This window comes from Castanea sativa, chromosome 2 (genome assembly GCF_040712315.1).
Source record: "Castanea sativa cultivar Marrone di Chiusa Pesio chromosome 2, ASM4071231v1".
Taxonomy (NCBI): Eukaryota; Viridiplantae; Streptophyta; class Magnoliopsida; order Fagales; family Fagaceae; genus Castanea; species Castanea sativa.
In genome coordinates this window covers 6144972-6205919 of record NC_134014.1, presented here as the reverse complement: position 1 = coordinate 6205919, position 60948 = coordinate 6144972, and the positions used below count along the sequence as shown (strand labels likewise).

The window sequence follows — 60948 nt, the reverse complement described above, 5'->3', positions numbered from 1 at the left end:
ACTACATCACTACCTTACTCATTTCACAAGTTGATGTTTTCTAATTGCGCACAAGAATAGAAATGTGATCCTTCATTATAATTTATAAACCTTTCTTTTATTGATACTATATATATATATATATATATATATATATATATATATATATATATATATATATGTTTGATCCTTCACCACAAGCCTTTCTTTATTAAAACTACATCACTTTCTTACTCATTTCACAAGTTGATGTTTTGTAATTGCGCACAAGAATAAAAAATATAATCCTTCATTATAATTTATAAACCTTTCTTTTATTGATACTATATATATATATATATATGTTTTTTTAATACCATATATATGTTTGATCCTTCGCCAGAAGCCTTTCTTTTTTAAAAAAAAAACTACGTCACTATTTTACTCATCTTTTGTGTTCAGTGGTTGTACAATGTTGATCCCGTTCAAATAACTCTTCCTCTATGTTAGGGAAAGACCTATTCTTTAGACTAAATGGGGCCATTCCGAACCAGCACCTATATGCAAAAAGTTCAAAATTTGGGTCAAAATTATACCTGTTCTGTTCCCTCTCAAAAAATGAAAATTAACCCTAAGAACCAAAAAAATATTTAAATTAGTTAATTGACACATTTGTATTTGCCTCCCAAAACAAAATTGATATTTTACTTCTAACAAATCCCTAAAAGTTTTTTAAAAAAATTCATAAACCTTGATACTTTCAAAAACAATAATCTCCTATCCATAAATGCTGCAACCTATTACCACTCACTATATAAGTGTGCATTTGGTTCCAATTCGAGAGCCCAAAACGCACATTTTCAATCCCAAAACCCAAAATATATGTTTGGTAAATTATTGTCATTGCGCGTTATCAAAAAGTAGTTTTTCCAAATACGAAGGACTCTTGTGTTTTCATATTGGACTCTCAGAGCTACAATACAAAAACGCAAATAGGATTTGTACTGTTACAGTTGGTCATTTTAAATATTATCCCTAAACTACCCTTGTTTTTATTTTGAAATCTCAATTTTACTCATATCTCTATAAATAAATAAATAAATAAAAAATATCATCATAGAGCTGGAGAAGAATTTCTCTACACTCTATGCTCCCTCCTTGTCAATTGCAAGAAGCCCAAAAGAAAAATCCTACCATACCGGTAGTAGTGGTTCTTTCTTTTCCTTTCCTCTAAATTCAACCAAACAGACTGCAAAATTCTGAATCAAATGTGCAATTTTCAATCCCAACATAAAGTCATAAACCCACTGCTGTTGCGAGCTTCTTCTTCTCTCATTTTGTGTGTAATATATCTCTTTCTTCTTGTTTTTTGGGTGAACAAGAACTGTCTTTTGGTTGAAGATGAGGAACTGAAGAAGATTAATGTATTTGTGTGTGTGTGTGTTTTTTTTTAATTATAGTATTTTATAGTTTAAAAAAATACAAATAATTCTTTATTTCTATTGCCTATTTGGCTAACTGCAGAGGTTTAGTAATAGAGCTTAACGTAAAAGCTGTATATATATGAGCCCATGATGCCACCATCTGCTTTCACTCGTAAAATAATGAAAATTATTCTATCACAATATTTGCAAGGATAGCATGAATGATTTGGCATACACAGTAAACCTGTGAAGTGCAATGTAGACTGTAGCAAACATTAAGAGAGCCTCCCACAATGAGGCAGGAATTCGGCCATTTATAGAACCTCAGAGGCAAGCTCTCCAGCTTTTCTTAGCCTCTGATAGCTCAAAGGCATCTGCATTGATCACTTTTGAGATAATACATATGCAATAATGACATGGTCACATGAGCCAATTCAAAGCATTCGGCAAATTTATGATCTATATTGAAGGCATTCAGTCATAACTCATCAGAATTAATCCAGTCACACAGATTTTAGAGCCGCCGAGGCAACACTTTCAGTGCATTATAGCCTCAGACAGCTCAAAGAGCCAAAGGCACTGATATTGCCATGTACATCAGAGAATGCATGGTGTAATGACAACCACATGAACCACATACACACACATTGCTCTCACTACAGCCATACTTTCAGAAAAAGCATGCAATTTTCACCCTTTATTCATAAACAAGTTCATTCAAATTCTTATATACTACAGATTGAAGTCTAGCTACTCTCAACACTTCCAGTGCATTATAGCCTCAGACAGCTCAAAGAGCCAAAGGCACTGATATTGCCATGGACATAGAGAATGCATGGTGTAATGACAACCACATGAACTACATACACACACACACACATTGCTCTCACTATAGCCCTACTTTCAGATAAAGCACGCTATTTTCACCCTTTATTCATAAACAGTTCAATTAAATTCTTACATACTACAGATTGAAGTCCAGGTTCTCTCAAGTCTCAACCACATGAGAAAACTAGCATTTTACTGGGTCCACACTGCTACTCATAATATTATAGAACCAAGACATATCGCAGAAGTATCTAATTTGACGATTTCACTTCACATACTTAGCAAACCATTCTAACAAGTTCTGATGGGCCTCCTCAGCAGACTTCACAGCTGCCACATCTTCAACACTGTACCTGACTGTCCACCCATGTGCAACTTTTGGAAATATCTTAACAAAGCCATCCACCTGAAGAGAATCAAAACATTATTTTATTATTATGAAATGCAATATTTGGAAAAAGTTACACCAAGATTGATGCATTGCATAGGCAAACCATGGCCTGGTTTCAAAGATAGACCTCAGGCATTTCAAAGACAAGATGATGAATCACCATATGAACATTTAATCATTTGTTCAAAAAGATTGATAACACTTATCCCAACCCCAACCTATCTCTTTACCAACAGAGCCAAAGCCAAAAATGCTATGAAGAACATTCATCAAATGCCAAGGCCAAAAATCCTTAATAAATGCAAAATTTGGGAAAGTATGGGGAAAAATATTCTACTTATCAAGTCAAAAAATCTATCCGAAGAGTCATCTAATCATTGAAGAAATGTGCAAAAACAAAGCTGAATAGATAACATGACCAAAAAAATTACTCTCTAAAAGAAACAAATGCTAAACTTAAAGCATGAAATTCAGGCTAAAGGGCTCCTGGCTATATTTTAATATGTAAAAAATTAAATACAGCCAATCTGCCGTCATTAAAAGAACAATGAAACATCAGTATTAGATTTCCTTCTTTTTTATATAAAGAAAAGAAGCTTTCATAATTAGAAAGGAAAAGGCATTAATTATAAGATTTCATAATAAAATAAGGATTTGGTTTTCCTACCTCAGGTTTAGCAGCTAAGGCCTCTTCAAACTGTTTCAAGAGCGTGGGTGGAGAAAGATGGTCATGTTCAGCTCCTAGTACCGCAATAGGAGCCTTAACCCCTGAAATTAATCCCAAATATTGATCAGTAAACAATGAGACAATCCATTGTTTTTTTCCCTTGCACTTGTACCAAAACAGAAGAAATTCAATGTAGAAAAACTCAAAAACACCATTGTTAAAGAAATGATTTCTGACAACCAGAATGTATTTTTTAAACAGAAAAGGCATTAAATAATATTAAATCATTGCAAATCAGTATGCCAGTAGCCAAGAAAAAAAAAAATCCATTGACCCCAAGAGGAAGGGAGAAAAAGCAACTTATAGAGTCAGATACTTGCAATTACTGCCAACATTTAAATTGATAGAGTATTGATGAGAGCTAGAAATTTTTTCCTGAATGTGCTAAAGACATTTTTCATTTCTGAAATTGCAAACTAATAATCTAATAAAACTAATATCAAGCTTTAGCACATCTCAAGCACTAGAATCCATACCCTTGATATCATCTAGAGTGACAAATGAAGGATGACATAGCACAGCAGCTTGGATAAACTCAGCTTTTGCAAGTTCAACCACAACCTTGGCTGAGAAGAGCACAAAAGTTCAAGTATCAGCATTTTTTTCAATCAATAAAATGCTATCTGACTTAAAATGTTAGAAATTTAGAATCCTTAATCAAACTTGTTTTCAATAGAAAAAATAGAGAAACTTAGTCAGGGGAGGGGGTTATAGTGAAACTATGAAGATACACAAAACCAATTCTTCCCTAACAAGCAATAACTTCTGTGCTAGGGTGCTAGTTTGGGAATGAAGAATTAATGATAAAAACTCACCACCCCAGCAAAAGCCAGCAGCCCCAACTGCAGAAACACCTTTACTTTTTACAGCTTCAATTACTGGCTTTGCCTCCTCAAATCCCTTATCCTTTAGAAAGAATTATAGAGCTTCAGACACTATTAGTGCATACTAAAAATCACATAGTAATTAGCTGAAAGCTGCAATATCAGGGTCATCAATTTCAATCAAGGCCACAAAAGGTTTACACAGCTAGGTGGTTTAATAATTTATTAAGTAAGAACGATCTGTTACTTTCAGTAATAATGCTAAAGAAGTTATGCAGCTAAATCCACACACATATTCAGACAGCCTAATATGTTGTAAATACCAAACTCACAATCTCAAATGAAAAATGCAGCAATATTTTCAAGTTTCGCAAAAGGGTCCACCATGAGAAAATCAAAATTATAGACAACTTCCATGCAAGTATTAAAAGATAGAACCAACCGCTCCATGATCCTTCAACCAAACTTGTATAGGCCTATTAGCATCATCAGGCACATAGGGATCTCCATTGAAGAAGTCAGGAACTACCACATAAAATCCAGCAGCTGCAGCCTTGTCTGCAAGCTTCCTTTAAAAAAAATTAAAAAAAAAAAAGAAGATAAAATTAGTTTTCAGAATGTTAGTTCTGTGTCTGAAATGTGTAGAGTACAACTCCAACTTTTAACAGAAAAATCTTTATTGCTGCACTTCTTATTCAAAATAACATGGCATAGCTTCAAATAGAGAATTATAATTGTACTCCACTTCCAAATTAGAGAAAAATGAAAGTATTTTAAAGTGCCTAATATTTGACCGAATTAAGTCAACTAAGTTTCACACTGATGGCTCAGAATTTTAAAGAAATATGTGTCACCTAAACTCAAAAAGTCATTATGTAAAAGGTGTTCACCAACACATAAACACTATTATAACAACCTAATCTAACAGACTATGCAAAACCCATAAACTAAACAAAGAAAAGAGAGATGAAAATTAGCCATACCTCAGGTTTGGAGCCTCATATCCTGCAGGAAAACTCAAACATGTTAAGATGGAATCATAAAACTGGTAATGAATTAACATAGCCTATTACATATTTTATAGCAGGTACATATGTATCCTGTATCCACAGCATCAATATCAATTGTTCAACAAATCCATTCCCACTGCTTCCTTAATACTCATTTTCGATATCCCAAACAAGCCCAACACAGACAAACATATAAATGGCATAAAAGAAGGCAAGATATATTTTACATAAATGACTAGAACAAACACCAATCATCAAGAACAGAATACGCTAGAGATTACCAAAAATATAATTGAAAGCTTTTCCACTAAACAGATAAATTCAAAGGACAACTGATGGTGCTAATCAATTTTCTTCAAGATTCATAAATAAAGCTAATATATATGTGTGTGTGTGTGTGTGTGTGTGTGTGTAGGTGAAAAAAAGGAAAAATTCTGCAAAAACCTATATTAATCCTCAATCACAATTCGATTGCACTTAAATTTGTTGCATTTTGAAACCTCAGGGTCTCATTTGTTATTTGTTACAATCCTGAATTATAGAGTTCAAAATGTAATTTTTTCCAAAAACTTAAACACCATTTCGTCCACCGATCACCTAAAATGAATCTAAACAGCCCCCCAATGGTATCCTCACAACACAAAATCCAACACCCAGATCACAGTTTGAAGTGAAAATTAGAGCACACCACAAAAGCAAGCAAAAAAAGTGAAGTGTCAAAGAAAAGTGTGGGTACCATAAACGTCAGAGATGAGAAGGATGGCAAGCTTGGAGTTGGGAGAGCCAGAGACATAGGTGCTGAGTCCACCAAGCTGTTCAACGTGGCCTGCACCAGCATTTGGGTTCAAGGTTGGTGGGTTTGAGCAACACTGAGGACCAGACATTCTTATTCTCTTTTTCTGTTTTTTTCTTTCTTTCTTTCTATGATCAGCAAACACAAAACAAAACACAAATGGAATCCTCAGTCTTTGGGATTTTATAGAATGTTTGATAAAATGGAACCTTCTAGTTTCCACGTCACTACAAATTTTGTGGTAAATTTATATGCAGTACTCGAATAATGCACAGAATATTCCTCTTTTTGTCCTTTCACGGATATAATTATTCGTGGGGTGTGGAGGGAAACGCTAGAGTTTAAGTCTTCAAGAGATGGTTTCATATGCATGTACACATAGATTAAGTTAAAATATAATTTTTATTTTATATCAAAAAAAATTGACAATATTTTTTACATTTATTAAGTTGGCATGTTATTTCAAGTACTTGAACCCATGATTGGCATTATTTTTTTCTTACCGCTAATAATTTGCCGCATCAAATTAGTGTCAAAATTTGTATCTCTAGACTTTCTCTAGATCTAATTAATAATAAATTTAATAAAATACTCAATTTCATAATATAGAGAAATGGTCAATGTATAGGGTTGATAGTGATACTCTACCCACCACCACAAGTTCCTACACTAGGTCATGTTATTTTATGGACGAGTTATGGAATAAGTTGTGCTATTTTATGTGGCACTAGCGTTACTCTTCCACAATACAAAGTCTCCTATTGGTTTTTTTTTGAAAGTCTCCTATTGGTTTTTAATCAATAGGTATCATTATTAAACCAACAAAATGGAATACCATCATATCTTAGTACACTCAATTTTATGGGAAACTAAATAGTTTTGTTATTAGTTATAAAAAAGAAGGATTTGAACCCTAGTGAATAGTTGCTTAATTTTATGGAAGACTAACAATTAGTTAGTTACAAAGGTGGATTTAAACATTGATGTCTTTCTTAGCTTTCAAAATATAATTTAAATATTATTATTTTATAAAATGTTATATATATATATATATATATATACCCCATAATATGTAGTAGTAAATGTTGGATACCTCTTTTTTTTTTTTTCTTTTTCGAGAAAAGGATACCTCATGCTCTTAATAGCTCATTATAAAAACCAACTGTTATAGGATAAAGTTGGTATTTAACAAAAATGGCCCTATTTACTAGTATTTATGAATAATAAATAGTAGTAAATATTGGACACCTCAGACTCATTTTATAGCTCAAAACCGTTATATCATTACACAAGTTTGGTGCATGTGGTGAGACTTCTTTTTTAGTGGTTTTATTTTGTAGGGAAAAAAAATTTGTTTTTTTTATTTTATATATATAATTTTTATTATGAGAATATAATTTATACATGGATAAAGCAATTTAAAAATTAGTAGAAGAGTGACTCTATTTTTTAAGTAATGTTTTAGTGAAAGTTAGAGTTATATTTTTATTGAATTGTCTTTTAGTATTGTCTCTACTCAAAAATAGGGATGTAGAGGTATTTTTGAACAAAAAAAATGAGGATTTCAAATAGGAAAAGTCCTTTAAACAGTAACATAGATAAAAGTTGATTAAGGGAAATTTTACAATTTGTCTTTGCTTTTTTATAGTGTCCTATAACAACTTTTTCCCCCTTAATGAAAGAAGAGTGCTAGAGTCAGTAAAATATACAGACTTTTTCATGCCATCTCATAAGGATTCACCTCATCTAGACTCCACCACAATACAAAAATAATAGGGTGTAAAAATTTCAGGATATATTTTTGGTGCCCCTAGCAATTTCCTTAATGAAAAATGAGACTTATTTATTATACATTTGGTTCAAAAAGTATACTTGGGACATGTGGCAACTTTTATCATCTTTGCTTAAACCTAGGCCACGTCGCATGAAAGTGGTTATTTCAATTTTAAGTAAGCACATTTGAGTATTGGATGTGATATTAACACAATAAGTGTTCAAAATTGATCACGTATTTATCTTGTGTCTCATTTAATGCATTGGACAAAAGCCTTTCCCTTTTCAATATAATTTATTTTTGTTTAAAAAATGTTTTCTTGAAACAAGCATGTTTGAAATTTCCTTTTTACAAAACATTTTTTTAATTTTATTTTAAAAATATTATAGTTATATTTTGTGAAATGTAAGTTGTTATCAATAATTTGAACATATGCTTGATACATAGGATTATTAAAGAAATTCAACCCTCAAAAATACTTAGGTAGAGAAATTTGAACAATGGAGAGGTTCCAACTATTTTCAAGAAGAAATTACTGGAAAAGTGATTTGCATTATTCTTTTATAAACATAAGTGCTAAGTTCTAACAATACTACCGGTGTAAACTCCATATGGGAAAATGATGCAAGTACAGTATCTGAAATTCTCTAATTAAATTCAAATCCGTGGATTATATTGATCAATGAAAAATGCATAATTTTATCTTTTTCAAGGACAATTGAATTTAATACAAGAAATTTAAAAAGAAAAGAAAAGGGAAGAGATTCAACAAAGTGATGGCGGGAAGCTAGGGTGGTCTTGGATGATGAAATGACTTTTCTTCTTCTTCTTCTTCATCAATTTTTTTTTCCTTTCTCTGGAACGCAACCCAGATCACTTTGAGTATGCTTTTCCTTGGAGCTTGAACCCTGAGATCGTAGGACTCATGGGTTATTCCCTGTGGATTGCGGGGTAGAACATTTTATATCTAATGACCATTGTAGGACGCATGGAAAATCTTGCTATTTGTACAAATGACTAGTACAACAGGTTTCACTTGACATATAGTTAGCAATCACGACCTATAGCGTATGTGTAACTAAACAACTTGTACCACTAAAGGATTCCACTCTTCTTCTTCTACCTCCAAACCAAAACAAGCAAAATCCTATCTCTATGTAAATCCCCAGACAAACAATACTACCCACCAAAACTGATTTGTATGATGAAGCCTTTAGCATTTCTTAGAATCTTTCCTACCATATAAACCTCTGGATCCCAGGCTCATGGTCCCAATGGAATGGCCGGAACAAAAAAATCGTAATTGTGAAGACATTGATGGCTAGATATAGAAGTCCCATGAGAAGCCAGCTTTGATAATCATTAATGTGGGAATGAAGTATTATGAAATAGAATGGAATCGTGTAGTATCTGAACTCAATCAATGGAGCAGGTACCAGAACTGCAGCAGTAGCCAAGAAAAATGCTAACACCCATATCTTCCTCTGAACTTTCCCTGCCAATGAAAGATTTTTTTTTGATATAAGCACCCTTAGTGACGCAGAAAGAAACCACAAATGGAAGGATGCAAAGATTGAATAATCATATCTTCATTTGCTCCGTTTTTGGTAAATGTTGGGGGAAGAAAAGTACTTGTGACAAATATTGATAGGAGCTTGTACTAACCCAATGTTTGGAAGATGGAAAACCATGAATAAACATAAAGCGGGACTAGAAGGTATTTCATTAACCAATGAGCATTGATGACCTTCCGCCAGAGATAGAATGGGTAATGCCGATTATCAGCAATAAGATAGGGATGAGCTATGCTGAAACAGTCAAATAACCATGTGAGGAAACAGTAACATAAACTAAAAGTACGTCAGTTTTTGCAATCTACAAAAGTAAAAAAATACCACTTAAACTTTCCCCCCTTCGATTAGGAAAAAATGTAAGAAAAACTTTTACAGGACAAAAAGGGTCTATAGAAGGTAAGTGAGATTGCAAAAGGCACTCAAATAATAACCTTTCATATGAGAATGCTTTGGTAAATCCACCACAAGTAGTAACAAAACCCAATTCACACCCATAAATTTACAGATCAAAACCAGGAATAGCATTCTCTTCAATTAAGTTTATGCTAGTATTTCTCTAGAAGCATCAAGTTCAATTAGGTGTAGTAGAAAAGTAAATAAGATCCCTATAGCAATTTGCTCAGGATACTAACTGGTTCTCTGACCTGAAAGAATGTACAGAGAAGAAGCCAGCAATAACAGCTACAAAAACTTGAAAGAAACTGATGGGCCTTCTCTTCCAAAATGACTGGAAAAGGTCCACAACTTGACCTTTGCTGCAGTGTAAGGGAGCCACAGCAAGAGCAGAAACCAAACCAAAATACATGATCTGTGCAAAATGTGGAGAAACTGTGTGAGCTTCTTTTGCACCTGCCATATCAGGAAAAGCAGTGAGAGACAAGCAACAAAGGCACTTCATATGCCTCAAAGTTAAAAGAAGCAACATGAACAATACCTAGAACTACACTCCCATTCCAACGGATAAAAGCCAAAAAAGCCACAAATACCATGAGAAAGGGACTAAAGGAAACCAAAAGCTCCCACTTCATATGCCATAATGCTAAAAAGATGACCTTCACCTCATCAAGTAAACCTGCAACACAGTGCCAGTAACTGAATCATAAAGATCAAGAACAAAAAAGTATAGATAGTGAGGGAGAAAGAACCAATTTGGAAAACTACCATATTGGCAAGCTCATCTTCCATTACTTACAGAAAATGGAGAGTAAATCTAGTAAATTAACTTTCATCATAACATAACATGATTACATATATTACAAATAACAAACCTGATGAGTGGTTTGTTGAAACCAAGCTTGCACTAGGCATAGAATGTTTATCAGCACCCGGGGAATTACTGAACTTTCGCTGTCTCAAATTTGACCCTGATTTAAGATCATCGTTGGAAGTTGATTGATTAGACTTCCTGATAGCTGTGTCGATATCATTTACTTCGACATTATCTCTTGGACGGACCAGAGTAATATTTATAACCCCAGTGCATGCAACAAAAAGCATCCAAACTATATTTGTCTGTCGAATGACCACAGCCAAGGCACCAAGCTGCATATAACAAAATGAAATTAGTTTACCACTAGAATGAAGTTATGTATTTCTTTGTTTAAGTATGTAATCTATTGATTCTCAAACAATTTTAATGATTAATGAAAAAAGACTTAAGCTGAGTACCTTACCACTGCACTTAACCAGTAACTCTTTTTCAAACATGCAAGATACATAGCAAGCACTGCAGTAAGAGATGCAACATCTGTATAATAGAGAAAAGTGAAGAACCAGTGAAGGGGATATAAAGCTAGGACCACTGCACAAATTGTTGCTTTTCCTTCACTAAGAGTTGGTCTCAAGAGCGTAATAATCTCATACACAAGAATACTGCATAATACTGCCAAAACACCATTTACAGATCGAAGAATCGCAGTGGAACAAATTTCAGAAAATGATGAGGCTGCTTGTACTATAGACATGCCTGGAAACAAAGAAGCAACATGGACAAGTGAAAGGTAGTACCTGCAAAAGTTTTTAATTGCATGTATCAACCCCTTTATCAAAATATTTGTTCTGATTAGGACTGAGCCAACCTAATAACTTACTGAGACCTAAGCAGCCCTTGTGTGTTATCCTGGTAAGGCATTTGGAAATATATGGAGCATGGTATAATCATCATTTTAAACCCGTCAGCTGAAAATAGGTGATATCCCATCACATGCATAAAATGATATATCAAAAGAAAATCATTCTTGGAAAAGCTAAAAGGTCAACTACTATTTCCAAGCAGCTTACTGTGTCATCAATAAATAGTCACGGTGAAAAAAATATTATAATATATAAGACCTATAAACCCCACTTCCATACAATCTTTTCTTTGCTTTGTGCCCTTAATCCAGAATACAAGTTCAAGAATAGTAGAAGCAACATTCAAGCTAATTACCATAATTTCAAAAGCAAGGTACAAAATTCACATTGTAACACCCATTAATGAGTGGAAGTTAATTATGACCCACTACAATCTCTCATTTTATTAAATCTTTCTTTGTTAAATTGTCCATTCAATTGTATCCCCAATTCAAATATCAACTAAAAATTAAGAAAACACCAATTAATGAGTGGAAGTTAATTGGTAGTAAATTCACATTGTAACACCAATTAATGAGTGGAAGTTAAATATGACCCACTTCAATCTCTCATTTTATTAAATCTTTCTTGGTTAAATTGTCCATTCAAGTGTATCCGCAATTTAGATATTAACTAGTGGAAGTTCAAATTCCTCAACAAAATTATTAAAATTTGTAAAAAAAAAAATGCAAAAGGTTTAAGAGGATGTACAGGCCAGGAGGGGTGGTAATCATGGGATCCCAGCTTCTGAAATTGCCAATGCAGTACTGTTGTGCCTGAGGTATGTGGAATATTTCATCCTGTGCAATCAAACAAATAAAAATCAGCAAAATTTTCAAAAACATTCATATTCTTTTGGATTTGGCGTTTGGGGCTTACCATGTAAGGCTCAGGAACTATGTGGTTAACAAGGATAGAGAGAGAAATGACCCACAAACTTACAATCACTGCCACAGCTACTTTTCCCATCTCTCTCTCTCTCTCTCTCTCTGTAGCTGTCTCTTTCACAGAATCTTTGGAGCTATAAGAACTGTGCTGGGCTCGTCCTTCCTTTCACTCCTGAGTCCCGGTCCAGCAATATTATCACTTCATTCAAGAAACACCCGTACAAAAAGGTCACAAAGAGAGAGGATAAAAGAACAAATCCAGTGAAGGGGGAAAAACACTCATTAAGCGGAAGATAAGATTTTCAACAACAATTCAAAGCATGTAATAAAGAGAAGACGAGTCAAAGTCAAAAATATAAAATGGGAATCAACTTAGCAATCATGTGAAAAGAAATTCAAGAGTACCAGAAAAAAGAAAAAATAAGTAAAGAATGATGAAAAAGGGAAAGAGTTCAAGAATTATATTCTTGCCCATGAACACCATCAAATTAACAACCAAATATACCTGAAAATGACATCAAAGAAAAGACTTGAGAGAGACTACTAAAACTAATAACACAAGGAACAATCCCAAATCAGCTTGAAATCAAATGGGAATGTAAATTAATTTCTAAAAGCATACACTTAAGCAAAGCACTGCCAACTAACTTAAGAACAACTAAATGAAACAAAATGTCCTAAATTAGCCACACACACAAAAGTTCTTATGAATACAAACCAGATCACACGCAACAGTTCATTTCCTCTGTTTTCTATGTGGCAAATCCAAAAGCTCCAAAGCTAACAGACACACACACACCAAAGAAATAGACCTTAGTGGCTTGAGCCTTAGAAAAAATCTGGAAAAATATGCAGTTTGTATTTTCCACCATAATAAATATGAAAAAAAATATTGCTCTACACATTTGTTGCCTGCATATGACTTAAAACCAACATATAAGCATATGAATCCATGATAAACCCAAATTTCCTCCAAGCATATTGATAAATAAAAAACACACACTTCATCAGCAATGACACAGATTATTCAACCATAGAAGTATAGAAAACTGCTTCTTAATAATATAAACCAATAAATTCTAGCAGGCCCAACTCAACCAAATGATGTACATAACAAAGACTATATCTCATCCATAGCCAAAGCTTATGCAGATAAATAAACAGCTAAAACTTAAGTTTTTTTTTTTGGTGAAGAAACAGCTAAAAAACCCTATTAGTTACCTCTCCATTTGAAATGGATCAATTTCATGGTTCAGATTAAATATTACAAATCTAAAGATGCATATAGTGCCACGCCATTTCAAAACTCTCTATTTGAAATGTATACATTTCACAATTCAGATTCAATATTACAAATCTAAAGGTGTATAGAATGTGGCACAGCATATAAAATCTTAATTGTGAAGTGAACTCTTTTCATTTCACGTGAAATGGAGAGGATCACAACATACAACCTCATACAACCAAACCTATCTCTTGTAAAACAACACACACACACACACGCACAGAGTTTGCCATAAAAATACAGCTTCACCCATCACAAATTTAAAACCCAAATACCCCAAAAGCAAAACCCTGTAGTACCAAGCATAGTTTTAGCAATACAATTAAACATATCTTAATACATATACAGAAACATCAAATGCAAAACCAAAATTGAAATGGGCACCCTAAAAGAATAAACTTGGCTACAATTAACTCATTGAATATCCTTGATTAATTAAGTTTTATATCAAAGAAAACCAAATTTTAAAATTGCGAAAATAAGAATTTTTCTACACATTACTCACCGCATTCCATTCAAAAGTATCGAGTATGTGAAGGTAATGGCATGTGGAGAATGAGAAATCTGGAGATTTTGGAATAGCATTTGATACTAAATAACACAAATTGAGGTTTCATATGCCTCTGTTCAATAGGTTTATTAAACAAAAAATGGAATAGATTAACAGAATTTCATACCCTTTTGGCCTTTGAAACGAAACGAAGCGAATCTAAGCTAAGCGAAGATGGCAGTGGGTGGGTCGAAAGCCATACTGAGTCGCTGCTTTACCCTATCAAGTGTTTGCGTTATGGCCTCTGAGAGAAGCTGTGTAATAACTTAACGAAAAAATAACATAGTTTTTTTACTTCCAGTATGTGTGGGTCTTACTGAGTCGATTTTTTATTTTTATTTTTATTTTTTAAGATACAAAAAGATTTGAACCTATGGTACCGCCCAATAATGAGCTTTAAAAAATCTTATCGATTGAGCTAAATGGTCTAAAACTCATGTGTTCTCAATTTAAGAATCGAGAATTTGGTATTAACTCAATTTTTAAGAGAACTCACATCATGATAATACACACATACACATTAGGATTCAGATCCTCTAGAGTTCCTAGGGTACTCTACTAAGTAGAGTTCATTAAATCCTAACCACTCTTTAATGATTTAATGGTATAGATTTTGCCATGTCAGCATTTCATTAACAATCATCTTAATTATTTTGTTTACAACATTATTTTATTATTTCAAGAATATTATTAATGAAATGCTGACATGGCAGAATCTAAACCATTAAATCATTAAAGAGTGGTTAGGATTTAATGAAATCTACTGGTAGAGTACCCTAAGAACTCTAGAGGATCTGAATCCTACACATTAACATGAGATTGATGAGATAACTAAATTATAATTAAATGCTAGATTACATAAGACCATAGGTCGTGGGTTTTAGTTAATTTAATGGGTACAATTTTTAATAATTGAATAAGAAATCTAAGATTTAGTTTTTGTCTACACTAAAAGCCAATTAGTATCTTGATCTGATAATAAAGAACTATTATTAGGAGTGAATGTCATAAGTCGAAAGTCTCTCTCTCTCAAAAAAAAAAAAAAAAAAAAAAAAAGAAAGAAAGAAAAGACCATGGGTTTGTTTTGGAAATTAAGCTAGAAATTTAACATTGGTCCAAACTCCAAAGATAACTACTTTCCAAAAAACCTCCAAAGATAATCGGTGGCTACTGGTGCATTTTTTTCGGCTACTAATAAGGCTGCGTTTGGTTCGGCAGTAAATGGTTTCCGGGTGTAAAATGATTTCAGCTGAAAATATTTTCAGGAAAAGAAAATATTTTTAGGTGTTTGGTAACATTTGAAAAAATACTTTGAAAAATATTTTCAGGTGTTTGGTTGTCATCTTGAAAATATTATAGAAAATACATTTTGTATTTGTTGCTCACATTTTCTCACATTTTCTCAACTTCCAAACAAATATCATTTCCTGATCTAGAACAACAAAACCCAAAAAAAAAAACTCATCAAATTTTCTCAATGAAGCACAACAAAACCCAAAAATAAAAAAAAGCTCATCATCAAAAACCAAATCCGGTCAGATAGAACGAAGACAGAGAGAGAGAGAGGCGACTGGCGACGGCGAAGGGGAGTTCGCGCCGGCGCGGTGCGGCGATGGCGAAGGCGAGATCGTGCGGCGCGGCGACTGGCGATGGCGAAGGCGAGATCGCGCGGCGCGGCGACTGGCGATGGCGAAGGCGAGATCGCGCGGCCCGGCGATGGCGATGGCGATGGCGAAGGCGAAGGCGCGATCTCGCCGGCGCGATCTGGGTGCTCTCTCTCTCTCTCTTCGTGCTCTGTCTCTCTCTCTCTTCGTGCTCTCTCTCTCTCTCTTCGTGCTCTGTGTGATAATTTTCCGGAAAATTTCAATTTGAAGGTAAAATAGACATGGAAAACGTTTTCCGGGTGGGGAGGGTTTATTTTCCGGTCAACTGATTTCATTTTCCGTTTGACCAAATTTTCAGGTGTTGCCAAACACCCACAAATGCTGAAAATATTTTCCGGAAGTGATTTACTGTCGAAACAAACGGACCCTAAGAGAAGCGAGGCCTAAATTCGAGAAGTGAAACTTGTGTGATAAGTGAGCTTTGATTTGTGCATAGAGATTAGACAGATTAAAAAAACATAAGACCCACAGTGAGAAGAGTGTAAAAAAACATTATGAGTCTCCAACAAATAAAAGAAACAAACTATTAGGTGAAAAGCATTAATAAAAGTTATAAGACACGTCTGGTGAATGGGGGTCCAAATCTTCTATCTCATTTTTTCTATTCCACTATGTACTTCATCAATAAAAACTTGTTACGTGTTCACTTAAATAATTAAATACTATCATTATTGACTTATTAATGCTACCGTTATTAATTAATAGTAGTATTTAATTAATTAGGTGAACACGTGGCAAGTTTTTATTGGTGGAGTGTAGAGTGGAGTAGGAAAAGTGAGACAGAAGATTTCGGTGAATGGTGATAATATAAAACTGAAACAAAACAGTCTCAACTCCCAAGTATGGTTCATTATCCAACGAAAAAGAAGAAGAAGCCGATAATAGTTCGCTTTTGGTTCATGTGGTATGTCCATATGTGGACATGCATACATGTTTTTCCTTCATGAAAGAACATAAGAGTTTTTTATTTCCCAAAAAAAAAATTTATAATGATGATATCTCTGTACATACCTATATTTAGATGACTTGTGTATACTTATTATCTTATTCGAGTAAGTTATGACTTTTGGCACCCCCAAAATTTATAATTTTTTTATTTTATGAACACCCCAAAATTTATAATTGTACGCTTAATTTATTTATTTTTAATTAGAACCAAAAAATAAGAGTTAGTCTCCCAAAAATAAGACAAATAGTCCATACCGAATTGATCAACAATTTGCTTCATGCCAACAATTAGAAAGTTTACAAAGACAAAAGAATGAACTGAGAAGTTGAGAGAAAATGGCTTAGGGTTATAGGAATAAGGTGAATGAAGAAATGGTTGAAACTAAAATTGCATAATTGGTAAAGTAGAGAAAAGTAGCCCTCTTGAATTTCAAATGATAAAATTGCCGTGATAGACATGTCTTTTCTTATTATTTTCAATAACACAAACAAAAAATCGGCTATAACCTATGCCAATCACGTATGGGGCATTTGTTATCAACATAATTAAAAAATAAAGAGTATATTTGGTACAGTTGTTTAAACAATAGTTTTCAGTATTTAAACTCTAAAACACATATTTTTACAAATTCACACTTATTTCCACAACACTTAAACAATGATATTAGAAATTTCTAACCAAACGGACCCTAGGCAACACTAGAAGAACAGAACACATGTAAAAATATTATGATAAAACCACAAGGATGGCAGTGCAACTTATTTAAAATATGATGGTGAAGTGAAAACTCCCAATTTAAAGTATAAGAAGCTTATCATGCCAATCATTATAGTTATCATAATTCAAAAAGAGAACACGTGATGACAACTTATTGGATAAGTGTCCTATGCGATCAATGATAAAACTCCATGTGTTACAACAAACTAGAAATAACCATTGAGGCCACGAGTATCAAAGTAATTAAAGGCTCATATCCTAAGAAGAGACATCTCAAATTAATTTTTTCTATTGTTTCTTTTGTTTAAGGCTATGTGTAGTCTTATTAAGGTGTTGATGCAAGTAAGTAGCTATATAATATATTGTAATTTCTTATTTTAATTGTGTATATATTGTCATTGTAGCTTTCCATTATGTTTGAAAATTAGTATCGATAGAATAATTACATTATCTTGTAATTAGCATTGCCCATAGTGCAGATCGTTGTAGTTTCTTAATAGCATCTTAACATTTATTCTCATCGATTACTTAATATTTGCCTTTATAATCGACATAGCACTGTTGACGTAGTTACCTTCAATTTGAAAGAATCACCCTTATGGTGTTATTTGCTGATTTGCACGGCCATTGGGGTACCACATGTAGCCCAAATAAACATAAGAACATGAAGCTCTTTTGATAAGTAACAAAACAAGCTGCAACGAAGAAAATAATAATTTTTCTACACATTACTTACCGCATTCCATTCGAAAGTATGAAAATTTGATAGTAATGGCACATGGATAATGAGAAATTTGGAAACGTTTGAATAGAATAATATATTAAATAATACAAAATTGAGGTTTCATAGGCTTCTGTTCAATAGGCTTATTAAATAAACACACGTTAGAATAGACTAAGATAGAATAGAATCGATAGATCCTCTTTTCATACCCTTTTCCCTTTGAGCAGGAGCAAAAATGGCTATGCGTGGATCGAAAGCCTTATAGAGTTGCTATTTGCTTTACTCTATTAATGTTGAAAAATTATCATATGAGACAGTCTTATAATTTTATAATGTCAAGATCTCAAGTATAAATAGAGGTTCACATCTAAAGAAAAGACACATCCTAGACTAATTTCTTTTGATGTTTCACTCGTAGCTTACTAGTTTAGGGTTGTATGTTGTCTTAGTAAGCTATTTGATGCAAGTAGCTATGTACTCTTGTAATTTCTTAATTTGATTTTATAATGTCATTGTAGCATTACATTATGTTTAAAGATTAGTATTGAGAGATTAATGACATTATCTTGTAATTACAATTGCCTATAATGGTTTCTTAATTGCATCTTAACATACATATAGTTATTTTTGTCTATTTAATTAGTATTACTTAATATTTGTCTTTTCTGATCCACATAACGTTGTTGAAGTAGTTTCCATTAATTTGAAAGAAATCGCAAAATCAAATGCTTAATGCTAGCCATCGACACAACCTATGATCGAATCGATGCTTAAAATTAAAACAAGTACAAATAATCATCGCAGTGGAAGTTTCTAATGAAGGAACAAAATAAATCTATCAAACAAAAACGTGTAAAATGGCATGTAGATTGAAGCAAAAATTATGAGACAAGACCCGGCAAGAAATTGACCATTTGTAGAGCCTCAGACATAAGCTCTTCAACTTTTCTCAGCTCAAAGGCATCAACATCAATCACTTGGAGAGAATGAATATGCAATAATGATATGGCCATGTGAATCAACTCGAAGCATTTAGCAAATTTATGATCCATTCCCAAGGATTCAGTCATCAAATTAATGCACAGTCGATCATTGAGAGATATGCACCCACCCCAAACAATCTACAAAGCCTCCCACGCACAGTGTGGCAAGACCCTATGGGAACTTCACCATTTTCAAAGTCCCCTCGAAATCATGGAATTTATGATGTAATGATAACCATATGAACCATTACAAAGCATTCAATGAAGTTTTTTTACTTAGGTTAAACCATTCATTGGTTAATAGTGAAATTATTCAGTGCATCTGGTGTATTGCACTTTTCTCTCACCTAACCTATATATGTGTCTTGCATATGAAACCCACATTTATATGTTAGAGAGAGGTGTAATACAACCGATGTATATAATTTCTCTAGAAAAAGACACTCATGCTCTCATTACAACATTACTTTCAGATAAAGCATGCAGCTTTACCCATAAGTCATAAAGTTCTTACATACCACATATTAATTTGGCTGGGTTCACACTTCAAACTGTTACTCAGATAATAATACAAAGCCAAGTTGTAACACAAAAGTATCAAATTTGACAATTTCACTTCACATACTTAGCAAACCATTCTAACATGTCTTGATGAGCCTCCTCAGCAGACTTCACAGCTGCAGCATCTTCAACATTATACCTGACTGTCCACCCATGTTCAACTTTCGGAAATATCTTAACATAGCCATCCACCTGAAAATAATCAAGCATTTTGAATTATCCAAAACTTAGTAGAAAAGAAAGAAAAAAAAAAAGTTTCATAATTAGAAAGGGAATGGCATATAAATTTAGTTAACAGCTTAACACTGAAAAGTAGTGTTTAAAAATGAATAACCAATAATAAGATATATCACGGTAAAAGCCAATTTTGAGTTAGAATCTAGAGTTCTCAATAATAAGATATATCACGGTAAAAGCCAATCATGAGTTAGAATATATATATATTGGCAACCTCATATCGGTATGTAATGTCGCTAAAATGTACTCATTCTTGAGAATGATTTTTTTTTTTTTTAATGCATATAATGTGGTGGCCAAATGTTTTGGGAGATTCGATTCTACACCACTATTAGGAGTGGTCCAAGTGTATATATCGGCTCGCCCAAAAGCCATTGACAACTTTATGGAGATTTCCACAACCCCCCCCAAAAAAAAGTAATTAAATGGAAGAAAAATAATAGACAAAGGCTTCATGAAGTGTATAGTGTAAATCCAAATCCATCTAAAAAAAGTTACTCTAACTTCCAAGTGCTTATACAAACCAAAAGGCATAATCCTTTTTTTTTTTTTTGATGAACCAAAAGGCATAAACCTATTTTGATCATTAATGCTGCCTTAGATATATCATATATCCAAGAGTTTTGTAACTTGAATGTCCTATTATATATAGAATGAGTCAAGAGTTTTGTAACTTAAATAATCAGGGGGGGGAAGGGGGGCTGGTGCCCCTCCTAAACTTTCAAATTTTTTTACTAATAATATTATAATGACCTAAAATACCTTATGTCGGGGACGTTTTGCGACAAGGGCAAAAAATGTGAGAATGACCCAAATCTCCCCTTGGGTTCTTTAGAAGTGTTTATTGTGGAGAATCAAGCCCAAAATTTCAAATGTATAATGAACAAAAGGCTAATGGTGCTTTTACAAGAGAAAATCAAAATGCTAAAAACAAAAGTATAGAAAAAGTATAAAAACATAACAAGTTTGAAACTTCGACCCACAGTCACCGAGAAGAGGAAAATGAGTGAGGTTGCGAGGAAGAGAGAGAAGGTTCCCCTGTACCCATATTTCCACCCCTAAGGTTTAGAATTGTGAGAATGTTTCTTGGCTCAGTGAGTTTTTGCTCTCAAGTTTCAGCTCTATGGGAAAAACATGGTTCAATAGATCTAAAACTTTGACCCATAGTCACCGAGAAGAGGAAATTGAGAGAGGTTGTGAGGAAGAGAGGGAAGATTCCCTTGTACCCATATTTCCACCCCTAAGGTTCAGAATTGTGAGATTGTTGACTGGATGAATGAGTTTTTGCTCTGGAGTTTTAGGTCTCTAGGTAGAACATGGTTGGTTTTTTTATGAGCTGAAGAGATAGTTTTATATAGAGTTTTGGAGTGTTGCTCTTGACTGATTTTTGAGTAGTGGAAGAGGCTTTTATCCCCTATGATACTATTTTGGTGTTTTGGCTTGGGTTGCTTTTGTTTAGGAAAGAGTTTGGTATGCTTTTAGCATGATTTTGGAAATAAAGTGGGCTTTCTCTAATTGGTTGCCTTTGGTTAGAAATTTCAGACCATTGGAAGGCTCACCTAAGTGAGGGTTAGCATATGGAGTTGGCGAATGGGAGCCAACTATGTTTAAAGGAAAAAAAAGGTTTGGACAGAAACTTTGGGTCACAATCACCCAGAGTATAAAAGCTGTCTTGGGGTGGAAATTTTGGATACAAAACCTCCTTCATGAGCCTGATGTGCTACTAGTGTCCCTTGCCCACTTGGTAGCACGCATGGGTTGGGTTCATGCAAAAGGTCCGAAAAGAATCGACCCAAACCCTCCAAACCACATTTCCTCAATTTCCCTCAATAAGTCGCATAGGCTTGGGCTATGCTTAAAAGAATAAAATATAATATAATACATGAATTGAGCCCACAATAAAGTCGGGCTTAGTTGAATTGAGCTTGTAGAAAATGTGTCCCGAAAATGAGTATCAACACCTTATTTGCCCCTACACGAAAGACAAAAAAAAGAAAAAAAAATTGTCAATTCATGGTACATTCTCTAGTAGACTTTTACTACTCCTACAATTCTAATATATAAAACCAATGGGTCCCTCTTAGTAATGATTAAAAAAGAATCTCTACATTGATTCATTGAATAGTAGTCTGAACTCTGAACACAAATGCTTGATGGACTAGACAAAAATGTACTACAAGTCTACAACTATAGTATAAAATCGTGAGTCCCGGCCGACCTTAGACATTTTGGAACCTAAAGCGAGAATTAAAAATGGGGCATTTTTAATGCTTATATATTAATTAAATTAATGTTTATTTAATATTTTTATATTATAATGTATTTCATTTAAAATTTATTTTTCTTCCCTTTTGAGATGCAAATTGACTAATTAAATTTTCTTCTAGTTGAATATCATTATGGTGAACTTGTTCATTTGTGACATTTTCATCATTGTTTTCATTTTCTTCTAAATTATTTTGAAGTTCATTATCAAGATTTGTTGTATTGCAAAATTGAACATCATTGTTATCTTGCAATTGTATCATTTCATTATCTTCTAACTCTTTTTGGTGAATTTCTTGCCCATTTGTGATATTTTCATCTAAATTTTGTGTTATATTTTGCTTATTACTAATAACAAATTTACCCATTGTTCCTTTTTGAGACTCAATTAATTAATTTTTTTTTTTTTTTAGTTTTTCATATCTAGATGCATATTTTCTAGTAGACACTTCTAATCAAACAATATATTTATAAAGACTAAAATAAAAAATAACTTTCAAGTGCAGAGAAATGAGAAATAGAACCCAATTGTTAAAAAAAGTATTGTTGTAATTTCACCGAACAATAACAAGTTTTTAGCAATCTCAACCTGCATAAATAAATACTTATTTAATATATTACCATTAACTAAAAAATATACATAAAAACACAAGATTAAAATTAAAAAAAAAAAATTAAGCCCAAGCATAACAAAAATTTAAGCACAACTATAACACAAGGCTTATTAATAAGACCCACCCACAAAAAAACACAAAACAAATCCTATCTATAACCTAAAAAAAAATCAGGCTTTATCTTGTTACCACGACTGAATCTTGTTACAAAAAGTCAAAACGGTTGAATCTTATTTCAATTTCAAAAGTAGGCTTTATAAAAAAAAATAAAATAAATAAAAAATTGAAGGCCCAAAAGGGCCAAAACTGAAAAACAATACCAACCAACTAGGGCCCAAAGCTCATAAACAAGTCAAAGTGCCCATTGCCCAAACCCTAAATATTTATACCTGAAGAAAAAGTGAACGGTTGATACCCATTTTTGGTGAGCAGTTGAGGACTTGAGAGAGGCGGAGAGCAGTCTGAGCAATGAGCAGCAGAGAATCAAATTCCGAGGCAGTCCAGGCCAGGCAAAGTCGCAGAGGAAGCTTGCTAGCTACTGCGGTGCTGCCTTGCTTGAGCTAGTGTTGAGCAGATGAGAACAGTGGAGTGGAGAGAATGAGAGAGAATGAGAGACAGAGAGAGGCGGAGAAGCAGAGAGAAATGTAAACTTTTTAAGTTTTAAGTTGTTTTATTAGTTTTAATTTGTGATTTTTTTGTGGTTAATTTTTTAGACCGGATTTTTAGTTTATCTGGTTGATTTTTAGTTTGTCTAAATGATAATAATATGTAATCGGATTTATCAAAATTTTTGTTTTTTGGTTAAAAAGATGTGCCAGATTTTTGTAATTCATGATATTCATCTGAAACTATTTTTTTTTTTGCCCCTACTACCCCATGTTGATCATAGATGTGGTATATTCTATCTTGCTTAAGAAAGGATGTATCTATTAATAAATAGATATATCTATACCAAAGAGTCATAACCCTATAACTCTTTGCAAAATAAATTTAATGTTTTATATATGAAGCAACATACCATTCACCAAATGCAGTTATATTTGATATATTATGATGCACCATATTATAGTTTGATCACCCATCAAGATCACTGAGAATATATCATATTATAGTGTGATCACTTGTCAACACCAACGAGAATGTACTATATAATAATGCGATTAACGGTTGACAATGGGCCAAGTAGGGCCAGCCTAGCCCCTTTTTACTTGGTCCATGGGCACAATGGGCTAGATATAGCGAGTTGTTAACTAGTTAATGGGCCAAGTTGGATTGGGCAGAAAGAGAAAACCTAAACTCATGACCTTACTCATGGGCAATACCCATTTTGTCTTTAGCAAGCTGGGCTATCGTGTTGAGCCTAATAGGCTACTCGTGAGCTTTTGTTAGCATATTATTTTAGTATTTTTTATAATTAAGCAAGAATCAATCTACTACTTTTAAATGAAAGAATTAAAAATTAAAAAAAAACTTATTTAAATTTTTTTACAATAAAATCTATTTAATTTTTTTTTATGATGGAAACTGTAGGGTCATTGGGCCCAGGAATATATGTGGGTTGGCCCAAAGAGTATTCTTTGGGCTAGAAGCCTAGTTCGAGGGGGTATGAATGTTGACTCATAAGAAAATATTGAATAAAGAAGATATAATGTCTGAAAAAGTATGTCTAAGGAAGATTGTGTCCTCGGCTACATGAAGCTGAGGTAGGAGAAAGGTTGGTTAAAATCCACAGGTTATGTTCTAGAAATTCCACAGGCTATGTTCTAGGCACAGTACACGTGGAGGATAAGAAGAAGGGCGGTGGAGTATCTGAGATAAAGCTGTTTACCACTGCCCCCGCATTGAATGCACTGCAACTGATATTCTAGCCGCATTAATAGGGAAATGAGATCTGAGCATCATGGTGGAACTTGGCTCCTATCTCCAAAGACTTTAGGGGAGGTGGATGAGACAAGTATCTAAAACGAGCAATCTAACCATGACGTGGAGGATGAAGAGGGAGGAAAGGAAGGAAGGAGTATAAAAGAGAGGGGAAACCTTAAGCAGAAAAAAGGGAGAGAAAGAAAAGGAGAAAAATACATTGTAAGCCTAACTATTGACAATTGTAGTACATCTTGAGAAGCAGTAATATAAATTATCCTCGGATTGTGTCCGAGGAGAAGTTTTCATCCATATTCATATAAATTAGTTCTTGTAAGTGCCATTGGGCCCAAAGCCTATCTTTCATTGTTATTTAATTATCATTAGAACCTAGATTTCAAGCACACTCTCTACAAATTTCATTATAAAAAGGTTTTTTTGGCCCATTCCCTTTTGATTGTGGGTCCGGGCTCGAATTGTGTCTTTATAAAAACCTATTTAATTTTTTATTATGGTTTTAAATGGTTCTTTTTTATCTTTTAATAATAAAAAAGTCAAATGACTAATTCAAGGTTGTTAGATTACTATAAAAATATATAGTTAGTAATCATTTCAAGTATTTTAGTAGTTGAAGGAGTTATCTTTAGAAATTTCTCTATAATGTGTTTTTAAAATTTTACGGCCTCCCTTCTACTTGAGGGCCTTAGGCAATTGCCTAACTCGCTTGAGGGAAGGCTGGCCTTGGTCCCACTTGGTAATGATTAAAAAAATAAAAAATAATAACCTTGCTATACCTACACGGAATAGGAATCAGTAGTAGCATAGAACTCTTGAAGAAAAAAAAAAAGTGTATATATAATGCAAACAAAGCACGCTTCTCGGGAAAACAAAAAATTTCTATTGATCAGTGGTGGACAAGGATTTGTCTGCCCAGTGCCCACTAAACTTTTTGTTTTGGACTACTAGTACTCTACCCATCCACCATGAAATTCAAAAAATAAAATATAAACTAAGAACATAGGCTAGAAGAGTGGGAAAAGGAAAACATTTGTTTTGTCCGCCGGTTTAAAATCAAAGCCTAAGAATATAGGCTGTGGCGGACTGTCAGGTGGAGCAAATGAAAAGGCAAAAAATCACAGAAATGACGAGAGAAAGAGAAGGCAAAAACGCAGAAATAACAAGAGAGAAGAGAAAGAGAAGAAGAATAGTCATAAATATAGAGAGTCTGAGACAGAGAAAGAACAAGTGAGAGAAAGAGAGCGATGTAGAGAGAAGAAACTGTGATGCGATCTCAAAAGGTAATATTGGGTGCTCCTGAATCCCTCATTACCGCATAAAAACATTTTCTTGTTTGAGTTTTTGTGCATAAACGTAACCCATGCTGTCTAGCTCATGTTTTATAAATCAATCGGTCACAAATTCATATGTGACACGGTAGTAAATTTCAAATCATACTGTAAATTTTGACAATTTATATTTGTAGTTTTTCCTTTTTGATGTCCTGGTTGTCCTACTGGTTGTATATGTGAAACTTACCTTTACTAAGAAAATGAAATTAAGCGAAACTAATTTATTAATTTAGGCCAAATATGATGAACGTATCATGTTGATTTTACTTCTGGATCAAAACAACAAAAAAACACGAAGACCACAAGCTAATATATGATATATCACACGTGTTTTTTTAGTACAGTAGTTGCTATACATCTCCAAGAACGCATTATGCAATATGACAATAAAAATTGAGAGAAGAAAGCTAGGGAAACGAATAGGATTAGTATGTGAGAAATTACCAAAGCATTTAACTTTTCAGCCAATGCAAATATTAGTTCGACTTTTTGTGTGTTTCCAAAATAACTCTCCTCAACTAGCATTATTTTGATGTGAACTTTTATTTTAGGAGTAATTCATCGAAAGAACACCAACGACGAAAGCATTCTTTTGGGCTGATGCTAACACTGAGAGACAAAAGCTAGGGAAGCGAATAGGATTGGTGAGAAATTACCAAAACATTTGACTTTTCATCCAATGCAAATATTAATTTGACTTTTTGTGTGTTTCCGAAATAACTCTCGTCAATTAGCATTATTTTGATGTGAACTTTTTTTTTAGGAGCAATTCATCGAAAGAACACCAACAACGGAAGCACTCTGTTAGGCCGACATTGACACTGAGAGACAAAAGCTAGGGAAGCGAATAGGATTGGTGAGAAATTACGAAAACATTTGACTTTTCATCCAATGCAATATTAATTTGACTTTTTGTGTGTTTCCAAAATAATTCTTATTAACTAGCATTATTTTGATGTGAACTTTTATTGTAGGAGTAATTGATCAAAAGAACACCAACATTCAAACAAAAAATAGAAATCTTACCTATCTCACCATGAAAAGTTTGTTTCACAAAAAAATCTTTTTTGAAATATTCAACATTCAAACAAAATTCATGATACAAACTTATGAGTAGAACTCACTTTTAAACACCAACTTACAAGGGAAGGGTATCTAATAGCTTATATATAAATAGTTAAACGTACACTTAATCCATGTAGGACACTAGGATCATAATACATCGACATAAATAATAACCCATAAATAAAAGTTAGAACTCTCGTACTGTTGTTGGCTTTCAGCATCATGCCGTCAAGTAAATATTCAGAAAAAATAATTATTAGAAATTTGCATTTGAAACGAATTAACTGTTGGCATTAATTGCAAATGTCTTTGTAAATTATGATCAATCTCCTCAGAGTAACCATTCATCCATTACAAGCTCCTGTATTGTTAAAAAAAAAAAAAAAAAAAAAGCACCTCTATGTCATAGTGTTACTCTTCTTTTTTTTTTTTTTTTTTTTTTTTTTTTTTTTTTTTTCCGAGAAGGATGTCATATTGTTACTCTGATTTAAAGAATGCAATTGTATCAATTGGATATTTATTAACAGGTTCCTCTCGTAGGTCTTTTACTCTAATTTAAAGAGTGTAACTGTATCAGTTGATCAACTGATACAGTTACACTCTATAGGATAACATCTATAAAATCAAAAAGAAGAAAAAAGATAACAACTTAAAATCACAACTTACACACATCAACTCAAAGTATAATTCATCAACTTAAAGTAGAGATGCAAGAAATTTTTTTAAAAATCCATCAAAAAATGAAAAACAAAATTTTGAGAGAGAGAAATAACCTTGTGTGTGTGTGTGTGAAACTATGTAGAGAGAGAGAGAGAGAGAGAGAGAGAGAGAGAGAGAGAGAGAGAGAGAGAGAGAGAGAGAGAGAACTGTAAATTTATAGTAAAATGAGGGGAATAAGAAAAATAAAAAATAAAAATAAGATAAAGGGACAAATAATATTAAGGTAGATAGTAGTGGGAAGATGAAAATGTAAAAGGGAGAGTAAAAGTTGGAGAAAGTATAAAAATAAGTTGAGAAAATAATAAAAAAAAGGTTAAAAATAAAAGAGAATGTTGGAAATAGGTTGATGATGTGGTCACTAATGTAGCTCAACAAAAGCGTAGTAATAATACATACTATCTTTCAACTTATTTATATATATATATATATATATATATATATATATATATATATTAATTGATTGATTACTTAATATTTGCCTTTCCTAATTGACATAACATTGTTGATGTAGTTTCCATTAATTTGAAAGAATCACAAAATTAAATGCATAACGCAGGCCATTAACACTACCTATGATCGAATCAATACTTAGAATTAAAACAAGTAAAAATAATCATCATAGTGGAAGTTCTATCCCAATATTTGGAAGGATAGCATGTTACATAATTTGGCACTTTGCTCTCACTACAACCATACTTTCAGATAAAGCATGCAACTTTTTATTCACCATTTATTCATAAACTCATCCAAATTCTTACATACCACATATTAAAGTATAGCTGTATAATGTAAAGCCAAGACATAACACAAAAGTATCTAAATTGACAATTTCACTTCGCATACTTAGCAAACCATTCTAACAGGTTTTGATGAGCCTCCTCAGCAGACTTCACAGCTGCCGCATCTTCAACACTATACCTGATTGTCCACCCATGTTCAACTTTCGGAAATATCTTAACAAAGCCATCCACCTGAAAAGAATCAAGCATTTTGAATTATCCAAAACTTAGTAGAAAAGAAAGAAAAAAAAAAGTTTCATAATTAGAAAGGGAAAGGCATATAAATTTAGTTAACAGCTTAACATTGAAAAGTAGCGTTTAAAAATGAATAACCAAGATTTTTTTTTTTTTTAAGAGGACAAGGATTTGATTTTCTTACTTCAGATTTAGCAGCTAAGACCTCTTCAAACTGTTTCAAGAGTTCGGGCGGAGAGTGTCGGTCAATTTCAGCTCCTAGTACTGCAATTGGAACCTTAACCCCTGAAATTAATTCCAAATATTGATCAGAAAAATGAGACAATCCATTGATTTTGTTCTTCTTGAAGTTGTACCAAACCTCAAAAAGAATAAAGAAAAAAGAAAAAAGAGCAGCCATTAAGTACGATAAAAGAAGTGATTTCAAAGAACCAGGTAATGTATTATTATATCAAAATGCCAGTAGCAAATAAATAACCATTAACCTCAAGAGAAAGGGGAAAAAAGTAACTTATAAAATCTGGTACTTATAATGACATCTAACATCTTAATTGCTAAAGTTCGATAAGAGCTAGAAGTTCTTTCCCGAAGGTCCTTCAAAAGACACATCTGCAAACTAACAATCTATTGAAACTAATATCAAGTTTTGAGAATTTTACCCTTGATATCATCTGGAGTGACAAATGAAGGATGTAATAGCACAGCAGCTTGGATATGCTCAGCTTTTGCAAGTTCAATCACAACCTTGGCTGAGAAGAATACAAAAGTTCAAATGCCAGTATTTTTCTTCTCAAGCAATAAAATGCTATATTATTTAAATTGTTAGAGATATTTAATTAATAATGAAACCAAAAAAAAAAAAAAAAACTCAAGGGGGTGCTAGTTTGGGAATGAAGAGTTAATAAGAAAAACTCACCACCTTAGCAGAAGCCTGCAGCCCCAACTGCAGAAACACCTTTAATTTTTAAAGCTTCAATTACTGGCTTTGCCTCCTCAAATCCCTTGTCCTGTTGAAATAATTATAGAGCTTCAGACACCATTAGTGCATACTGAAAATTGCATAGCAATTAGTAGAAGGCACAGCAATTATAGGGTCGACAAATTCAATCAAGGTCACAAAAGGGGGACGCATCCAGGTAGATCAATATTTTAGGAAGTATGAACCATATATTGCTTTCAACAATAACATTAAAGAAGTTACACAGCTTAATCCAAACACATATTCAGACAACCTAATATGCAAAATACCAAACTCACAATGAGACCCTATAATAAGCAAATCAAAATTATAAGCAATTTTCAGTAAAGTATAAAAATAAAAAACCAACCGGTCCATGATCCTTCAACCAAACTTGTATGGGCCTATTAGCATTGTCAAGCACAAAGGGTTCTCCATGGAAGAAGTCAGGAACTACAACATAAAATCCAGAAGCTGCAACCTTGTCTGCAAGCTTCCTTTAAAATAGAAAACAGCTAACATTAGTTTCCATAATCGAAAAGTAAGCACAAACTCACAATGTTAAGTGTGTGTTTGAACAAGCATGTGTAGATTACAACTCCCCATTTTAACGGCAAAATCTTTATAGTCGCACTTCTTATTCAAAATAACATAATATAGCTTCAAATAGGCAATTACAATTATCTATTGTAATCTGCCTCCAGAATGAAAGAAAAATAAATGTATTTCAAATATTTGATCAAATTAAGTCAGCTAAATTTTGGAATGATGGCTCTGAATCTTTTATATATATATATATATATATATATATATATATATATATATATATATATATATATATCAGGGGAATCAAATGATTCGCTAGTAGATCAATAATTAGATTCACTTGAGGTTAAAATATCAATATCAAATGAAGCAGAAGATTGTGACTCAAGTATCCAAATCAAATATTATTTTATCATGACTGTTATCAATATTTAACACATTAAGTTTATTTTTCAATTTACCAGTTTTTTGTTTGCATTCTTTACTAAAGTGACCGTATTTTCCACAATTGTAACATTTTCCTTTACCAAATTTTGTTTATCATGTTTTTTGTAAACATTTTTCTTTTTATCAAGTTTAGTGTATCTTTATTTTTTATAATATTTATTATTTTCTATAATCTTTATAGATTTGATCACCACTACAAAAAAAAAAAAAAAAAAAAAAAAAAAAAAACTGCCTATAGCAACTTTTTTTTAGTGGCGTTCACAAAAAACATGCATGTTTCTTTTTTCCTTTTTTCCTAAAAGGGGCAATAGGGGTAAACTAAATTGTTCACAAAAACTACCCATCTCATATTTAGCTTTTTATTTCTTTATTGTTTTTTAATTATTGTACCAAGATTTTTTATAGTGCTGTGTATATATGTGTGTGTATATGTATGTATGTGTGTGTGTGTTGGGGCACCTAAACCGAAAAGTCAATGTAAAAGAAGTTCATCATTAATATAGAGAAATCTAGGGCGACAACTTTTGTCACCATTTTGTTATGGTCATATGGGAATGGTCAGTCTATGTTTTTTTTATTTTTTATTTTTATACAAGTTGGTTGTCAGTAGTGTTTAAATGAATGTCTACCATTTATAACCGACCACTTCAGCAAATTATGCAGAAAATATTACTCTTCGAAACCCATAAACTAAACAAAGAAGAGAGTTGTGAGATATAGCCATACCTCAAAATTGGAGCCTCAAATCCTGCAGGAAAAACTCAAACATGTTAAGATGGAACATGATAATGGTAATAAATTAACATAGCCGATGATTTATAGCAGGTACAGACGATTTATAGCAGGTACAGACAAACAAACATATATATTATATCGCATAAAAAAATAAAAAGCGAAAATATTTACATAAATGACTAGAAAAACACCAATCATCAATAAATGTATCCATTTTTCAAAGCAACATCAGAGAGTACTGAATGTAGAATGTAAACCTTTGACACTGATCAATCCCTTTTTTTTTCTCCTTTTGATTCTATAATGCCCAACGTTTTTTCCGGTTTTCACAGAAATTCTTTTCATAGTAACATTTCATTAGAACAGAGAACTTCCAAGGATAACTGAAGGTGCCAATCAATTTTCCTCAAGATTCATAAATAATTCAATTAAACAAAAAACAATGACTATTACACGTACACATGCGTGTTTTTAACCAACTGAAATCGTACCTGTACGATTACAAGTACAGTTTCAGTTAAAAACATGCACATGTGTAACAGTGTATGTAAGAGTTATTTCCGAATCTCAGAACCCAAAAGCCAACACCCAGATGAGATCACAGTTTGAAGTGAAAAATAGAGTAGCCAAAGAAGTGAAGTGTGAAAGAAATGTGTAGGTAGGTAGGTACCAAAAACGTCAGTGATGAGAAGGATGGCAAGCTTGGAGTTGGGAGAGCCAGAGACGTAGGTGCTAAGACCACCAAGCTGTTCAACATGGCTAGCTCCAGCATTTGGGTTCAGGGTTGGTGGGTTTGAGCAACACTGAGGACCAGACATTCTTATTATTCTCTCTTTTGTGTTTCTTTCTATGAACGGAAAACACAAAACCAAACACAAACTGTCTGCTCCTCGGTCTTTGGCTGCGGGGGTTTTGTGTTGTACTTATACATGGTTGGTTGGATACTTGGATATATATAAGAAGGTCTAATTTGGAACACCCTGGATCGCATCATCACTGATGTCACCTCAGATTTTTTTTTTCTTTTCATTTTGATAGCTCATAGTTACAATGAAAGGAGAACGAACCTAGACGTTTCCGATTGGAACAGCACTTCTAGATATCTGAACACCATATATTTTGTTAGAGATATATTAGTCATATTAGTCTAATGTAATAGTTTAAACCCATTCTTACTTGTATTAATAGTCTAGGGTTTAGTCACCTATATATACTCTTGTTATGTTATTGTTCTACACTCTTATACAATAAAATGTAGCTTTTAAGAGTTTCTTCCATGTACGTAGGCCGATAAGGCTAAACCACGTAACTCTCGTGTTATCTCGTTCATATACTATGCTTCCACTTCCGCATCCACTCTAACATATACAACATGGTACAACACATCACGCTGCTAATATATTTAACACATTTTATGTATGACGTTACAATGATTTTATAGATACAAAATGGGAGTGGGAAATGGAATTCAAATTACAGACATTTGGTATGACAAAAAATACGAGGGTAAAGATTGAGGATTATGACAGGTGTACACTTTTTACTAGTGACAACTCGACATTATAGTTAGGGAGTTCACAAGAATACCTTGAATTCCCAAAAAAGAAAAAGAAAAGAAAAAAAAAACCTTGTTTTGTCAACCCTAAAAAAAATATTGACACCCTGACTTTAGAATTCTAAGAATTTGATTCAAGAAAAATAAGAGTAGTACTATGTTCATAACATTTTTACAACAAATTATATGTGGTAATTTAGTTGTTACTGGTTCTAATAAGGACTCACTACTAGCATCACTTTTTTGTCCACTAATAACAGTTTGTTGTTGGGCTCTTGAGGTTGTTAGCCTTGGGCGTGGTAGGCCTAGATTTTCTATTGAGGTTACGTATCTTAGAGAGGATCATGACTTTGTGTTTATTTATTTGGAGCTTTGGATTTTTATGTATATTTGGAGACACTTGACCAAATCACTAGAATCACTACTATGATTTTATTTATTTCAATAAACACAAAAATTCAAAACATAAAATGAAAATTTATCCACATCTGCATAAAAAGAAAGTAAGATTGAGTCACTTGATTTGCTTCTCCTCTCTCTCTTTTTTGAAGTAAGATTGAATCATTTAAATGAAAATCTATCCCGATCTACTCATCTGCATAAAATTAAAAAACTTTGGCATACATTTTTGCCAAAACAGGAGGTTTGGTTATGGTGGGGTGCTCTTTAGTAGATATTAATATGATTTGCAAGGTATTGAAAATAACTGTGTACCCTCTAATCAAGTGGAAAGTACCTCATCAAAAAATGAAAAAAAGAAAAAAGAAAAGGGAAGTGGAAAGTGGAAACCAATTAAATAAGGAAATAGAGAAAAAAAATGCTAATATTAATTAGGCAAAAAGTGAAAAGTAATAGTAACATTTAATGATATCTTTTAACCATTGGATTTTTTAGAAATCTATGGTGTAAAAAATGTGTAACTTTGTAAAAGTTATACCAGATGTAACTTGAATATATATATATATTTCCAATTTGGACTAATTTAACAAATTCTAATGTAATTCATCATCATATTTTCACTTATTATAGCGACAATAACAAATGTAATATATATAATTTCTATCGTACCAAAATCAAAACAATATAATTAGGGATAGAAAAAATGGCCCAACCCAAGGGTACCTGACCCAATCCGACCCTAATGGGTAAGGTAAAACCCGATCCGCGAAGCAAATGAGGTGAGTTTGGGTTTTAGAAACCCAACCCGTAACAGGTTTGGGTTGGGTTTGGGTATTTTGCATACCCGACCCGAACCTGACTCATATATATGTATATATATAATTTAAAACCCTAACTATCCTAACCCTAATCCTCATTTTTCATTTTCCATCACTCACTCTTAGCCGCCTCCCTCCCTCTCCCTCTCCCTCTCCCTCTCCCTCACTGTTACTTGTTACTTGCTACCGCCACCCTCCTCCATCTCACCGTCGCCGGTCTCTCCTCCACCTCAACAGTCCGTCCTCGCTCCGTCCCTTACATCGTCGCTCCCTCCCTCACCGCACTGCCACTCCTCCACCTCGCCACAGACACTGATCCTTCCTCTATGCCTACCTTAACTCACCTTGATCGAAAAAAGGAGGGATTTTTGTTAGGTTTTCTAGGTGTGTTGTGGTTTTGTTTTTGAAGGGGCTGAAACAATGGTAGCTTTCGGGTTGTAAAGGGAAGATCAATCATTGTTTTGTGTTGGTGTAAAAGGAAAAATGAAGGATTTTTATGCATTTGGGTTATGGATTTAGGATTTCTGTAGTTGGGTTTGTAATTTTTATGTATCATTTCATTGTAATTTTTTTTTTAAAGATTATGTATTTAGGATTTCTGTATTTGGGTTTGTGATTTTATGTATTATTTCATTGTCAAATGTATTTTGAAGGTTATGTATTTAGAATTTTTGTATTTGGGTTTGTGGTTTTGAAAGGGAAAATGAGAAATCTAAAATTAAATCGTTGTAGATTTGTGTGATTTGGCTGTCAAATGCTATTGATTTTTTTTTTTTTCATAAATTGGGGTACGGTTTAGTCTCTCTAAAGACTTCGGATTAAACCCGGAACCCCAAATTTGGGCAAGGCTCGGGGGGCCCGACGGGTTGGGTTTGGGTTTTTTTTAAAAACTCGTTTATTAAATAGGACAGCTTTGGGTTTTGGGGTCGAGCCCACAGGGCGAGTTTAGGCATAAAGAAACTTGGCCCAAACCTGACCCGTTGTCATTCCTGTCAATGATTAAGCAATACCTATGAATACATTTTTTATAAACAATTTATTTTTTAAATATTTTTTTTATTCTTCATTGATTTCATTTGTCAGTTATAAACAATCAAGTGTAGAATTCTAAAAAACACAAATATTCGTCAATCTAAGGTAGAAATGCAAGAAAAATAATACCAAAGAGTGAAAAAAAAATTGAGAGAGAGGAGAGAGATAACTTTTTTTGTATAGGAAAAATATGCATAGAATGGAAGAGAGTAGCAAATTTATAGTAAGAATATGAGAATGAGTAGAGCCAAAATAAACGAAGATAAAAGGGTAAAATAATATTTAAATTTAGGAAAAATTATACTTTGCCCTCTTATGGTCTAAAGATTGACACTTTACCCACTTGAGATTAGCTCCGTTTGTCTTCCGTTACCCAACTTTGTTAAAAACAGGGGTAAATTTGTATTTTTGATACCATTTTATATCTCTCTCCTTTCAAAACATAAATAACTAAAAAAATCAAGAGAAAAGAAGATCTTAAAGCTAGGTTTTGTAAAAATTAAAACCTAACTTTTACGTCTTCTTTTTATGTATCAACTTTTAGATCTTCTATTTTAACACATTAAGAATTGAAATGATATTTTATCAGTTTAATTTATTCTTTCCAGGTTCAACTCATTTTCACTTTTAACACCTTTCTTTTTAATCTTTATTTATTTATTTATGGCAAATGGACTTCAATTCATAATTCTTCTTAGTTTTATTCTTTGATTTCTTGGTTCCCAATTTGAATTTCTCATTCGTTCTATGATTTATCTGATTTCAATTTACTTTCATTCAGTCTTCTCAAAACTTTATGTCATACTCGATTGGCTAGATCTAGAAATTCTGAAAAAAATTGATTTTTGTCATTGACTCTGAATGGGTTATTGTTTGTTTGTAAAAGTTTTGAGCTTTGGATAGACATTTAACCCAATATTTCCTTTTATTAATTCATTATTGTGAATAACATTTTTTGGGTTTCTTAAAAAAGTTTCAAAATTTGGATAAAATATTCAAAATATTTATTTATTTGTTGTTTGGTGTTTAAGTTTGTGGGGTTCTCTCAGAATGGTCACAATTAATGTTGGAATGCTCCATAATGTGTTGGACCACCATTTTGGTGTCACTACAACAAAAAGTATTTTCGGCGACAAAAATTTTCGTCACCAAAAGTCCAAAATTTTCGTTGCCTATGACTTTCAGCAACGAAAAATCTATTTTTTGGCAATGAAATTGGTTTTGTCGCTAATAACCTGTCACTAAAAGTCTTGTGATGAAAAATTTTGTTGCAAAAGGTCCAACTAGTTGTTAAAAAATAAACTTTTGGCGACGCAACCATTTTGTCGCCAAAAGTTTTCCTCGCCAAATACACTATTCAACAATGAAATAGTTATGTCTCCAAATGTATTTTATTTTATTAAATCATATTTGGCAATGAAAAATTTCATCTCCAAAACCATTTAAAAAAAAATTCGGCTATGTATAGTGATGAAAAAGTTCATCGCCGAAACCATTTTTAAAAATCTTGGCTATATTTGGCAACAAAATTTTTCGTCGCCAAAACACTTTTTTTTTATTCCATATTTGGCGACAAAATATTTTATTGCCAAAACCAAATTTTTTTAATTTTGCTATATTTGGTAATGGAAAAATTTGTCGCCAAAACTAATTTTCTATTTTCATTTATTATCTTTCTTTGATATTAACATGTAACCTGTCATTACATTATTAGAACGTCACATTTGAACAACAAATTTATTTCAACAACACATTTATAAGAAAATGATTCATACAATCCAAACATAAAAATAAAACAAGTATTCGGTTCAATCCATCCATACAAATTGTTTGCAACACACACAATAACACAAGATGTTTTATAACAATACAAAAATATTAGTGTAATATAATTAGAGCCAAAAGAAGATGTTCTCAAATGTCTTCAAGTAGTGCCAAAAGAAAGTGCCCTAAGAGCCACCAAGAATTCTGCACAAATATAAATACAATACTACATTAAAATTGTAAAGTAAAAACATTAACTATGTTATAAGAAACATTTCTAACAATACATTAAGACTAGTCCCACCAATGAATTAAAATCACAACTCCTAACATATAAGTTGTAGAAAGCAAATATACAATTTCAAGTATAATGTAATACAATTAGTTTCTAATAATGCATTAACAGTAGTCACACCATGTAATGCTCAATTGCTAAGATTTGGAATACTTAATCTGCCATCAAGTGTCTTACCCAGTGTCATCCAACTTTTATCTATGTTTGACTACAAATGCAAGGTGAATGTTACTTCGGCAAAATAATGACAATTCATGCATAATATATTCTAACATCTAAATCTATAATCTACTTAGATAAAGTCATATCTCATTCACAAATGCACAAGTTTATATTGACCTTAATACTTTAACAAATATACATAAAACAATCAAACACTCTCAATATGAATTTAAACCACCTTATAACACCATACAAACCACCCACTTGCTCTAATTCAACAACCCACCACAATACCAATCATCAACATCACAATATAAAATGCTTAGAAGTATTGAAAAAAACATTAATATAATCAAACAAAAGTAACTCAACAATATCCATCTACAATTCCAAAAAATAAGAAATACTCCCGATATGAATTTAAATTACCTTATAACACCATATAAGCCACCCGCTTACTCCAACTCAACAACCTACCATAAAACCAATTATCAACATCACAAATATAATGCTTATGAGTATTGAAAAAAAATTAAAATAATATCCATCACATATAACTCAAAAATATCCATCCACAATTTCAAAAATAAGAAAGACTCCCAATATGAATTTAAACCACGTTATAACACTATACAAGCCACCAACTTGCTCCAACTCAACAACCCACCACAAAACCAAGTATCAACATCTATATATATATATATAAGCTAAAGCATTGTTATGCTTCAGTTGAACCACATCAGCGTCCACATCATTATTAATTTTCTTTCCATTTTTTAATAATTTTTTAACATTTACTCATTTTTTTAAATATTTACACTTCCTCCAACCTTTCTCTATCCTTTACCTTTTCATCTCCCCACTACCCTCTACCTTAATATCACTCTTCATCTTTCCCTTCGTCTTCTTTTTTTGTCCTTTCTTATTCACACTCTCTTACTATAAATTTTTCATTCTCTCTTCCATTCTTTACATACTTTTCCCTCACAAGAAAAGGCTCTCTCTCTCTCTCTTAATTTTTTGGTGGATTTCTTTTTCTTGCAAATCTGCTTTAAGTTGATTAATTGTTGTGTTCTTTAGAATTTTATATTGAGCTAATGCAATTTAGTTTTGTGATTTAAGTTTTTTTTTTCTCTCTTTAATTGTTAATTTTATTACATGTGTTTTTCTTTAAGTTCTTTGTTTGGGTTGCTTTGAATTCACCTATTTAGTTGTTCTATATATGTTAATTATTTTTGTGCAACATGACATTTGTTCTATGAAGTTTCTTTTAGACTTGATACGTTATCTTTTCTATTTTTTTTTTCTCTCCTCATGTGCAGTGATTGAATTCTAACAAAAAAAAAAGTTCTATTTATATATTTAGAAAAATATTTTTTCTTAATTCCGATAGTTTAAATTTTGTATGGCCATAAGGAACAAAGGGGTCTATAATGCATTCATGTTCTCTTCATATCATGATAAATTTGAGTAGTTGAATAGTATTTGATGTGGGATGAAAACACTCAACCCGTCCCTGGACGGTCATCACCTCGGCAGCCGTCCAGAAGTTATCCTCAGGACGAGGGTAACGGACAAGGACGTCCAGAGGGTGATAGCGAAGCTACATCCCTCGTCCGTGGGATGCGCACAGCCTTCCCTGAGAGGACTCGTCCATGTAAAGATTCGTGGACTAGGATGTTACACTTGGAATTAACAGGCGCACTCGACGAAGGAATTCCAGGACGAGGGTATCATACTTAGGAGAATCTCCGAATATAATGTGACAATCCCTTATCCCACGCATAACGGTCATGTATCCGTTGTGAAATAGAAATGTAACTCCTAAACGGTTATGACAGTTACATTAAGCCTCCTTGAATCCAGGAGATGTTCCTATTTCGATAACCGTCTATGAAGGCGCTATATAAAGACTGATTCAGAAAAGGCAAAGGTATGCGTGATTTCGACTCCAAAAAAGTTGGAACTCCAAAAACATAGTGAGAAGAACTAACTTTACCATCGGAGGGTTTTTGGCCGGCAGCCCCGGTCGCCTTTGATTGGTTTCTTTTTCTTTTTCAGGCCGCAGAGAGAGAGCAACCGGTCCTATCAAGTCCGAAGCATCCAGCCTACTGATCTTCTTGGCATCATCAGTATTGTTCTTTAATTTACCACTACTACATATTTTTTCCTGAAGCTACATACCATCGATCGTAACACCAAATAGGTATTTCAAAGTTCATTTCCATGATTACTTTGTTGTGTGGTGAGTTGAAGCATTGTTGAGTAATGATGTACATTAGATTTTATGTGTAGCCTCTTGATATGCAAAGGGTAAGTACTGATTTATGCTAAGTTTTTGTTATTGGTATTCTTTAGAGCTATAATGGTTGATAGGTCTAATGAGGCTCCATTAATTTATGCGAGGCTTCAATCTCACTCAAATGACAAGTAATAAAACAAGATAATTCATATTCAGCTTTCAAGTTTATTCTTTTTATATAATAAAAAAAAATGCTTAGCTTTTTGGTAACCACAAATTCGTTTTCTTAACTCAACATCATAAAGTAACTTTAATTTAGTTATATAGATAGGGCTTATCATTTTTCATGTTGCAATATATATATATATATATATATATAATATTTTCTCTCATTTTATTTTAATTTTTAAAAATTAAACATATAATGTTTTAATTAAATACAAATAAATAAAAATTTCCTTATAAAAGTGTACTTTTTTTTTAACATTTACACTTTCTTCAATATTTCTCATTCCTTTCACATTTCATCTCCCCACTACCATCTACCTAATATCACTCTTCATCTTTCCCTTTATCTTCATTTATTTTGTTTCTTCTTCTTCTTATCCTCCTATTATAAATTTTTCATTATCTTTTCTATCCTATACTTCTATACATAATTTTCCTTCACAGAAAAATGTTATTTCTCTCTCTCAATTTTTTGGTGGAATTTTATTTTTTATTTTTCTTGCATCTCTGCTTTAGGTCATTAATTTTTTGTATTTTTAAGAACTCTACTTTGAATTGATGCAATTTAGTTTTGTGTTTTAAGTTTTTTTCTTTTTTGTTCTCTTTGATTGTCAAATGTTATCATATTGCATTATAAAGAATATAATATTATTCTATTACATAGCATGATTTGGATAATTTTATCATATATGAATTTTACATAAGTTACATAGACAATAGTAAAACAACAACAATAATAATAAATAAATAAATATATATATATTTATGAGATAACTCTGAAAAAATTATCATGCACAACGCGCGGGTCTGCGACTAGTTATAATATATATTGCTTACAAGAATTTAATAGGAAATTACTTACTATGCTCAAGCTAGCACACACCTCTACCAAAGAAATCCAAAGTGACCACAAACAAAAAATGTTTAACCTACCAAAACCAAATCAATCAAAAACATAAATTGTTAACAATTAAAAAATGCCACATGACATCAATCATTTATTTGGGCACAAAGCATATTTATAGTGTGCTAATATGCTAGAGAATTAAGAATAGACTTCCCTTCCAACTTCAATTAATAATTTTAAACAATGACATATTAATAAATATAAAAAGCTAAATAATCCCAAATTATGCATAGCTAGAACCCAAATCTGTTCAATAGGTGACAAAAAGCTTCCAAAATTGAAATCTTCAATAGATTAAGAGCCGAATATAAGTTGAAACTTGTAGAAAACAAAAGGCAAAACCAAACCTATTCATTAATGCACATGCGAGCGCATACACTTGAATATTCAAGTTGGGACATGTGACTTATCAGTTATAGAAAAAGGAAGTTCGCCATCATAGAGCAGGCGTTGATGGAAGAAACTATGGAAGCTTATGTTTGTCCATTTTGAAAATGAACATCACCAGTACTGACAACATGGATGTATGCTTGGCAAAACAAGATAGTCATTGATGCACATGATAAGTTATTAATTCATTTTCAAATATTAGTACATTTAGAACCCAAAAAAAAAAAAAAATACAGGATTGTGTGGAAATTTGCCACTTGAGCCACAAGGACAAATCCATTGCCACTTTTGTACAATGGAGTGATGAAACATGACAGTTGGCCTTTCATCCATGTAAAAGTCTCCTTCAGTGAATCATTTTGTTTTGGTTCAAGCTCCTAAAGTGTACATACACAGGAAATAGTTCTTTATCAAGCACTACAGGATGAGTGCATTTCCATTATTGGGAGTGGGGGAAATGCAAGTTGCATGATAATGAGCATTTTACAAATTATGCTATAATTTTGGAATTTCCATTTAATTTATGTAAAATTAGTTTCATTAGCAACATGACAAGAATGATAAAAATAATATAGCACCAAGCTTCTCAAAATAACTATGAAACCATAATTTATTCTCTATGAGCCATAAAAATATCCAATATTGTATGTTTTTAGACCGCTTAGAACGCAAGTTATTTAACCTAAAGTTAAGCCAAGTTGATTAACAAGTTCATTAATAAGTTCATTAATAAGATCTAGGTTAAATACATTCAAATCATATTATGTGAATAGTGCGGAAAAGTAAATAACACAACGATATGATAACTTAGGAAAACCAAACCGGTAAAAAACTTGAGGAGGATTTAACCTAGCTATCCTCAAGGTAAAATAGATCCACTATGAAAGAATTGAAGTTTGTACAATAAGACTTAGACCACTAACATCCTATTGCTATCTCATGTAGAAAACTTACTACCATAACCACGTGACAGTTCCGAGTCCATGGACTACTTCTTTCTTTGATCGATAGCAACCACAAGTTCTCCTACTTGTGTTTTTCTTTAAGCTCTTGAAACAACAACTGAAGAGATCACCAAGTTCTGAACATCAATCTTGATCTTGATAATCCTAAGTATGTATGAAAATAAACACCTCTAAATCTCACAGATGATTCACACACACAACATATCAACAACCTCTAAAACGTGGCTAGAGTTTTTCCTTTTATACTTGAAACAAAACATAAACCCTACACGTCACATGGGCTTGGGCTGAGTTGGAAATTCTACCTAAAAAAAAAAAAACAATCTACACAAGGTTCGATTGATTGAGTCTAATTTTCGATTGATCTAGCCTTGCAGATTTAGTCCAATAAATTCTGCAATCACTGAATTCCAACTTTACACATAAACATACTTTGAGCAGCCTAAATCTAGACTCTAAGTTTTGATCATGGTTTGCCAACACATTACACATTGAAGTTCTAATACATTTAGTTCCTATGACAAGGTGCCAAAAACCTCACCCAAGGTCCCATGACAAGGTGCCACAAAGATGGAAATATCACCAAGATATCATACCGCCACAGACAGGTCAAAACCCAAACACACTAGCATGATATGTACCTATTTTGGCATGTGGTCTATCGGCCTTGCCTAGCCTCACCTGCACCCTCAAGGATTTACCTATCCCCCTGGCAATAAGGGATAACACATCATGTAGTGCCTCTTTTGCATGTGGTCTCTTGGCCCTGCTTAGCCTCACCTACACACTAAAGGGTTTACCTCTTCCTCCCATGGGTAGTAGCTTCACCCACACACTCAAGGACTTACCTACGTCACACAAAGTGAGAGGCTTTGACCTAGCTTGTCATCACAAAGACGGGGTAATCACACATCACATAGACGTCATCATAAAGACAAGGTAATCACAAATATCATAGCACAAGGACAAACCCACATCAAAAGCTCACAGGTTAAATGTATTCAAAATACATAGTTTACTTAAACTTCAAAGTAGTTTTTCATAAAATATTTCTATAATCAAATATCCACAAAATTCTCAAACTCTTCTAAATCATTCCTTGTCAATAATATTTTGTATAACTTCCCAAATAATACAAGTTAAGATAAAGCATCTTTTAATATTTTCAAATAATAACATAAATATCTTAAATTCATTATCAAATGATGAAATCAAAGATGCTTATCTTTCCATGCCAATATTAATGCATTTTCCCATATGCAATATCAAATATGATGCACTTTCAATGCTTCATTCATTTTCCATAATTTATTAACAGTGTTAGGACATATGTAATTCATGTTAGGAACATATGTCAACATTTTATGTAATTGGCTAATCCTTTGATAAAATGCACTTTACTTGTGTTTGGGTAGATCTAGGATATGTTTAATGTTTCAAGAAACAAGGTTTCAAGTTCAAGTGTAAAAGCCATGTAAGTCTGTCCAAGAATCAAGTGAAGAAGTGTTGTTCATTAAAGCTCTACAGCTAGTATCTATTGAGGTTTAAGAAGCTGTTTCAGCCCGAGGCTCGACAACTGCTCGATAGATAAGATATCTATCGAGGTTTATAAAAAACAGATTTTCAGTTCTAATTTTCATCCAATCCGTGAATGTATGTTTGGTCTTTCTTTCTTAAAACTCTAAACATATATAAGGATTATTTTAAGGGCCGTCGCATAAAAGCACAGTTGCACAAGAACACAATTGCACAAGTGTGAAGAAAAGTGTGATTGAAAACATAGTTTACCCTAGTTCATCTTGAAAAAGCTACTTTGTTTGTACACCGTAGGATTTTGTGACCAAGCAACTTTGTGATCTTCATTGTGTGATTAACTGAAGAACTTTGCAGCCAACATCCTTCTCAAGTTGGTGATAAAGTCGCGTACTGATATTCGCACATCTTTTGGTTAGTCACGCATTGGGAGCTGTGCAATACAAGAAGAGATTGTCACTATAGAACAAATCCAATTGTGTATTGGGGTAAGGGTTCAACTGTAGGTTGGTATAAGGTACTGAGATTCCTTTCCTTGTAACTACTTGTTTTGATAATAGTAGATTCTCAAGAGTGATTTTTGCCTTAGGGGTTTTCCCCATTCATAAACAAATCACCGTGTCAAATTTAATTTCTGTTGCATTATACTTTATTTGGTGATTTGTTTGTGCTACCACGCTCATTGAATGTAATTGAACCTAATTAATTAACTTAGCTAATTAATTGATTAATTCATTACAAGATGTCAATACATTCTTGGCCAATCAAACAGAATAGTACAAGTGGTAAATTTTAGGAGAACCATGAATAATTTTTTAAAATGGTTTTAAGCATAAAATAATTGAGTACAATAATGATTCTTTTTTAGAAACCATTAAGAAGTCACTTACCTCAACAATCCAAACCAAGTTTACCTTAACTGAGTGCCGCATTCAACCAATCAAGTTACTAGATCCATCACCAAGTACCTTGGAACCTAGAAACACAAGGATCAAGTCTATTAATAACAAGGCCTATTGCAAATTACACTATCATATTTGTCTCCATAGATAGGAAAGGATCCTCTCAAAAATCAAACCTAAGGCCCTAAAGCCTAACTTGACCATCCCAAGACAAGTACCCCTACCCAAATGGGAACCAAGCAAGCATACAATAAACTCATAGGGCTATAACACAACTAAAACCTTTTATTTCCATACTATAACCACAAGTCAAGCAAATGCAACCTCATAACTCATTGAGGTCATCCGTCAAACACTTGACATGCCTACATCATTTAAAAAATTCTATAGTTACATTTTCATCTACTACCCACATAGTTACACTCATTTTTGCATGTCACAAAACCACTCAAAGATGCAAAGAAACCCACTTTTAAAATCAACTGAATTTTTTAATTCAAAAAATTCACAATCACAAGAACAACAAAAACCATATGGTATTTCAAGAAAACCCATCCCTCAAATTTAATTTTCAAAACCTCCTTACCATTCATCAAAATAAATGGCAAAGCATCAAACTAATTTTATGAAAATGTCACACAAAACCCAAACCCATAGATGCCATGAATTAAAACTCACAACCAATAACTCTGGGGGAGCCTGAGCCGTCAGTGAGATACCACTCTGGAAGAGTTAGAATTCTAACCTTGTGTCAGGACCTACGGGCCAAGGGACAATCTTAGGTAGATAGTTTCTATAGGGCATAGGCCTCCCAAAAGATTTTCGGCCATCCATCCAAGACCACCTTCCATGTTAAATTAAACAAAACTCCAAGTAGTACTATTAACTAAAAATCATTCGGATCCACCATTAATAACAAACATGCATATTTAAACTAAACTATCAAAAGAACATGAAAATTACCTTTCTTTTTATGATAGTCAAGTATACAAGGGAGAATCTAGAGCTTTCATATAAGATTGCAAGGAAGAAACCACCAAGAAAGAAAGGTGGAGATGGCTATGAAGTGTGTTGGCTACTAAAATGGGAGGAGAAAGAGAGAATTAGGAGATGGAGGGGTCTACTGTATGGTGATAAGAGAAGGGGGGTGTTGTGGAACAATGTGCACATTTGAAATATCTTATGGGGAAAATTTTACAAAAATATCCTCACTTAAAATATATTGCCAATCTTTTTTTCCTTTGTTTTTGGGGTGTTACAAAACTAGTGTTAGAACCACTAGGGCAAAAACTCTAGAAGTCAACCTGAATGTATAGGAGAGGAACAACCTTAAATTTTATCTTTAATCAGTGAAGTTGAACAAGGATCCTAGGTTAAGCTAAGCTAGGTGCAAACTCAACTCAACCCATATAGGTTGAGAATTAAATACTACAAATGCATTGTGACAGAGGCAAAGACACAAGTGTCCAACAAAAGACATTATAGGATGTGGAAGCAATATAAATGCCAACATTCAAACTGTGTGATCTCAATCTAAGATGCTTTCATTTCTTTGCAATTTTTTTTGATAAGCAATGTAAGAAATTTTATTTAAAAAACCAACCAAGTACACTGGAAGTGTACTATAGCGGCACAAATCACCCAAATTATAACGATCTATAAGATCAGGGAGAGAAAAACAAGAATAGGAAGGTTGTTAGGATATATGTGATTCATGTTAGGAACATATGTCACCATGTATTGGCTAATCCTTTGACAAAACGTATTTTACTTGTAATTGGGTAGATCTAGGATGTGTTTAATGCTTCAAGGAAGAAGGTTTCAAGTTCAAGTGTTAAAGCCATGCAAGTTTGTCCAATAATCAAATGATGAAGTGTTGGATTTTAAATCTCGGTAGCTAGCTTAACAGCTAGTATTTATCAAGGTTTAAAAAACTATTTAACCTCAAAGCTCGACAGCTACTCGACAGATAGGGTATCAATCGAAAATTATGAAAATCAGATTTTCAGTTCTGATTTCATTCCAATCTATGAGTATGTATTTAGGCTTTCTTTTTTCACAACCCTAGACATATATAAGGATTATTTCAAGGGTTGTCACAATAAGCACAATGCATGAGTGTGAAGCAAAGTGTTGTTCGTGCAAATTGTGACCAGAAACCTAGTTTGCCCTAGTTCATCTTAAAGAAGCTGCTGTGTTTGTACACCGTAAGGTTTTGTGACCAAGCAACTTTGTGATCTTCATTATGTGATGAATTGAAGAACTTTGCAACCAACATCCTTCTCAAGTTGGTGATTAAGCTGCGTACTGAATTCGTGCATTTATTAATTAGTCACGTACTGGGAGCCATGCATTAAAAGGAGAAATTGTCACTACAGAACAAATTCAATTGGGTATTAGGGTTAGGGTTCAACTGTAAGTTGGTATAAGATACTTGGATTCCTTTACTTGTAACTGCTTGTTGTGATAATAGTGAATTCTCGGGAGTGGTGACCTTAAAATCATCCGGTGGAGTTTTTGCCTTGGAGGTTTTCCCTATTCGAAAAAAAATTAAATCACCTTGTCAACTTTATTTTTAACTGTATTTTATTTTAGTTGGTGATTTGTTTGTGTTGCCACGTACATTGCATGTTAATTTGATTAATTAATAAATTTGGCTTATTAATCAAATGATTCATCACAAAGGATCAATACATTCTTAGCCTATCAAAGGCAAAACTAAACTCCACTCAAGGAGAGTATGGAAAAAGAAAAACTTGATGTCAAGAATAGACCGTTCACAATCCTCAAAGTATCTAGCATTCCACTCTTGCCATAAGCACCAAAACAAACAATGTGGCACAAACCTCAATAAACCTATATTTCGATGCCTACCAAACTTCCCCTGCCAAGAAACTAACACCTCACTAACTTTATACGGCATAACCCAATGTATAGCAAACAAACAAAAAACCATAGACCACAACTCATATACTATAGGACAATGAAGAAGAAGATGATCCACCGATTCTCCGCATATTTTACACATAAAGCACCACTCTATCACTACAATATGCCTCTTCCAAAGATTATCCATAGTTAAGATCTTACCTAAGGTAGCAGCCTAAGAAAAGAACGCTACTCTAGGAGGAACCTTTGATTGCCACACCATTTTTCAAGGAAAATCAATGATAGAAGAAGGAGATAAAGAGTGATAGAAGCCTCAAAACCTCAAAACCTCTTTGCAAAATTATTAGGTGAAGCAAATATGCCTGCTAGGCTTTAATTAATAATTAGAGAGCAATAATAGCATTGAACCAAAAAGTTGAACTGAGCTCTTGTTCACTTATACCCAAATTCTTTTATCTATGCTCTTATGGCTACATGCGTCTATATTTTTTTCTTCTTCTATATTAATTTTCAATATCATATACCAAATCCAAAATGAAACAAGCATCAATTGAAAAAAAAAACTATATATATATATATACACATTTAGAAAGAAAAAACAAATCTAGAGTATAGTAACAAGATTCAAAACATACTAGAGTCAAAGACACTACAAAACAACAAAACCCTTCACAAAAATTAGATACTAATTTTCCAAGAAAAAAAAGTGTCATAATCTAAGGGGAAAAAAAATACTTCTTTCCCAAAAATGAAGTCCATTCAAAATAAGAATAAGAAGAGAGATGTAAAAGTGACTTACATCCATAGTTAGCAGCAGAGGGGGGCAAAGACTTTGCAAGCAGCAGGAAGGGCAATGGCCTTGGTGACATTCCACAAGTTTTTAAGTTGAAACAAAAAGTTAAAAAAATCAATTATTAAACCAAAATGTATCCAATCAGCTAGAAAAATAAGGAATAGAGAGATTAAACCAAGAACCCAAACCTATTTTCATGGAGAAAAACAAAGGAATAGTTGGTGGAAAGAGGAGCAGCAAATTTGAGGGGTGAGCCGATGATGATAGGGAGAGGTGGAGCAACAGTGGTGAGGTGAGGTGAGCCGATGATGAGGGAGGCGTGGCTCGGTAGCAGCCTGTGGCCAAGAGAGATTGAACGACGAGAGAGAGCTGAGGTGAGCTAATGGCTCGGCGGCGACGTATGGGGAAGAAAGAGCATGAAGGGGGAGAAAGAGTGAAAGTGTATGTTTCTGAAAAATGAGAGTGACCAAAGGGGCTTCTAAAACAGGGTTTTCAGCAATTTTTTTAGTGATGAAATCGGTTTCATCGCTATTGGTTTCCTTTTAGTGACGAAATTCGTTTCGTCACCAATATTGTTCCATGATTTAAGTGGTTTCTTTTAGTGTGACGAAAGAAAACATTAACCTTTTAGCGACAAAATATTTCTTTGCCATAGATTATATAAGTTTTGCGCCCACTTTTTCCCTCTAGCACCCTTATTTCAGTACATAATTGGCGATGAAATTTAATTTTTCATCGCCAAAGTGTTATTAATTTCTTATAATTGGTGACAAAATTCATATTTTGTTGCCATATATTACTTTTTGGTGAGGAAAAATATTTCCTTACTAATATACATTGCCAAAAATACATTTTGTTGTATTTTTGGTGATTGACTTTGTGGAGTTTTCTCAGAATGATCACCGTTAATGTTGGAATGCTCCATAATGAGTTGGACCATGTTTATGGTGAATTTATGCACAGAACAAAGGTAAGCCCACTATTTTTCTCTAGAGGATGGGGTGGCTTAAAGCTTGAATTGCTGGAGAGAATGATCAGTCAGCTTTTCCCAGAAGTGGTTGGTTAGAATTGATGAGGAGGGGTTGTAGAAGAAGAAGGATTGCCTCGTGCTAGGCATCAACGACATTTGCCTCAAATTCTAATCATTTCTTCTCGGGTTTGCATCATCGGGTTTTGCAACCTCTCTCTATCTATCTTTTCTCTCTCTTTCTCTTTATGTGACTTGCTTTGAACTCAAGCTCAAAGAGTAGTAGTACTTAGTTTTTCTACTACACTAGGCAAAGCAAAGCACAACACCACAAACACAAACCTAAACAAACAAAACAACAATAAAGAAATGAAAACCAAAGAAAATCCAATGCCTAGAGATCAGCAAAAACTGTACCACCACCTCCACCGCCACCCCCACACTTTGGATGCCTCTCACTCTCTCTCTTAGTAAGGTTTAATAGAATAAAGAAAGGTTGACAACTGGGTTCATGCACAGAGAGGGGAAAACACCATTTTTATATATAGATAGATGTAAAAGTTAAGTTTTAATTTTTACAAAACCTAGCTTTTAGATCTTCTTTTCTCTTGATTTTTTAGTTTTTTATGTTTTGAGAGGAGCAAGACATAAAAGTGTAACAAAAATATAAATTCATCCTTGTTTTTAACAAAGGTGGGTAATGGGAGACAAATTGAGCTAACCTCAGGTGGGTAAAGTGCCAATTTTTAAACTACCGATAGACAAAATGGTTTTCAGTCAAAGCACAAGTAAGCAAAGTGTAATTTTCCCTTAAATTGAAAACTGCCCAAGAGGAATATATGTAGACATCACTTTTGTTTTCATTTTTCATTGATTTATTATATAGTTATAACATCAAAATTAAAGTAGATGAACATGTAAAGTTAAAACTGCCAAAAATGAATTCATAAAATCATTATATCTATATAGTTAATATTGTAAAAAATTTAAAGGTAAAAAATAAATATGAGAAGACTATGTGATGGATGAGGTGGCTTACTAGGAGTATAACAACAATAAATATTACGCTTAAACTTATATATATATAGATTATTGAAACATTCTCTCTCCTCTCTCTTTGGTTATGACCACCTTGGCTGCAAGCTGCACCTTTTTTTCCCACGTGGGGATTTGGATATGGCGAGAAAAAGAGAGAAATATGAAAAGTAAATGTCAAAGAAATTTTATGGTTATGCGTTGAGGGGTTACCAGGACCTCCTAACAATCATACATAAGTTTGATTTTTCTCACAAACATTCAGATAATCCAATATTATGTTCATTGGCTTTTACAAAAGCCTTACACACATGCTTATCGAATAACAACTAATTAAGCAACTAAGATAACACCTAATAAATCAAATAACAATTCTAACGGGTCACTTAGCTGGCTTCCATCTTCAAATTATCTCAAGCAATCCCCAAACAGTTCGTAACGGCCTTTACCAGTTGGTTTAACCATGATTTTTCTGGCACAGTAGTTTATGAGTTCCTGTTCCTGTTCCTGTTCTTAGGGTTCTTGTTCCTTCTCCCAGAGTTCTTGTTCCTTTCAGTTGCATTAGTATCTTCATCCCCTTGGCCACCAGTGTCGTTAGTCGACCCTTCACCCCCTTGGCCACTAGTGTCATTAGTGGACCCTTCACCCCCTTGGTCACCAGTGTCATTAGGCGTATTATCCCCAACAATATCTAGCTTTTCCAAAGAATCCTGTGTGATGAAAAGCAGAAGAATTCCTAATGAAGCTATCCTCAAACCGGTTCGAAAACTTTTAGCAGTGTCTAGGTTCTTTATCTGTCTGCGCAAAGCATACAATTGATTCACAATTTGTGGTAAAAATCCCATCAGGAAAATTACAAGCATGGACACTCCAACTATAGTCTCTTGCTTGGGTGACAATTCCTTGTCCACGAGAACCAAAAAGAGAGCAAATAAACATACTTCACTGGCAACCGAGATTATCTCAACCAATTGAACTCGTCTCTTAATAAATGGCTTCTCGAGAACAAGGAAGAAGAGTTGCAAAGAAGTGATGCATAACAAGATTATAACGGGAATCGTAGAAGACCAAGTATTCTTATAGGCACCTCCCATAGCCCCTAGCAAAACGCGTCTCACGGACTCAATCAATGTGTAGTATATTCTGAGTTGCATAAACAGATTTTGGATAGAAGATGCTTCTGCATGTGTAGGAACACTGCCCCCAGAAACCTCTACCTCTTCAGTTTTGTCATCAGGGGCAATGCTTTGATAATTACCATGTGTATGAGCACTTGTGCTGGACGTCAATGGGACTGCTGGAGTTGCTACGGTACTTGATCTTGTCGGGGGAATACGACTCGGCCTAGTTGAACGGGACATATTTTGTGCTGAACTCGGTGGAGCCAAGTTAGTGCCGCTAAAACCCTCTCCAACTTCGTCATCAGGGGCAGTGATAGAGAGAATGGGGCCTCTTAAATCTTCGAATAGAGGTGCTAACATGGTTAGGCAATCAGAGTTTTGTTTCCTGTTCAATATCCACTGGCCTTTATTACCAGGACCCAAAATTACTTGGACTATTTTGGGATTTCCCCTTCCTACTTGAATCACTTGATTATCTTCTTTGTATAGAACTCGCTTTGCAAATGTAATACCGGTAGAGAGGAACCAGAGCAAGTCCAGCAGTAGAAAAAACACAACAACCAGAATCAGAGTGCCAACTATAATCCCTGATGTTGTTCCTCCTTAATTCACAAAAGTGAGAAAAGATTAAGCCACGTAGTTATGTAGTACTTGAAGTTCTTAGCATTAAACCAAAGATAAAGAGCATGTAAATGTGCAAAAAATGTGAATTTGGTTCTAGATACACATTTGCATGACTCTGATATGATGCGGTTAGGTAACTATGCCTATGAATGTTGTCATGCATGGAGAAGTGATTTGAGTTAATGCCAAACAGTGTGAACCATCAGCTGTATTGCAATTCTTAAATATGTGAGGAGATGGGACTCTAGACCAGTTTTGGTGCCATCCAATATGATAATTATTAAGTCGATAAGACTTATCTGAACAAGACAGGAACACGGCCACAATTCCATCACATATTTGGAAAGTAGTGTAGAAAAACTTACTCATTCTATGGCATATCATAAGGAGAAATAGGCAATTCCTTGATTAATGAATTCAATATAAGTAATGAGTTTAAAGAAGCTAATATGGGGTTTGCAATTAGTAAAACAAAAGCCAGTAGCATAATTATTTTTGATACTCAGATTTTGCATGATAAATGCATATTTAAGGAATCATATGTTGGGGAAGGAAACAGGCTTTCAAGTTACCTCTAATTAGAGCAGCAGAGGCCTCACAAATACTGGGCACTGCAAGATTAACAAGGAATATTTCAAATCTTGGGAATGCGAGTACTCCATAACCCCTCTGCTTTTGCTTCCTGAATTTTAGGATGGCAAGGAGTAAAGCATGCAACAGTATTAAACTGCCACCAATTATGGCTAACCAGAACATGGTTCTACTAAAATCCTCCCACCTACACAAGACAAAATCTAGTAAGATATTAAACTGAAAAATAAATGATTCTGTTTGTGGCACTTTAAAATCCAAATGATGAATTCACGAATTAAACAGAAATGAATAATAGGGAATTAAGTATCAAATTTTGTCCTTTTGGTTTGATCAATAATTTGAAATAATTCAAAGCAAGAATAGTTTTAATTTTTCATAGAACCTACACAAAATTCTTCATCTAAATAACTAGCATAACAAATGGTCCATTCCTAGAATTATTTAATTTCCATTCAACAGTTCTTTTTAAATTGACAAAATATTCCTTTATCCCTTTCATAGTTTTTCTGATTTATATTGAATATTTTTTGAGGAAACAAAATCTTAATTGAATATTTCCATTTTTTTTATGTCTCTTAAATCCATATGCAAGTGCATGTAATAGATAGAAATAAGAGGCCCCATAACTTACCCATCCGAAACAGGGTCTGGTCCATTATTGTTCTGCAGGTGTACAATGCATTCTATCAAAAAATTTATTCCTTGTATGATTAAGGAAGCCAAAAGCAAATCACAGAAAAAGTAGAATTTTTCGACCTTAAAGTTATTATAATCTTCTGGCTGAAACTTCTTAAATGCAGAAGTCCTATGCTGCACACCCGGAAAAATTCCTGAATCATGAATTTTAGAGCTGTAGGAATCTGGGTTGGCAGGAGCACCTGAGTGAGTGCGCCCAGTTTTCCATGGAAGACTAAAGTAGGGAATGCTCCACCGCAAAGCCCTTGCAAATTCATAATACTCCACTGGCAGTGTCACTGCCAACCATCTAGAAAATGCAAAAACCTGAATATGGCCTGCCATTCTCTATATGAAAGAGAAAAGGAAAAATGCTAGTTAGGTCTACAAGAATGATGCAGTTCATAAGATTTGATAAGTTATTTTTATAGGATACTTAAATGACAGTATGTTACACTAATCTACCTGCCAAAAACCATATATAAGGTTTGATAAAGTCTACAAGAATGATGCTTTCTTGAGTGTCTATTGCTATTTGTTCCTCACTCCACCCCCTCCCCCTCTCTCTCTCTCTCTCATCTTTAATCCAAATTGCCAATATTAGAATAACATGGTCAAAAGTCTCAAAAAAATGAAAATATTTAGAGAGCTCAATTATACATTAAACTAGTAAGTTACCCGTGCGATACATAGATAATGTTGTAATGTTTTATGTAAGATAATTTTAGAGAATGTTGTATATGTATTATAACATAATTGTTATAGAGTTTTATTAGAAATGTGTTCATTATATAATTCAACAATTATAAATTGTATACACAGATCCATTATAATTATTCAATTGAAGTAATAAGAAAAAAAAATTTAGAGGAATATTATAAAATAAAAGTTGATATAGAATTTATCTTTCTCTTTCTCCTTAATTCTAAAACAAAATATATATCCCAAACACTCACAGTTAATCACATCATTTACAAAACCCACAAATTCACAACGTTCAACATTTACATCAAAATCGTAATTGCCGTTGTCATTCAATATAAAATGCAAACCCTCATTCCTTGGTTGTATTTGACATGGGATGGCATGAAGGGTCATGTGTAGATATATAAAGGGGTAGAAGTGCAAGAGGTGAACATGGTGAATTAAAATGCAAAGAGTATTGTGTGTATGTATGAGGAACAAAAAGTCTTGAAACATTGAACTAAATGAAACAAAAAGTAAATATTTAATTTGTTTGTCTCTGATGTGGCATTAGAATATTTCAATTCTCTTTATATAGAATGCATCACTTGGCAAAACCTCATACTTTTTCACGTGAGGGCTTTGCTTATATATATATATATATATATATATATATATATATATATATAGATTGATTTTATGTATAAAATATCAAGGAAAATTATTTTTATAGGATGAGGAAAAGGGTCAATTTGTTCCACAGTATTTCTAATTATTTTTCTTGATTGTCAAAAGGCTACATATAATCATGGTATAACTAAATAATCAATTAATGAAATAACAGTTCAAATGAGTTAGATATCATACAAAAAGATTACTCGCAGGATCAGAAACAGAAGAAAATGGTGGAGAAAATGTCCCAATAGAGGAAAGGCTTGCAGTTGAAGCTGTAAGCAGCCCGGCAGCAATAGATGTCGCCACAAATGAAGCAGTTGCAAGCGTAGAAATTACAAAGGATATTACGGGCACAGAATCTGTATATATTTTTTTAACCTTACATCAGTAATAAATAAGAAAATTAAAGAGCTCAAAAGTGTCATCTAGGGCTTAGTTGTCGGACTACAATTGAGCTGACAACAAGAGATAAAAGTGAGAACCCTTACATGGCCTTACTAGCAGAGTTTCGGAAGCTAGATTTTTGTTTCCAGCAACATCGTGAGCTACATTTTCGGGAACATAGACAGATACAATATTTTGGTCATGGAATGCTCTTATCACTACAGCATATTTTCTTTCACCTTCAAGTTTTGGGTCAAAGCTGAAAATGGTAATGACTATCAGTGGAAAGGAACAAAAATGAAAATATGTCAAGAGTAAATATGCCATACTGATTGAAATAGCATTTCCATCAAGAACCCAAATGGTATGTAAAAAGGTCATCATCATGGTTTCTCAATTGTGTGTGGGTTCATTATGTATGTGATGTATGTGTTCATGTACTGGTTAATATACATAGACACAAAGGTAACCAGAAATGACTTGCCTCTCTAAGACCCCTCCTTGGATTAATAATTTAGAACCGTCGAAGAAGCCATATATAGGCTCCATGAATTCTATCCACATAAAGATGTTGCGTTCTCTTGTCCTCATGTGGAGCATAGTCAAATTTACATCAGGCCTCAAAGAATCTGAAGGGGGTGTACTTAACCTCATATCAGGCCTCAGAGAATCTGAAGGTGGTGTAATCAACAATGGAATAGGCCTCAAAGAATCTGAAGATCACAATTATATCTATCAGGAGGAAACACCCAACAAATATACATTTAAATATAAAGCTTTCCTAATTGCAAATAATCTTTTTTTTTTTTTTTTGATACACCTAAAGCTTTCCACAAACAAATGATTTATTTTCTCCTTGTATCGCTTGTAAACTATTGTCAACCGTACCAAATAGGAAAGTAATATGATCAACTTTGGAAACTGGAGTCCCATGTTTGCTTATTATAGAGTTTTCATCAATTCCTATTGTGACTATAGCCATGCCAGATATACATCCAGCAACCTGAAAGTAGAGAGTGAAAATTAATAAGCAAGAAAAGGCAGGAGAAAAATAGGTCCTAGAGATAGAAATAGCTATAATGTTCACACACACACACACACAATGTACACTCTGTACACAACAACGTCCACTATTTCACATGCAATATTCATATTTTTTAAGGATGTCCACATTTCAAACATGAAGCTTGTAGTGTGTATATATGATGTACAATAAACTGTGTGATAATCAGTACCCTTCTGCATTTTATATTAGGGGAAAGTTCAAGATGTGCAACCATGTAAAATTTTTGAAAATGATTTAACTTTCCCAATACAATTAATGGCTCCATTGTTTCCAAGTGACCCCATTCAAGATGATGACGTGCATTACATATTATAAAATAAAAATAAATGAGCCATTCCAAATTCATAGGACAACTATACAGGCTCCTAACCTATGAACCGACTTCTGTTCTCATTGCTGAAAAAAATAAAATAAGTTTGTGAGAACCATCTGACCATAAATTCAAATCTGCGATGCCCAGTATCATTTTTAGTAACATTCAGATGAAGAAACTTGTCCTGAATCATTGGGAGAGAATATAAAATTTCCGGTTCAAGAGCTTTCAAAATTTCTGCAGTTGAGTTGAGAACTGGCACTGAAAAGGTTATACAGATCCTTAGTTTAACACAATTATTAGTTGCTCGCAGCAGTCCAGTTTCACCATTAATGTCAAGTTGCCTTTCGGGAACATGAGTAGTTAAGTTGACAACCATACTTCGTCTATCTGTAGAATTAATGAACAGAGCATGTAAAGAACACGTTGACAACAGTAGAAACAACAACAACAACAACAATCAATCAATCAAATTAGACAAGGTCAGCTACATACATAGTCCAGATTATTCATCTTAATATGATAAAAATTGCCAATAAGTAAGTTCAAGGCATCAATTAGATAAAAACAAGAATAGATATGAAAGGACATGTCACATATAACTCTTCCTGAAATAAAATCTACTCACCGAAACGCAAAGTGAAATTAGAATTCTTGTTTCTTTCAAATTTGTTCCCTGCACTGTCGTTACAAAAATTCTTATCCATTACCAAAATCACTCGCCCAGACTGAGCAGTGGATGATAAATCCACAAGGACAGAATATAGGAGGTTTGGCTGCAGAATTTTGAGCGAGCTTGGTATAACGTTGCCATCACCGTGGACCAAAAGCTGTAAAGAGTTTTCCAAAAGTGATGAAATTGTTAAAATTCGGTTTATTATTCAGTCTAGACAGCATAACTAGTCAGAGAACCTAGATTATGGAATTTAATTTACACATCTACACAATTAACATGGTGGACAGTTCCATATGAGGAATTTCAAGACATTTGTCAATGATTCAAAAATTTTAAAAAGATGATTATATCATACATTGATAAGTGTTTCAAGCAGTGTTATTATAAAATATTATTATGGAAAAGATCTGATAATAAATCCTTTACTAGGGAGATAATCCACCATTATTGCTTGTTGTATGTGGACTCCATTACACTAGAGAGAACTCCATTTTATCTTTCTCAAATCAACCAAAGCCATTTGAGACAAATCAACCAAAAAACCACAATTCTGGAATACTAGGATAATGCAAGAATCAAAGAGAGAACATAAAATCAATTTAAAGGCTTTTTTTCGTGTTTGTTAGCCACCTACTCACATTGCAAGCATTCACAGACGAACATACAAAACCTTGTCCACAGGGCTCACTGAAAGATATATTTATAGAAACATTCAGAGCATTTGTGAAATCAGTTGAGGCGGTGATATTTGCCGTTGGCGGGACTGTATCTGCAAAGTTAAGGTATAATATGAATCAGCTAAGTGTACAGACAAAATACAAGTCAGCATGAATGCAAGAAAAGCTAAACTGGATTGTTACATCATAAAGTGTCAAACTAACCTTCAATGTGGGGGCGTGTTTAAGTCTTTAGAACAAAAATAGAAAGGTAAAATACATGCAGTTCATACAAAATTTAAAATTGAGTAGATGGGTTTTGTTAAATTAGAAATTGGGTACTAAAGAAGAACACAATATTAGCGCATGGGAGGGGAAACATTTCTTCATAGACATAACTGTTGAAGACTTTTAAGCAAGAAGGTCTTATTTGAAGTTGAGTGGTAATTGAAGAAAATATAATAGCAATTAGAAAAAGAATAAAGGGAAGGTTCTTAACCAACAGTCCAGTTATAGCTACTGCAGCCAACTCCTTGAGTCCCGTTGGGGCAAACCTCAAATTTATGATTTCCATCCTGCAAGCCTTCACACAAAACCGTCCCATTTTCACATTGAGAAGCATTAATGCGGCCAAAGCCATCATCCAACTGCACCAACAAGTTCATAAACCTATTATTTTGTGGAACAAGCCAAATGAACATCAAGAGAAAAACCAAAGTTTTCCAAATAAATCAAATCATGATGCAGCTTCTTCACTTCCCACTTACCGTTGAGTTGGAAAGCAAAACACATACACAAAGCAAAAAAAAATTCCAATAATTTAGCTTGGCGCCAGGATGAATATGAGTAATCATTCATTATAATAATCTTATCAACTAAAGAAAAATACAAAAATATGTACATATGAATAAACTGAATTCCAAATTGTTTTCTTGATTAGTCTAAACTCAAAAAGAAAATTCAAGCTCATTACATCCTTATAGAATGGAAGCTAATTACTTTTTTAGATCAACCAACTCCATTACATTAACTTAAGATCCATGAAACATATAAACTCATGAGGGAGAAAGAGAGAGAGCAGAGTACCCAAAACAAAAGCCAAGGAAAACTAGCTCAAATTATTGCTAGAGATTAACGTACCTTGCAAGTGATATTACAATTGGTGCAAGCGCCACTCCCGCCCACAAGAACTTCAAAGACGAATGTGGTTGAGTTGAGAGCTGAACTTGCATTGGGAGTCTTCAAGAAGTTCACAGTGAGCTCTGAGGCATCACAGAGTGCTATGAAACTCAAAAGAGAAAAAACTGAGCAAAGTAAAACCACCAATGGAAGCTTGAGCAAGCCCATTTTGGAGTAAAGCATAATTGAAGTCTGAGACATGTAAAGGCCAACAATTTATAACCAAAAGAAACACATTTGTGGGACTCGTGAAAGCAAATTTGAACACTGACAGCTGGACGTTGTATGGAAACAGTATTGTAGATGAGATTAGTTGGATAGAAAATAGATTATACAATGACTAGTAGAAATATTAAAGAATGACTTAAGAAGATGAGTTTGTAGATGAGATTAGTTGGATAGAAAATAGATTATACAATGACTAGTAGAAATATTAAAGAATGACTTAAGAAGATGAGTTTGGATTGTTTAGTGGTTGATGAGGTAAGAGAGTGACATAAGAAGATGACTTAAGGATAGTGCATATGAGACTAAGAGCACTTGCATCATCGCTTGTATAATAGAAAAATGACCATATTTAAGCCAACTAATTCACCCACTTTTGGCCATGCAAAGTTGAGTAAAAATACATAGTTGCTATAATAACCATGTAAATTTACACTGAAACTACTTATTTTGTATTTAGTTTTTAATTCTTTCTTTACATATCTTGAGAACGAAGGAAGAGGGTGGATGGTAGTTATTGTGTGTGAAAAAAAAAACATTTAAAAAAATCAAGAAAACTGATGTAGCAATGAAATATAGTGTAAATGTATAATATAGGGTTCGTTTGGATAGAACTTATTGCTAAAAACTGAAAACTGAAAACACTGTAGCAAAATAATTTTTAAATGGTTAAAAAACACTGTTAATGCCAAAAGTTACTGTTCATTGGCCTAAAATCACTGTTCATGGCCAATGAACAGTAACAAACAAGCATAAAAAAAGAAAAAAAAAACTGGACGTGGACGCACGTTTGTGCTATCCAAACGCCCTCATAATATTAGGTATTTTGAAAAATAAATATGTAAAATAAGAACAAATATATACTAAATTAGGCATTAATTTTTGTACAAGCTAATACAATTTTTTTACAAGCTAATATGACTGCAAGTTAAAAGCTTTTATAGAGAGAAAGAGAGGTCAAGGATTTGTCAATAGACTCAATATAAAATGAAGAGGGAAGACAGACAGGATTGGTCAAACTTGAGTTTATCAAACTCGAGTTCCAATGAAACTCAAATTTATCAAACTCAAGTTCCAAGCATTATGACAATCTGATCAAACATAATACTTGGAACTTGAGTTTGGTAAACTCGAGTTTCATTGGAACTCGAGTTTGAAAACATGTTATATAACTAAATAAGTTTGATCATGTGTTATTTAGCAAAATTTTCAAAAAATTATGTTATTTAGCAAATTTTTCTAAACAGACATGTAAAAGATAGGAAAGAAGCATTTAGAGCATTTGTAGCAGTGGAGCTAAATAGCTATATAGCTATTTTAGCTCCACTCAAACCCAAAAAACCCTTTGGCAGCAGTGGAGGGAAAGCTAAAAATTTTAGCTAAAGTGCTACAGTGCTCATGCATCAATACATGAGCACTGTAGCTGAGAGCTAGATAAAAAAAAATTTATTCAGCTTTGGGATTAAAATAATAAATGCCTAATTCTTTTATTCACGCTCCCCTCTCTCTTTCTCTCTCATAGTCACTCTAATCTAATCGGAAGCTCTCAACTCTCTCAAGTTCACTCTCTCAAGCTCACTGCCGCCGATGCCGTCTTTAACGTCAGCTGAGACCCACGCCGATCAACCCTCTCGACCTCAGCCCACGCCGTCCAAGCTCTCAACTCTCTCAAAACTCTCTCAAGCTCACTGCCGC

The 60948-nt window shown here is 33.4% G+C and overlaps 3 protein-coding genes and 1 pseudogene across 7 annotated transcripts; all 4 read right to left on the bottom strand.

Moving 5' to 3' along the window:
* Positions 1–2283: 2283 nt before the first annotated feature.
* On the bottom strand, positions 2284–6170 carry LOC142624233 (endo-1,3;1,4-beta-D-glucanase-like). Its single transcript, XM_075797766.1, has 7 exons — positions 5899–6170; positions 5136–5157; positions 4595–4721; positions 4144–4234; positions 3805–3894; positions 3269–3369; positions 2284–2616 (listed from the first exon to the last, which is right to left on the bottom strand). The coding sequence occupies exons 1-7, from the start codon at positions 6044–6046 to the stop codon at positions 2476–2478; spliced, it is 720 nt and encodes a 239-aa protein (XP_075653881.1). The 5' UTR covers positions 6047–6170; the 3' UTR covers positions 2284–2475.
* Positions 6171–8380: 2210 nt separating this feature from the next.
* Positions 8381–14419, bottom strand: LOC142623373 (dol-P-Glc:Glc(2)Man(9)GlcNAc(2)-PP-Dol alpha-1,2-glucosyltransferase-like). 5 transcript variants are annotated; one of them, XM_075796773.1, is made up of 9 exons: positions 14265–14419; positions 12295–12501; positions 12127–12215; positions 10977–11310; positions 10572–10845; positions 10238–10375; positions 9948–10152; positions 9395–9537; positions 8381–9224 (listed from the first exon to the last, which is right to left on the bottom strand). In XM_075796773.1, the coding sequence occupies exons 2-9, from the start codon at positions 12382–12384 to the stop codon at positions 8965–8967; spliced, it is 1533 nt and encodes a 510-aa protein (XP_075652888.1). In that variant the 5' UTR covers positions 12385–12501; positions 14265–14419; the 3' UTR covers positions 8381–8964. The 5 variants fall into 5 exon arrangements, with proteins under 5 accessions (XP_075652888.1, XP_075652890.1, XP_075652892.1 ...); XM_075796775.1 differs by having other exon boundaries at positions 9948–10111; positions 10290–10375; XM_075796777.1 differs by having other exon boundaries at positions 10972–11050.
* Positions 14420–19786: 5367 nt separating this feature from the next.
* Positions 19787–32323, bottom strand: LOC142624232 (endo-1,3;1,4-beta-D-glucanase-like; annotated as a pseudogene).
* An 18222-nt stretch (positions 32324–50545) lies between these two features.
* Positions 50546–59209, bottom strand: LOC142624106 (uncharacterized). The gene is made up of 13 exons (XM_075797611.1): positions 58990–59209; positions 58349–58496; positions 57832–57962; positions 57146–57347; positions 56639–56907; positions 56027–56141; positions 55623–55851; positions 55243–55397; positions 54947–55113; positions 53477–53743; positions 53352–53383; positions 52699–52904; positions 50546–52104 (listed from the first exon to the last, which is right to left on the bottom strand). The coding sequence occupies exons 1-13, from the start codon at positions 59194–59196 to the stop codon at positions 50867–50869; spliced, it is 3366 nt and encodes a 1121-aa protein (XP_075653726.1). The 5' UTR covers positions 59197–59209; the 3' UTR covers positions 50546–50866.
* Between the last annotated feature and the right edge of the window lie 1739 nt (positions 59210–60948).

Excerpts from the sequence above, each read along its gene's own strand:
- LOC142624106 (XM_075797611.1), bottom strand. The coding sequence starts at position 59,196 with ATGGGCTTGCTCAAGCTTCCATTGGTGGTTTTACTTTGCTCAGTTTTT. Across the intron at positions 56,908-57,145 it reads TAATTTCACTTTGCGTTTCG|ATAGACGAAGTATGGTTGTC; the intron begins GTGAGTAGATTT and ends TTAATTCTACAG. Across the intron at positions 56,142-56,638 it reads ATCGCAGATTTGAATTTATG|GTTGCTGGATGTATATCTGG; the intron begins GTCAGATGGTTC and ends CTCTACTTTCAG.
- LOC142623373 (XM_075796773.1), bottom strand. The coding sequence starts at position 12,384 with ATGGGAAAAGTAGCTGTGGCAGTGATTGTAAGTTTGTGGGTCATTTCT. Across the intron at positions 10,153-10,237 it reads GAATGGGAGTGTAGTTCTAG|GTGCAAAAGAAGCTCACACA; the intron begins GTATTGTTCATG and ends CTGATATGGCAG. Across the intron at positions 9,225-9,394 it reads TTCCATCTTCCAAACATTGG|GGAAAGTTCAGAGGAAGATA; the intron begins GTTAGTACAAGC and ends TTTCATTGGCAG.
- LOC142624233 (XM_075797766.1), bottom strand. The coding sequence starts at position 6,046 with ATGTCTGGTCCTCAGTGTTGCTCAAACCCACCAACCTTGAACCCAAAT. Across the intron at positions 4,235-4,594 it reads GGTTGAAGGATCATGGAGCG|GATAAGGGATTTGAGGAGGC; the intron begins GTTGGTTCTATC and ends TTCTTTCTAAAG. Across the intron at positions 3,370-3,804 it reads CACTCTAGATGATATCAAGG|GGGTTAAGGCTCCTATTGCG; the intron begins GTATGGATTCTA and ends GATTAATTTCAG.